This window comes from Hyaena hyaena, unplaced genomic scaffold, assembly GCF_003009895.1.
Source record: "Hyaena hyaena isolate Hyena2069 unplaced genomic scaffold, ASM300989v1 scaffold_315, whole genome shotgun sequence".
In the NCBI taxonomy this organism is placed as follows: domain Eukaryota; kingdom Metazoa; phylum Chordata; class Mammalia; order Carnivora; family Hyaenidae; genus Hyaena; species Hyaena hyaena.
The window spans coordinates 155351-225178 of NW_024080948.1; the positions used below are offsets into that span (position 1 = coordinate 155351).

At 48.5% G+C, this 69828-nt stretch overlaps 4 protein-coding genes across 5 annotated transcripts; 3 read left to right on the top strand and 1 right to left on the bottom strand.

Annotated features, from left to right (window-relative positions):
• Positions 1-2892: 2892 nt before the first annotated feature.
• On the top strand, positions 2893-9040 carry FAM83C (family with sequence similarity 83 member C). The gene is made up of 4 exons (XM_039248743.1): positions 2893-3492; positions 5707-5874; positions 6082-6206; positions 6703-9040. Exons 1-4 carry the CDS (start codon positions 2980-2982, stop codon positions 8135-8137), a joined length of 2241 nt encoding a protein of 746 aa, XP_039104674.1. The 5' UTR covers positions 2893-2979; the 3' UTR covers positions 8138-9040.
• A 1846-nt stretch (positions 9041-10886) lies between these two features.
• EIF6 (eukaryotic translation initiation factor 6) lies at positions 10887-18399 on the top strand. 2 transcript variants are annotated; one of them, XM_039248745.1, is made up of 7 exons: positions 10909-10950; positions 11184-11302; positions 11420-11505; positions 14494-14669; positions 15220-15396; positions 15595-15776; positions 18135-18399. In XM_039248745.1, exons 2-7 carry the CDS (start codon positions 11196-11198, stop codon positions 18142-18144), a joined length of 738 nt encoding a protein of 245 aa, XP_039104676.1. In that variant the 5' UTR covers positions 10909-10950; positions 11184-11195; the 3' UTR covers positions 18145-18399. The 2 variants fall into 2 exon arrangements, with proteins under 2 accessions (XP_039104675.1, XP_039104676.1); XM_039248744.1 differs by having other exon boundaries at positions 10887-11302.
• Positions 18400-19055: 656 nt separating this feature from the next.
• Positions 19056-19790, top strand: MMP24OS (MMP24 opposite strand). Its single transcript, XM_039248726.1, has 2 exons — positions 19056-19182; positions 19257-19790. The coding sequence occupies exon 2, from the start codon at positions 19260-19262 to the stop codon at positions 19431-19433; it is 174 nt and encodes a 57-aa protein (XP_039104657.1). The 5' UTR covers positions 19056-19182; positions 19257-19259; the 3' UTR covers positions 19434-19790.
• A 1004-nt stretch (positions 19791-20794) lies between these two features.
• MMP24 (matrix metallopeptidase 24) lies at positions 20795-46412 on the bottom strand. The gene is made up of 8 exons (XM_039248727.1): positions 46191-46412; positions 42012-42128; positions 40182-40486; positions 31300-31461; positions 29321-29535; positions 26690-26828; positions 24971-25237; positions 20795-22848 (listed from the first exon to the last, which is right to left on the bottom strand). The coding sequence occupies exons 1-8, from the start codon at positions 46367-46369 to the stop codon at positions 22511-22513; spliced, it is 1722 nt and encodes a 573-aa protein (XP_039104658.1). The 5' UTR covers positions 46370-46412; the 3' UTR covers positions 20795-22510.
• Positions 46413-69828: the final 23416 nt, after the last annotated feature.

Sequence of the window (69828 nt, forward strand, 5' to 3'; positions counted from 1 at the left end):
CGTGCAGACACAGGTAAATACACAAGGACATACGGCTAGATGTTTAAAGACAGCCACGCAGACACACAATCATCACAGATAGCATGTACATGTACATTACATGCACAGGTACAGTTATGTATGGGCATATGTATATATATGAGTTGAACCATATGAAATTACTGATATTCAGTGTTGTTTTTTTTCTTACAAAAATAGAATCTAGGGGTGTCTGGCTGGCTCAGTCTGTAGAGCATGTTACTCCTGATCTCAGGATCGTGAGTTCAAGCCCCACAATGGGCATAGAGCTTACTTTAAAAAAAAAAAATCTAATACAAAAATCTAGAGCTAAATTTGTACACCTGTGTTTAAGCAGCATTATTCACAATAACCAAAAGGTGGAAACAACCCAAGTGTCCATCAGTTGTTGAATAGATAAACAATGTGGTATATACACACAATGAATATTATTCAGCCTTAAAAAAGAAGGAAATTCTGACACAACATGGATGAACCTTAAGGACCTTATGCTAAGTGAAATATGCCAGTCATGAAAGGACAAATACTGTTTGATTTTGCTGAGATGAGATGCTTAGAGTAGTCATATTCATAGAGTCAGAAAGTAGGGTGGTGGTGGGGCACCTGGGTGGCTCAGTCGGTTAAGTGTCTGACTTCGGCTCAGGTCATGATCTCACAGTTCATGGGTTTGAGTCCCACATTGGAGCCCGCTTGGGATCCTCTAGTCCCCTCTCTCTGCTCCTCCCCTGCTCACTCGCTCTCTTTCTCTCTCTCAAAAATAAGTACACATTAAAAAAAAAAAAAGAAAGAGTGGTGGTTACCAGAGACTGGAGGAAAGGAGGGAATGGGGAGTTGGTGTTTAATTAAGGGTACAGAGTTTCAACTGGGGAAGATGAAAAAGTCCTGGTGGGTGATGATTGCACAACAATGAATGCATTTAATTCCATTGAACTGTATATTTAAAAATGGTTAAGATGGTAAACTTTATATGTCTTTTCCCACAATTAAAAACCTTTTTATAAAGATAGCCAGCAATACATATCATCAGATAGATGTGTAAACATTGAGGGATAAACACAGGAACTCAGCAACACAGAAACACGCAGCCTCCCTTCCCAGGAACACTTCTCCAACCCAGATAAGGGCCCGGTTCTCCCCCTAAACAAATCTGGAGATAAGACCCTAATGAGGGCCCTGCCTCCTTGGCTACCCCTACAGCTCATTACCCTCCCATGGTCTGGCTCTGTTCACCTAACTTCCTACCTTTCATGCACCACCACCACAGAAGGACTTCCTTAGAGCACCTGGTGTTCCAGTGTCTGCCCCTGCCTCTGGAATGGGATGGAATGGCCCAGCATCTCACCTCTTGGCCTTACCCTGACTCCTGGGGGCCTCACTCCTAGACTCCTCAAAGACAAAGCCCCAGCCCCATTCATCTTCAGTCCCAGGGCCCAGCTCAACATGGGAACCCCTAAATCCCTCTGCACCCTGCCATGAATGTGTCAGGCCCTGTGTGAAACTCTGGACATAGAAGGACCTGTGTCTGGTCTGATCATGATCACAGACCAGATAAAGCAAGTGTAATCAGTATTATACAGGGTTGTGAGACACAGTGTTAAGTCTCCGTTCTCCAGGCCATCCTCATTGGACCTTGTCCCTCCTTAGAAGGGTGGTAACTTGAGCTGGCATTGTGCACTGTTGTGACCACTTCTGCCTGGGCTGCCTCCCTAACTAACTGCCATCTACTGACCCCTCTTCTCCAGAGAAAAGCTTCTCACTCATGCTACTGAGGACTCTGGTACCGTGGCCCTTGTTAGGGGCAGAGAACAGAAACGTGTCTGCTCTGTTTGCCTCCTGACCTTGCAGTGGGCCCCCATCCTCTAAAACAAGCTTTCATACTAATCATTTAATACCCAGCTCCTGAGGTGGGGAGGAAGAATGTGGTGTGGCCCACACCAAGCCAAGCCGTGTGGAACAGCATTTCTCAGGGATGGGCCTGGGTCCACTGTCCCAAGTACACTGGGGTACTTGTAAAACAGCAGGCTTCAGAAGGTTACTTAGACTTTCTGGATTTGAATCTCAGATGGGTGGATCCTGGGGATCAGTATTTTAACCCTCACCAGCTGTTCCTGGGGACTAAGGTAAAAGCCACTGCTCGAGATCCTTGGAGGATGGGCTCAGAGCCAGGGTAGGGGCTGGGCAGGGGACTGTGAGTGTTACACTTACAGAGGTAGAGAGTGGCAAAGCCATCATGGGAGCAGAGGGGCCTGGATGGCGGACACCTGGATAGGTGTTGGTGTCCTTGACAGTTCTGTGTGATGCCCTGTTCAGTTCTTATTTAGGGTCTGTATGCAGGTGTGCCAAGGCTTGTGTTATCCACCATAGTATGGTTAGGCTTATGGCTCGTCTCTGAATTAGCACTTGGGTCAGTCCACACGGGTTTGATTGAAACATATGGTCTGCGTATGACATGTCAGCCTGTCTACTTGTGTGTTCATATCTTTATCTCGGTGTCTTGAGTCATTTATCCACCTGGTGTGTATGCGTGTGTGTGTGTGCATGTGTGTGTCTGTGCAGGCCCAGGCCTCTCTGGACCATAGTCTGATTTCTATGGGGGCTCTGGAAGGTCAGGGTTTGGAAAAACTTGCTGGGAGCCTGGTGGGCCTGGGGCGGGTGATGCTGGGGTGGGGCCAGGGTTGGGGTGGGCAGGAGTGTGTGCTAAGGGCCTGGCACTGCCATTTCCCTGAGCGGGCGAGTCTCAACAGCAGGCAGACAGGTGAGGCTGACCCAACAGGTTCCAGAGGCCAGGGGCAATGGGGCGGAGCATGGCTCTGACTTAGGGTGGCAACGTGTTGGAGGCCCTGGCACATACAGGGCAGGCAGGCAGGAGGTGCTTCTATCGGTATCTTCTTCCTGCTGCAGCCAGCCCAGGGTGCAGGCCATGGAGCCTACTGGAGGGTGAGGGCTGCCGGGTGGGCAGGAATGTTTGGAGGCCTGGGGCCTGGAGACACGGGGGCCCAGGGCATGGCAGGACCCCTGCGGGGCCGGGTGGAGGAACTGAAGCGGCCATGGTGGCGGGAGGCCTCACCACTGGTGCTGCAGCACAGTGAGGCTGCCCGGCTGGCGGCCGACGCCCTCCTGGAGCGGGGCGAGGCTGCCTACCTGCGGGTCATCTCTGAGGAGCGAGAGCTGCCCTTCCTGAGTGCTCTGGACGTGGACTACATGACCAGCCATGTGCATGGGGGCCCTGAGCTCAGTGAGGCGCAAGGACTGGAGGCCTCAGGGCCTGACCGCCTCAGCCTGCTCTCTGAAATCACCTCAGGCACTTACTTCCCAATGGCCTCCGATGTAGACCCCCCAGACCTGGACTTGGGCTGGCCTGAGGTTCCACAGGCCACAGGCTTCAGCCCCACCCAGGCAGTGGTCCACTTCCAGCGGGACAAGGCCAAGAACATCAAGGACCTTCTGCGTTTTCTCTTCAGCCAGGCCCGCACGGTAAGGGCCTTATATCTTCAGACTTTCATTCCACAGATGTGTAAACTGAGGCCTGGGGAGGGAAAGAGACCAACCCAATGCCATATGAAGCAGCTTGGGGCAGCACTGGAACTAGACTCTCTGGCCTCTATCAGATCACAAGCTCCTAGAGGGTGGGCATCTGTTTTACTTACTTTGGTAATCCCTTGGCACTCAAGAACATTACTCACCAAACACCCTAAAAATACATGCAGAATTGGGGAAATTTCTGGGAGGGGTCCTCTCTGAATCTTTCTGGGGAGAGGGTCCATGCCTCCATTAGATTCTTGAAGAGTTTATGATCCCAAACTAAGAAGTCCTATCTTGATGAACATTTGAGTCACCCCCTTGACTTACTGAGGAGGAAACTGAGGCCAGAGAGAGGCTGGAACTTGTTCAGGAAGGTAAAGTTAGCTGGCGAAATAGAGCTCAGGGAGAAAGAAAGGGGCCCTGACTCAGGCCTTGGACCCTGGCTCGGCCCTGCCTCTTGGTGCATATCCCCAGCTGCACCTCCCCCCTCCTATACTGCATCTCCAGCTGGGCCTGAGACAGGCAAAGAGGGCACTGGTGCCAGGGTCTCAGCATGGCATTTGAGGGCTGGACTGTTAGTTCTGCACCAAAAGGGAAGAGGGGCGGAGGCTTCTGGGCTCAGGAATAGGAAACTGAGGCTCAGGAGAAAGAGAAACAGGGGAGGAGAGCAGGTCCGGTGATTGGTACCTGTGAAGGCTTCAGCCACAGACTAACAAAGCTTCATTCCTGAGCCCTGGCCTCCGACTCAGGAGGCAGGGGAATGGATCAGATAACCCCAGGAAGGATTTGATGTGGGTTAGACTCAGTGTCTTTTTCTGGGGGAGTAGCCTGCTACAGAGATCAGAAGCCAGCATGCTGGGATCTCCCAGGTACCTCCAGAACCTCCTTGGCAAACCTGCCTGTGCCCCAGGCAGGGGAGGGCCAGGCCTGATTAGCACTGGGAATGGGGTTATTAGTAAGGTGGCTGCTGTTGTCACCCCTGCCCCTTTGATCTTTCTTACCTGACCTTGTTCCCCTCCACCCTCAGCCAGGCCTGTGCCATGGCAGCACCTTGCCTCCTCCATGGCACCCTCTAGCACCTTGCCTCCTCATCTAGACCCTCCACCTCTGGGCCAGGAGCCAGACTTCCACTCTGGGCTGTCACTGACTCTCAGAATAACCTTGGGAAGGGCTTCCTTTTCCTGTGGGCCAACGTCCTTGTTTGTTAAGCAGGCAGCAGGACAGGAACATTTATTGAGCTTCTGTTGTGTGTTGAGTATTTTCACACTGAATTCCCCATAACTATGAGCTGTAGTTATCATTATCTCCATTTAACAGATGAGGAAATTGGGGTTCACAGAGGTGAAGAAACTCACCCAAGGTCCTGTCACTAGGAAGTAGCAGAGTGCAGATTTGAACCCAGTTCTGTCTGGCTCCAGAGCTGGAGTGCTTTGCACCTCTTGCCTCAGTCTGGATGAGGAGAGGCAGTTCTCACAGCAGATAGATGCAAAAGGAAGAAGGGGCAGTTGGGGGCTTGATGGTGGGGTGGGGGGGAGGTTTCAGGGCTGCTCTGAGGCAGTCCATTATATGAGGAGACCACAAGCCCCAGTCCCTCAACTGAGCAGAAAACTTGGTCCCACTTGGTGTGGGTAGATGTGAGGGAGTCTGTGGGTATAAGATACCACACTAGACCTCTGTAGCTTTGCAGGGAAACTGAGGTAGGTCTGGAAAATGGCTTGAAGTCCCCAGTAACTGGCTTGCAGCTCTAATTCTTGAGGAGGGAGCCTTCAACAGCGCTAGGGCTGGAGCTAGTGGGAGAGTATGAGGGCCTATGCTGGGAGTCGAGGTCTGGGCTCTGCTCCTGACTCCTTCCCTACTCTGGGCCTAGGTCTCCCCACAGATATCTTTGAGGAGCTTATGACAGATAAACCCTCTGTCCCCAGAAATATGCACACAGAAGCTTTCAAACATATTTTGGGCATTCAACACAGTGGAACCCCCTCTCCCCCAAGTCTAAGTGAAGAACCTCTGAGCTAGGTTGTTGCTAAAAGTCCTTCCAGTCCAGATGTTCTTACAGGTTCTGGCCTCCTGATCTTAAGCCTAGTTCTCTTTTCCTGGGACCTCAGTCCCCACTCCTGGGCTGGGCAATATCCTGGGCAGGGCTGAACTTGTTCCTACATCCTCCAGGTGGTAGCTGTCGTGATGGATGTATTCACTGACATGGAGCTTCTATGTGACCTCATGGAGGCCTCGAGCCGGCGTGGTGTCCCCGTTTACCTGCTTTTGGCTCAGGAGCACCTAAGGCACTTCCTGGAGATGTGCTACAAGATGGACCTCAATGGGGGGCACCTGCCGGTCAGTGAGGGACAGGGGCAGTAACCGGGGTGGGGGTGGGGGCGTCAAGGAGGGCAGAAGGGTCAGTAAGCACTGGGGGGGGGTCAATGGGAGCGGGCGACTGAGTTTCCTTAGCTGTTTAAGGTTAGAGACAGCATGGGATTTAGATGTGGCTTGAGCCCCATTCTCTCAAGGTTACTACCCAACCTACCTACCTCCTTGGCCCAGAACATGCGTGTACGGAGCACATATGGGGACACGTACTGCAGCAAGGCTGGCCGCCGCTTCACGGGCCAGGCCCTGGAGAAGTTTGTGATCATCGACTGTGAGCAGGTGGTGGCAGGCAGCTACAGGTGAGCACCTGGAACAGGGAGAGAGGGGCCGGGGCTGTACTACTGGCTGGTGAGGGCACCTGGGATCTGGCAGCTTGAATTTACCTTCATCCACCCAACCCTTGCAACATGGACTAGGCAGCTACCAAGTGCCAGGCATTGTGCGGGTCTTAGGGCATGTGTGGGGGGAAAGACAGCCCTCCACTGCGCCCTGGAGGACCTCACTCTGTGGAAATATTACTTTAGTGTCTTTGGCATATATGCATCTCAGAACTAGAGGGACTCCAAGAACTCTTGCCCCCAGTCCATTTTACAGATGGGGAAGTTGAGGCCCCGAGATGGGAAACCATGTGTCCAAGTCCTCTGAGTTAGGACTAGCACAGACTCTGAAGTCAGAGCTCTGTCCCCTCACTTGGGTCTTAATGGTGGTGGAGTTGTCTTGGTATGTTCCCTGGGTTATGACCCCTGCACTTTGGGTCCTGCACTTTGCCTTCTGACCTTGACCTTCCGTCCTCAGCTTCACCTGGCTTTGCAGCCAGGCCCACACTAGCATGGTGCTGCAGCTGAGGGGCCGCATTGTGGAAGACTTTGACCGGGAGTTCCGCTGTCTGTATGCCGAGTCTCGGCCTGTGGAGGGCTTCTGCGGTGGTGAGGATCCCATACCTCCCAGGGCACTGTGTCCTCCCACGGTGGCCCTGGGCTTCCGGCCCGGTGTGTCGAGCCCAGCATCCTCCTCACCCTCCAGCACCAGCCTTAGCAGCATCAAACGCTCACCTCTAGTGGGCCACTCCTCTTACCTCAGTCCACCAGGAGGCGGTGGCTGCAGTGACATGGGCATAGGGTCCTCATCCTTGGGCCCTGCCCGCCGCGAGGCCAGTGGCCAGCCCTCTCTGCAACGCCAGCTGTCAGACCCTAACCATGGCTCCCTGACAGGGCCCTACAGGTCCAATCTAGGCAAGCTGGGGGTGTCCCCATGGTCCCAGTCCTCCCCTGCCCTCAACCACAATGGTGCCAGCCCCCTGACCCTGGCAGTGGGGTCACCTCTGCTTGTTCGCCAACGCCCCCTCCTCCCCTTCCCCCAGGGTGTTGCAGCCCTGTCCCGGCTCCCAGAGAATGGGCTCCTGGGAAGCCAGGAGTCTAGTCCCCAACGAAGTCGCTGGGTACCTAGCACAGCCCTGGAGACAGTGGAGGAGAAGAAGGTGTCTCTGAATCAGAGCCATGGCCAGTTGGATCTCCTTGTCCCCTTCCCCAGAGCCAGAGAAGCTGGAGGCCCTGATTCTGGGGTTAATCCCAACTCAGGCTCCCTCTGGCCTGGAGACCAGGCTTCAGAGGACAGGAGGTTGTCCCCAAATGAGAGATACAACCAGCTGGATCTCCTGCCCCAGACCCAGGGTGCTGGGGGTACCCCTGAGTCAGGCTCCCCCAGACATGGCAATCAAATCCCAGAGTACAAGAGGCTGTCCTCAAACCACAGCCAGTTGGACCTCTTGGTACAGTACACCAAGGCTAGGGGCTCCAGAGTGCTCCCTGAAGCCAACTCCTCAGCCAGGGCTGGCAAGCAGGGTCCTGATGAGCGACGACAGACCCTGGGCCACAGCCAGCTGGACCTCATCACAAAGTTTGGACCATTCCGGGGTGAGGGGCCTGGGCCCAATGGTCTCCCCAGACCAAGCTCTGCTCGAAAGGCTGGAGTGGGCTCTGGGGATGAGAAGAGGCTGACCCTGGGACACAGCAAGCTGGACCTCATTACCAAGTATCATCGATTGCAGGGTGCCAGGCAAGGACCTGAGCCTGGCCTCCCTGGGGTCCTGACAGGTGGTCATCACAATGGCAGTAGCAATGGTCTGTCAGGGGATGAGAAGCGGCTGACCTTGGGCCACAGCAAACTGGACCTCATCACTAAGTACAACAAGTCCAAGTTCAAACTGCTCCGAAGCCGCTTTGAGTCCTAGTCCTGATCCCAGCAAGGGCATGTCCCTCCTCCATCTACTTATATTCTACATTTACTCAGGTTGCAGACTCTATGGTTCTCCAGCAGGGGCTGCATGGGGAGCAGAGGGTGTCTAGAAGCTCAGGTTAGACACTCACTGAGTTCAGAATTCTTGTTTACACACACACACACATGAAAATAGAACCCACAGTACCTGACATTTGCCACTGTGCTGGGTGCCTTACACAGGTTAATTCTCATCCTTCATCCTTACAACATCCTACAAGATAGACCTCTAGTAGATATATATTTCTAGGGTCATGGGTACTATCTTTCCTGTTTTATAAATGTGGAAGCTGGGGTCCAGAGAGTTTGATAACTTGCTTGGAATCTGATACAAGTGGAATCAGTGGCAGAGCTGGGGCCCAAACCCGTGTCCCTAATGCTTAAGATTGTATTTTTGCACAGACATAACACACCATTGTCAACAGTTCACATGTCGCAATGCACACAAAATACACACATCACAGAGATGCCCCAAATGCCTGTACAACATACACAGCGCACTGACAGGGTTCATACCCACAAACTGCATACCCATAGACACACAGTAAGTAAAAACAAAGGTTTGTGATAAACCCAAACACTCAGAATTCTAGTTATAGGTACTCAATGAATATAATATGGCTAAATGAGTGGCTACACAAAATATATGCATTCAGTGCATACTATAGACCCCTCAGGATCCACAGAAATAAATACGCACATAACCACATACATACATCATACACACACACACATAGGTATGCACACACCAATCGGTATCTCCATTGGCCTAAGCTGAGTATCTACCACAGGGCTGACAAGTGAATCAGACTCAGTGCCTGGGAGATAAGGATTAAATACATAAACCAGGGGCGCCTGGGTGGCTTAGTTGGTTAAGTGTCCGACTTTCGCTTAGGTCATGATCTCACGGTTCGTGGGTTCAAGCCCCGTGTCGGGCTCTGTGCTGACTGCCAGCTCAGAGCCTGGAGCCTGTTTCAGAGTCTGTGACTCCCTCTCTCTCTGACCCTCCCCTGCTCNGTTTAATCATTGCTGCATCCCTTGGTGGAAACTTAAGATCCACTGAGGGAACTATATGGGCATAGATGCATTTAGGTGGGTAGATGATGTGTGTTGTGTGTCAGTGAATTGGGAAGCAGAGTACATCAGTTAAGAGTGAGAATGAGTTGGGGCGCCTGGGTGGCTTAGTCGGTTAAGTGTCCGACTTTTCGCCTAGGTCATGATCTCGCAGTTCGTGGGCTCGAGCCCCGCGTCGGGCCCTGTGCTGACTGCCAGCTCAGAGCCTGGAGCCTGTTTCAGAGTCTGTGACTCCCTCTCTCTCTGACCCTCCCCTGCTCATGCTGTCTCTCTCTCTCCTAGAAATAAATAAAAAACATTAAAAAAAATTTTAAATACATAAACCATTGGCAGGCAAGATAGAGCTGTATCTAACTCAAGGCAATCAGTGACGGGATGGTGACAGTGGAGTGGTGAGGAAAATTTCAAAGGAGGCAGACTTTGAGTCAGCCCTTGAAGGATGGGGAGGATTGGACAGATGAAGAAGAGGAATTCCTGGTAGAGGGTTGCAGGTGAAGAGACGGCAGGGACAGGACTGTATGAGTGGGTCTGAGATGAACTGGGGAGGATGTAGAACGTGTGGATACTCAGACAGACACACACACACACACACACACACACACACACACACAGAGGCTCTGACAGGTTGTGCATCTTTTCCTGGGCTCACCATCTTCCTGGGACCGTTTACACAATACAAATAAATAAAGGCAGACATGCTATGACCCAGCAGCAACCTGGTGTATCCTGAGAAAGGTGGAGTTATCGAAGTGCACGTTGAGGGCTGGGGAAGGGCACCATTCTGGCCAATTGTGGAGGGCTCCCTGAGGGAGAGTGGATGTTTGCAGAAGGGCTGAGAGAGGACAGGGGATCCAAGCCCCCTCTACCCTTATTGTGACATTCTGAGAGGCCTTGGGTCTTTTGTAGACTCTACAAAATGTAGATCACGTTCATCTCATCCATGAGAGCGGGTCCCTTGACTGCTACCATCTATCTCGGGGACAAAGAGTGGCTGCTGAGTGAGTGACCAAGCACATGCATGGTGGAAGCCAGTCAGCATCCAAACCATTGCCCATCTGGTCCCTCCCTAAGACCCAGTTTCATCCATCCTACCCTTTCTCCAATACCTTCTTCAGACTAGTTTCTTCTACTTCTCAGGCCACATCTCCTTCTCCAGCCTTTGTCCTGTCTTATTTCTCCCTACTGGACGCCTCCGTGGGTGACCTCACCCACCCCAGACTTCAGCCCCAAATCTCAGCCCCTCACTCTCCCCTGGGCTCCAGATCTGGCCTGGACGTCTGTCTCGAACCTCACACTCGGCGTGTCACTTTCCCCACACCTGCTCTTTCTCCTTAGGCTTTACTTCAGTAAATACTTCCATCATTAACTCATCTTCTGCGGAACATCCTTGGGGCTCCTCCTCTCTTATGCCTCGTATGCAGCCAGCCACAAGTCTTGGTCAATGGCACCTCCCAAAAGACGCTTGAATAAATGAGGTAGTGAATGCATGAGAGCATGCGTGGGGCGGGGCCAGGTAGGGTCCAGACCAGATCACTTGCAACCATAGAGTCCTCCCAGGGGGTGGAGCTACGGTGGCCGCCTGCGTGGGTGGGGGCTCCCAGCTCTCCCGGAAGTCTCCCTGGGCGGAGGCGGAAACGGAAACCTACTTCGGGCCGAATAGAAGCTGTTGAAGCGTGCGGAGGTTGCAGTCGTTTGGTGAGCTGGTGTGGAGGGACCCCGGAAGGGACAGTTCCGGGATCCCGGCATCGTGAGTGGTAGGGGCCGGAAGATTCCGGGCCAGAGAGTGTAGAGGGGTCCAGTGGGCGGGACCTGAGATTTGAGAGGCCGAAAGGGGCGCGGTTCACGGCGGGCCCTGAAAGGCTGAGGCCGGGAGACCCGGACCCAGGGCGGAGAGAGGATCCACTGGCCCTGAACCCCAGGTCCCGCAGCCCTTAGGCCTCATGGCGGTCCGAGCGTCTTTCGAGAATAACTGTGAGGTCGGGTGCTTTGCCAAACTCACCAACACCTACTGCCTGGTGGCCATCGGAGGGTCGGAGAACTTCTACAGGTGCGGCGGGAGCCCAGGTGTCTGCTGGCAGTGGGGTGGCTGGATGGCTGAGAGGGTGCTGGGAGTCGGGGGCTCAGACCCCTCAGCCCCTTAACCGCTGAATCCACGTCCCTACAGTGTGTTCGAGGGCGAGCTCGCTGATACCATCCCCGTGGTGCACGCGTCCATCGCTGGCTGCCGCATCATCGGGCGCATGTGTGTGGGTAAGCCAGACGCCTAGCGAGGAAGTGGATCCTCCCAGAGCCTTTAATTGTAGCCTTGGAGGGGACTCCTAGTGACCCTTGGATTTCCAGGCTTTTATCCATTATCTCCAGAGACTAGAGAATCTCTCTGGCCTATGCCGGACCCTGTGTTTAAGTGCCTTCAGATCAGGGACGATCACTGGCAAAGGCTTCTGGATCATAGGATAACAACATTAAGTGCTTTCACTCTTAAACTTGATTGCATTCTTTCACGAAAACCCTGGCAGGGAGGGAGGCAGGCAGGCATTATTGGCCTAATCTGACTAATGGTGAAGCCAAGATTCAAGGAATCTAAGTGACTCACGAAGTACCACACCTTCCCTCCACACCTGGGAGGGAAGACAGAAATGTCTCTCCCTTGCCACTGACTCTGGGCAAGTTGCTTCCTCTTTCTGATGATCCAGTTCTGCCTCTACAAAATGACAAGCTAAGATTCTGGGTATCTTATTCATTATCCCTTTAAATGTTAAAGTCCCTTTACCATGTCTCTGTCCCTATCCTACTCCCCTACTTCTAATCACTGTTGAGTCTGCCCATTGGTCCTTTGTTTGAGCTGGATCTGTCTCCCTTTACTGTCACCCTGTATTTCCAGTTCTATTCATTGGGGTCATATAGGAGTTTGTTCTTTTATTTTCTTTATCATAAAGCTGAATGACCTTGGCCTCTATTTTCTAATTCAGGCCAAACACTGTTGGACCTAACTATGACCTTTAAACTTGATGCTTGTGGGTTTTGTTTTTTTTTTTTTTTTTTATAATGGGTGTAACTTAGAGTTTAGAAGTTCAAGAATTGTGTTCTTGTGGAGGTAGGCAGAGGTTTAGTTGTTGTTGTCACGATATAATTGTAGTTTGTTCATTCTTACCGTGTTTTGTGTAAATATACCACAGTATATTCATGCATTGTATTGACAGTGGGCATTAGGGTAGCTTTCAGTTCTCACATGAACAGTTGTTGCTGTGTCTTTTAGTGAACACATGTACATGTTTCTATTGGCTGTATAAGGCGGCGAGGGCTCGTTGGGGACAGGGTATGTGGACATTCTGTATAGTAGGTGATGCCAGATACTAATCTGAAGTGGTTGACCAATTTGCACTCCTATTGATTGTTCCATATATCTTTGCCAACATTTGGTATTGGCATTCTTTTTTTTTTTTTTTTTGGTTGTTTGGTGTCCTTTTTATTTCTTTTCTTTTCTTTTCTTTTTTTTTTTTTTTACAAATAGTTTATTGTCAAATTAGTTTCTACATAACACTCAGTGCTCATCCCCAAAGTGCCCTCCTTCATGCCCATCCCCCCTCCCCCCCACATCCATCAGTCCTCAGTTTTTGTCAGCATTCAAGAGTCTCTCATGGTTTGCCTCTCTCCCTTTCCCCCACCATTTCCGCCCTTCTTCTCCCCCTTGGTCCTCCGTCAAGTTCCTCCTAATCCTCCTATACGTGCAAACATATGGTATTTGTCCTTCTCTGCCTGACTTATTTCGCTCAGCATAACACCCTCAAGGTCCATCCATGTTGCTACACATGGCCAGATTTCATTGTTTCTCATTGCCATGTAGTATTCCATGGTATAGATAAACCACATCTTCTTGATCCATTCGTCTGTTGATGGACACTTAGGCTCTTTCCATGTTTTAGCTATTGTGGAGAGTGCTGCTATGAACATTGGGGTACATGTGCTCCTATGCCTCAGCATTTCTGTATCCCTTGGGTAAATTCCTAGCAGTGCTATTGCTGGGTCATAAGGGAGTTCTATTGTTAGTTTCCTGAGGAACCTCCACACTGTTTTCCAGAGGGGCTGTACCAGTTTACATTCCCACCAACAGTGCAGGAGGGTGCCCGTTTCTCCACATCCTCGCCAGCATCTAGAGTTCTCTGATTTGCTCATTTTAGCCACTCTGACTGGCGTGAGGTGGTATCTCAGTGTGGTTTTGATTTGTATTTCCCTGATGAGGAGGGATGCTGAGCATCGTTTCATGTGTCTGTTGGCCATCTGGATGTCCTCTTTGGAGAAGTGTCTGTTCATGTCTTCTGCCCATTTCTTCACTGGGTTGTTTGTTTTTCGGGCGTGGAGTTTGGTGAGTTCCTTATAGATTCTGGATATTAACCCTTTATCTGATATGTCATTTGCAACTATCTTTTCCCATTCCGTTGGTTGCCTATTAATTTTCTGGGTTGTTTCCTTTGCTGTGCAGAAGCTTTTAATCTTGATGAGGTCCCAACAGTTTATTTTTGCTCTCGATTCCCTTGCTTTTGGGGATGTGTCAAGTAAGAAGTTGCTGCGGTGGAGGTCAAGGAGGTTGTTTCCTGCTTTCTCCTCTAGGGTGTTGATAGTTTCCTGTCTCACGTTCAGGTCCTTTATCCATTTTGAGTTGATTTTTGTGCATGGTGTGAGAAAATGATCTAGTTTCATTCTTCTGCATGTTGCTGTCCAATTCTCCCAACACCATCTGTTAAAAAGGCTGTCTTTTTTCCATTGGATATTCTTTCCTGCTTTGTCAAAGATCAGTTGGCTGTATACTTTTGGGTCCACTTCTGAGTTCCCAATTCTGTTCCATTGGTCTATGGGTCTGTTTTTGTGGGTATTGGCATTCTTTTTAAAATGTTAGCCCTTCTGGTAGGTGTGTAGGTGTTACCTCGGTTTTTAAGTCGCAAAATATATAGCTAAAGCCAAGAGCTCCTCCTGTTAGTCCTGGTCCCCCCTGGTTGATAATGGCAAAATGGGCAGTGTGTGTTGAAACAAATTCCTGGGCTATCTCTGGCGTGCCCAGTGGGACTCCTGGTCCCCAGGGGTGTTGTATGGATCAGTGGGTTAGCGGGCTGGGGTCTGGGTCTAAAGCTTTCCTGGGGAAACTGACTGGGCTGGGTTGTATCTGAAGCCCCTGGAGCTTAGCAGACATCCTGTGTATTTGTGGTCTATTCTTGCCCCACCCCCTAATTTGGATCTCTCTAGGGAACAGACATGGTCTCTTGGTGCCCAACAACACCACCGACCAGGAGCTGCAGCACATTCGCAACTGCCTCCCAGACTCAGTGCAGATCCGGCGGGTGGAGGAGCGGCTTTCAGCCCTAGGCAATGTCACCACGTGCAACGACTACGTGGCCTTGGTCCACCCAGACCTAGACAGGGTAAGGTAGCCCAATTTCGCCCAAGAGTCACAGGACCAGCCTAGTCAGTGGTTAGTCTAGTCACTGTTCTTGCCTGTCAGGAAGGACTTAGGGGTGTCTCTTGTTTCTCTTTATGCTTGGGCTCTCAGATTTCAGACACTTATTGGAATAGTTATAATAGTGATAATAGAGGTGTGATCAGTGCCAGAAAGAAACTGAGGAGGGTATTAATCCTTCAAAATCGGAGACTGGTCCATCCCAACCTGCAACCAGAGCCAGAAGAGACGATTTGACAATCAACTCTTGAGTGTGGGTTAGAGGGAAGAGGGTGATGTAGAGACCAGCCCGTATCTTCTTAGGGCACGTGCATCTATTAGGGACTCCATAGCTGGTCTAGACTATGCTTCAAGCTAGATTTTCTCCTTTTTCTGCATGAAGCTTCCACATGCAGCTATATTAGCAGAGCGATGGGGGGCTTAGGAGCCATGCCCTGTGTGGTTCTGGGTGTAGAGGGCCCCAGGTTCCTTGACCTGCAGGTTCTGGGCCCTGAGTACAGTGCCTTGGCTAATAGGAAACAGAAGAAATCCTGGCTGATGTGCTCAAGGTGGAAGTCTTCAGACAGACAGTGGCTGACCAGGTGCTAGTTGGAAGCTACTGTGTCTTCAGCAATCAGGGAGGACTGGTACATCCCAAGACTTCAATTGAAGACCAAGATGAGCTGTCTTCTCTTCTTCAGGTCCCTCTTGTGGTAAGCATTCCTTTGTCTGATCTCTGTCTCCTCCTGAGGCAGATCCTTCACCCAGTGTTAAGGGTCTGAGTTATTACCTGTCACGGTTTGCAACTGGAGATGCAGGTCAGGGAGCAGAGTTTGGGGAGCATCCTCGCCAGGGAGTGGCAGGACTGTGGCTTTTGGTGCCGTGATCCACACTGAGCTCTCCCTTGGCAGGCGGGCACTGTGAACCGAGGCAGCGAGGTGATTGCCGCTGGGATGGTGGTAAACGACTGGTGTGCCTTCTGTGGCCTGGACACAACCAGCACAGAGCTGTCAGTGGTGGAGAGTGTCTTCAAGCTGAATGAAGCCCAGCCTAGCACCATTGCAACCAGCATGCGGGATTCCCTCATTGACAGGTATCTGGGTCTCTCGTCTGCCTTTGGGGGGTAGAGGAGGGAGATGCCCCTAGCATGGGGCCACACTGCATTCATACTGGTAGGTCCTCACGTGTGAGAGCACACTGCACACCTCTGAGCAGTCACAAGGTACAGCCAGCGAGCATTGCCTGAATATCTGCTCATCCCTATCTTTGGAAGAGTCAGCTCAGTGTCCCCTCTCTGGGCAAAGCTCCCTTCTGGTCTGTCTTATTTTCTCACTGACCGCATTGTTTTGTAGTCTGTGTGTGCTTGTGTGTTTGTGTCCCCAGCCAGCAGCCCAGAGCTTGAGACCAAAAAGAATTATTTGCTGAGGGAAGGAGGGGAAGCTGCTCTTAGGAACTAAGGAGACCCTAAAGGACTTATTGGGGGTGGGGATTGCATCGAAATCACAATTGTCTGCATTTTTGTGGGTATAAGAAAAAAGTGGGATGTTGAGCCTAAGGCTCTGGAATCTCTTTTTATTTTGGAGGAGCAGTAGGTGCCAATATTCACCCTTTCCCATTGAGGATTCTTCTCAAGGCATGCCACACCCCAGTATCGCAGGAGTCTTTATGAGGATTGAAACCCCATATACCCATAGTAGAGCAAGTACCCAGTGACAGACCCCCTACTTAAAACAGCAAAACTTCGCTTCATTCTCCCTTCTTCATTCATTCGTTCATCTGATGTTCATTGAGCCCTGTCAATAGGGCTCCATGTGGGATAGTCAGGCAACTTAGTCCTGTGTGCCGCCTCTAGGAGCTCAGTGTAGCTGAGAAGTTGTAGAGGCTACACATAACTCTTCACTACCTCAAAGAAGAGATAAAAGGTGCCTTAGGTGGCTCAGGAAGCTCCAGTGAAACACTGGTGTCCCAGAATGTTTCGTGGAGGACAGATCATTTAGTCTGGCCCCTGGGGAATGAGTAGGTATTTGAATATGCAGAGATGGAGTAGGGAAGCACTTCAGACAGACCCAGAGGTGGGAAAGTATTGAGAGTGTGAAAAGGCAAGGTAGTATTGCCAGAGTGTTAAAGACCCTCAATGCCCACCTCAAGAAGTTTTTTGACTGTAAGCCTGTGATTTTGACCTTTAGTCTATGTTGGGATGCTTGTTACTGTAGATACCTGGCATCAACCCTCAGTTACCAATTCCCTAGATCTGGAGTGAGACCCAACCATGTGTGGTTTATTTTAATAAGTTTCTCTGGGTGATTGTGATGGGGAATCAGAATTGAGAGAGCGGTGAAAGGGTCTGAACAGGAAAGTGGTACCACTGGTTTTGTCATTTGTTCAATAGCTGTTTTTGAACATGCCAGACCGTTGTGATTTGGTGAATAAGATATACCTCTACTCCCTGTCCTTTATACGATCATAGAATCTTACAAAGAAGACAGCACATACACAATCATTTAATTAAAGGACCAAACAAAAAACCTCTTAGCAGCCTAAGAACAGAAAGAAATTTCTGCAGTCTGATCATTGGTACCTACTAAAAAAACTATAGCAAATGGTGTATTTAATGGTAAAATTTCAGAAATTGCTCTTAAAGTCAGGCAGAAATGCCCATAGTCACCAGCACTGGTCAGTATTCTGGTGGTTCTAACTTATGCTGTTAGATAAGGTACAGAAATGGATACTGGCAGCCAGGCCAGCAGCTCATTACCCTCCTTTGGTTTTGAACCTTTTGAGTTTGAGGTGACCATAAGAGCTGATAATGAAGGTGTCAGGTAGTTGATTAGAAATATGTACTTTAGTTTTAAAATTATACACGTATTTATTTCTCCTGTAATTTTTCTTTTTTTAAGTGTTAATTTTTGAGAGAGAGGCAGAACATGAGTGGGGGAGGGGCAGAAAGAAAGGGACACAGATTCCAAAGCAGGATCCAGGCTCTAGGCTCTGAGCTGTCAGCACAGAGCCTGATGCAGGGCTTGAACTCACAAACCATGAGATTATTATCCGAGCTGAGTCAGACACTTAACTCACTGAGCCACCCAGGTGCCCCTGTACACATCCTTATTACCTCCAGGAAGAATGTTCTGGCCCCATCCCTGCCACTGGGGGATTTGAGTCTGGGCATATCCCTTCTCTTCTTTTGAATCCCCTTACTCCCTTCTCTGATGTTTGCTGGATGTGACCTGAGGCTCTGGTTTGTGATTGATAACAGTTTGAATAAATTGAGTTGATTGGGGAAGGAGTTACTTGTAGTTTTTAAGCCTTGAGAGTTCTAGACTGGATTGTGACTCAAGGAAGCCGTGTAATCTGGAAGGGTCTCTGCGGGTGGCTCTTCAGCGCTGAGCTAGAACAAAGGGTGGAGTGTGCTCTGAGAAGCACCTGCTGACAGTGTTCCTTCTCTCTCTAGCCTCACCTGAGTCACCTTCCATGCTATTCTGCCGGTTCCTGCCTCTGGACTCTGGCTCCCTCTGCCCCACCCAGCTAGGCGGAGGAGTTGGCAGAGAGCTTACTGGGAGTGAGTGGCTGGATGCCCAGCTCTTCGCCTGTGCCCATCTCCTGGATCTACAGTTACTCCAAAAATCTGCCATGTTGTGCTGTCAGGCCTTACTGGCTCCTGACTGACCACTCTCTTTCCTGTACCACCCCCATTAAAGGGCAGGTGTCTCTGGTTATTCTTGAAAGTGTTGTTTGGGGGCCTCCACTTACAACCCTCCTTCCCTAGCATCATTCTGGGGGAAGGTGGGCAGCACACACACCCCCCACCCCCCTGGGGGCAAGTGGGTGAGAGAGAGAGAGAGAGAGAGAGAGAGACAGACAGACACACACACACACACACACACACACACCACCCCCCACCCCCCATATCACAATTTCCCACCCTCCTCCCCGGATCATCAGGATGGGTGCTGATGATTGTCCCAGGGCTAGAGGAAGAAGCACTCTACTGTAGTTCTCGCATTTTCTACAACTTCATCCTCCTACTTCTGGGGTTTAAGAAATGAGAATCTGTTCCAGCTCTCCTCTGGGCCACAATGAGGACCTGTAAGGGGTCTGGGGCACCTGGCTACCGGGCAGTCTTGTCTTCTTTGACCAAGGTGGATGGAGGTTGCTGGCCTGGCTGCCAGGTGCCATGGACATCCTCAGAAAACGCAGGCGCCTTCCCTTAGTAGATCCAGTGGGTGTGGAGCCAGGAAAGTTCCAGAGGAGCCCTTCGTGGCTAGGGCGGCTCCTTCAATCTCTAGCTGTGTGCGGGGCGGGGCCCCTGGACGTTGGAGCCGCATTGGCTGGTTACTGGTGGGTGGGGTCGGGTCCCAAGTCCCGCAGCAGCGTCAAGGGGGCGGGGCCTGTGCGCAGTGAGGTCACGACGCCGGCCCCTCCCAACGCCGCTACGCAGGCCTGCGGAGCGCAGACGCCGGCACTAGGATCCTGTAGACCTGCGGCGTGGGCAGCGAGAGGTGAGGGCCGGGCCGGGGGCGGGAAGACTGGGTTGCGTGCAGCCGGCCCTGCACCTAACGGCTTCTCTTTGCAGACCATGGGTGCTCGGCTGAGCGGCGGCCAGGGCGCTCCGGAGCCCGTGCAGCCCCAACCCCAACCCCAGCCCCAGCCAGGGGCGCCCGAAGCCCCTGAGCGACCCCAGCCTGAACCCGGGCCCTGGGGGCCACTGGACGATGTGCGCTTCCTCATCGCCTGCACCTCCTGGTACTGACTCGACACCCTCCGCAGTCACTGGCGGCTGCCAACATCGTTATGCTCTTCTGTTCCTCTCTTGTCGTCTGTTTAACCTCCCGGGAGCCCAGGACAGGCTCGGAGAGTCGAGGAGGTCACAGAGGACTAGAAGGAGGTTTGGGCATGGCGTCCTCCGCAGCGTCGCCATGGGGTACCGGCTCACCTCTAGCTCCCCCCGAATTTGTTCTCTTGCTAGACTGCACCCAAGTCAGCTTAAGCCTCCGTGCTCACCCCCACCCTACAGCCGTCTCGGTTGTGGGGCAGCCCTCCTTTTCACTGGCTTCCAGAACTAGGCCAGGACTCCTGGTAAGACCTCAAGATTGCTGACTTGATCTCCTTTCGTCTGTCCCTTACTGCTGAGAACCGGGCTTTTGCTTTCGTCCCTGGTTATGGCACCAGGTACCTTGGCTTCAGAGAAGACCTTGCCATAGTGACCCTCCCTGTACTTCTCGTAGGGGAGGCTTATCCTGCCACCCTGGATCCCAGTGAGGCATTATCAGGCTGTGTTCCAGGAACCCCAGTAACACTGGGCCTCTGGGGCCAGGCTTTTGGAGAGAGGGGACATCTGATTGTTGGGCTGGTAGATATGCGTGGGACAGTTCGCAGACACCCCCAAAGCACCCTGTTCTCCTCCCAGAAGCTTCTTAAGGCCACTCTCAGAACCTGATCCTTGTTTCCATATCCCAAGAAAACAACACATTCTGTATTTTTCGTTTATTTAGAAATGATTTAAAAAACATTATACAAAGGCTGATCAGTTTAAAATGTGACCGACACTGAAATGCTGTGATATTCCCCAGGCCGAGGGGAAGCTGAGCTCTGGGGTCCCCAGTGCTGTGCCCCTCTGTCTGTCTGCCTTGTCCTGGGGTGAGGGGCAAACAGATGACCACAAGACAGGAGAACTGGAGATTGGAAGCCTCCAGGCTGAGCCCTCTCTGGGCCTGGCCCTGCATCCCTCACATCTGCAGCCTGAGCTGCCTGCCTCCATCTCCTGCTCTTTCTCAGCTGGCCTCGGTAGTACCAGGAGCCAGTGGGGAGCCTGGGGAGCCTAGAGCTTTCAAAAAGTGAGAGCACCAACCTGAGGAGTGGAGAGGGACCGGGAAGGGGTGAAGGGAGGCCAGGAAATGATGGATAAAAGAGACCCTTCTGATCTCATCTTGGACCCTAGAGGGGTCCATAGGTGGGGACCCGAGGCCCAGCAACCCACCCGATGGCCTGGGCGAGAAACAACCTCTCTGTGCTTCCTTTGAGGGCACAGTGAGAGTTACCCTAGGCTTCCCAGGGCCTACACAAGTTTCATGTGAGTGGACAGGTATGAGCTAATAAAGTGCTTTGCAAAGTATAAAACACTGTACAAACCTATGAATCACTAATATCTCTGCAGTTGTTCCCCACCCGCCCCAGGGAGCCCGCCCTTGGCCAAAATGAGAAAAAACAGAAGGATGATGACAGGGAACACAGTGGACCCACATAGGTGCCTCTGGGACAAGAGAGATTTTGCTCAAGACAGCTCCCAGGGCAACAGTAGTCCCTGTCTGCTACAGGTTAAGCCAACCCAAAGCCCAGAGGCCACAGGGTAGGGGTGAGGCCCATGTAGGCTCAGAGGGCCTGAATGACATCTGAGACTCTGCCAGCACCCTGAAGACCTACCACCTTTTGGCTTTTGCAGAGAGCCAGTGGGCATCACTGAACCCATTAGTCTTGCCTAGGGCTCTTCAGTGATGAACAGGGCTGCCTCCACTAGGTTGGAGTGAGGCAAGCCCTAGGAATTTCTCCCAGAGACTGTGAAGGATGGCCCTTAGGATTGGGACTGCTGTCATTTGGGGGGGGGGGTGCCCTTTTCCAAAGAGCAATGCAGGCAGATGGGCCCAGTGAGCTGGGTTAGCAAGGGCCAAGTTTGTATAAACACTGCTTCCAAGCTGAGAGATTGAGTTGGCCTCAGGATAACCGGGGTGTTGGCTCTGAACCCTTCAGAAGGCTGTCCTGGGCCCATTACCCCCAAGGCCATGAGAAATGTTGGCCTGGAGCCATTTCTGCCTCACCTAGCTAGGCAGGCTGAACCCCAGGCCATAAGCAACAGGGTGGGGGATGGGGAGTGGAGAGAGGGACAGAGGAGTGGATAGTCATAACTCAGATCAGCTTCTAGAAATGGGGTCAGCTCCTGCTCCAGCCCTTTAGCCTCATGAGCAGGGTTCAAGCCCTGGGGTGTCTGGGTGCTAGAGTGGCCTTAGCAGCACCTTGGTCCTTGTCTCCTGGGGAAGGGCCGGCCGGCCACGCTGGCCTTATCACCAAGATAGTCACCTCTAATTCACCTAACCCCTCAAGCAGCCTTTGCAGAATGGGACTTTTAAAACAGTAGTGACAGGACATTTAAATATTCACGACATGACAGCTGGGTCCTTACAAGACCCAGCTGGGCCACAGCACTGCCTGCAACATGTGACCCTAAATCCTAGATCTCAGAGGAGACCCTGATGTGTGGAGCAGGTTTCCTGAGGATCTGCTGTATGCCAGCAACAGAAACCCAGGCTTGTTGCCCGCCATGTTGGCAGCAGGGGTCTCATATCCTTGGAGGACAGTGGGGTGGGGGTGGGGGAGACATCTGACCAGCAGGTGTTGGCAAAGGGGGACCAGGATTGGTGGCATCTCCCAGATGGGGCTGAGAGTGCTAGTGCTGGCTTCCACAGAAGATGCTTGGTCCAGCCAGGAACGGAGCTGTGGTGCCTCACCGATACTACAGGATGCAGTGACCACAGGGCCTCCTCCTGGCATGGTCCCTGCCTCCTGATGGGGCCTGGCCTATTCCCTTGGGTAGGGAGCAGTTCGCCCAGGACAGAAGGCTGGCAGCTGGCTGCCAGACACCCACCCTGGGGCACAGCCACCATCACTCCCTGCCTCATGCTCAGCCTAGGTCAGTGTACCTACCACTTCAGCTGCACGACCCCTGGCCTAGGGCCCTGCTGGCCCCGGTGGGCAGTAGCCAGAGCTGCCCCTGAGACCCTGATGAGGAAGGGCCTGGTTGGCCAGACCGAGTGGACAGAGAGGGCTCTGGGCTGCTCACACCCACTCCTGGACTGGCCGCTTATAGTAGGTGACAGGCTGAGGGCCTGCCTTGTTCTTGAACTGGAAGATGGTGTAGACCAGCACCAGGATGCAGAGGGACAAGATGCAGGGGATGACCACAGCCACGGCATTCACAGAGCCTGGTACGTCATTGATGGTCACCATGATGTCCACATCGTCCTGGGGCAGCCGCCGTTCCTTCCGCCGCTCCACTTCCTTCTGGTTGCAGCCCATCCAGTCACGTAGGATGTTGCGTGGATAACCTGGCTCCACACTCAGTTTCTGGTTGTCAAACTTCCAGTAGTCCCGGCCCTTGTAGAAGTAGGTGTAATCTGCAGAAACATGGTCCAACATCACTACTCCCAGATATGGTCCTGCACCTGCTCTGGGCCAGTGTGAGAGGACATGGGGTGCTGTGGCAGCGTGGAGAAAGGACATCTCTCCCACCCTGGAGTCCAGGAGGAGTCCCACCATATGAAGTGGTGGGAGCAGCGTCTTGGATCGCTTGCAGATGCCACACTCTGCAAACAGTGTGGCAGCACTGCAGAGTGTGACCTGCACAGTTGCAGAGAGGTGTGCCCAGAACCTGGAGCAGCCTGGCGAGGGGCTTTAAGTAGAATTGATAAGTTCAATTTGTGCCTCCCTTAGAACCCTCCCCTCCACCCTGCCCATGTGGGTGAGATCAAGTTCCTAACTATGGCTTGGACAGCACTGCGTTAATAGCTCTAGAGCCACAGTCCAGCTTCTGCTTGAGGCAAGGGAAGCAAGGAGCCAAATTTTTCCTTTTGTTGACAGCAGACACCACTTTATCATAGTCATGGCTTTTCTTTGGCTTGCATCACAACACAGATGCAGGGTCTCTGGGACTCTGCTGGGGAAGGGACTAGGAAGAAAGGAGGTGGAGGCTGGGGTGCCTGGGTGGCTACGTCAGTGAAGTGTCTGACTCTTGGTTTTGGCTCAGGTCATCATCTCACAATTCATGAGTTTGAGCCCTTCATCAGGCTCTGTGCTGATAGCCTGGAGCCTGGTTGGGATTCTCTCTCTCCCTCTCCTGCCCCTCCCCTACTTACGCTGTCTCTATCTCTCTCAAAATAAATAAATAAAAAGAAGAAGAAGAAAGGCGGAGAGGCTGGGCAGCCACACCAGGCTCCCAGCAACAGCCTTCATGTCCCAGATAGCGTACAGACAGCAAAGCAACTCATTCAGACTCTCCTATTGGCCAGTTCCTCACTCTAGGACTTTCATTGGCCAAATTCCTTGATGTCACTTGTCTCTGAGGCTCCCAGAAAGCAAGACCATGTGTGTAAAGCATCGAGTACACAGGAGAGCCATCAAGTAGCAGCTCTGCCCCTGAGGCTTTTGGCTTTCTTACCAGTGACATCTCCGTAGAGAGCCCTTCCTGACAAACCTCTCTAACGTGCCCTCGCCAGTGTCCCCTGCCCCCACCATAGCTCTTCGACTGCATTTCTTTCCCTTAGAGCATTTGCTGCCACTTTAGTTGTTTTCTGCTTCTAGAATGGGAGCCAGGGATGCAAACCAAGTTTTATTCTCTGCTCCTTCCCCAGCTTTCCCACACAACCTGGCTCTCAGTATTATTGTGGAGGGAATGAATGACTCCTGTCATTCTACATAAATTAAAACATATCAACAAGATGATGATGATGATGGCGATAGTAGCTGAGTCTCACATGGTATGGATCATGTGCTAGGCATTGGTCTAAGTACTCTACTTAATTTATCTTCTTATAAATCCCAATGAGGGTAGGTACCATTATTGTCCCTGTTTGATAGATGAAGACACAGAAAACTTAAATGGTTTGCCCAAACTCATAGTAAGCAGTGGAGGTGGGATGCGAAGCCAGCCAGCCTTCAGAGTCTGTGCTTTTGACCAGATCAGGGGAAATGTATTTAACAAACATTCATGGATTCCCTCCCACTCTCCACCTGACAACACCCAACCCCTCTTCTTGAGAAGCTTCTAATCTGCTGGGAAGCTCCCAGCCTGGCCTCCAGAAGGAGCTTTGGAAATGTCTCATAAATAAAAAGGGCTTCTTTTTCCATCTTCCTGCCCTCAAGCCTTATTAAAAAAAAAAAAAAAAAAAAAAGCACCTTTGAAAGCATCTGTATCCATCCTTGCTTTTCAGATATAACTCGAGGCAGTCAAGGCAGCCCTAGAGTACATCTGAAGACCACTATTTGAGAAATGCTACCTGAAGGAATGAAGTCAGTCTATGGAAACATCTCTCAAATGTGAGTCATCTCTGCAGATGAGAAACTGATTTGGTAGCTGGTAAGAGAATTAATTTACTGTGTGAACATAGGTAGATGTGAGGCAGTTGTCTTTACCATCAGACATCATTTCTCAAACTTGGATACCCTGAGAGTATGCCCATGGGCCCTGTTGGGACCTACATAAAATCAGACCACCCCACACCCAGCCAGGCCCTTACGTACATCCTTCCTTGCTGATGAAGGCCCCTTGGGGAGCCTGTGGGATGCCCTTCCACACAGTGATGGGCTTGGGGTAGCCAGGGTCCGTGGCCCGTCGCTCCTCGCTGTAGCGCCAGTACCGTTCACCTTTGAAAAAGTAGGTCTTGCCCACAGGTTCCCAGCGCAGGGCCGTGTCAATGCCTTCTCTGGGCAGACAGCTCCCCAGCTCCCCCAGGCTGTGGGGGTACCCAGGCTCCACCGTCACCTCCTTAAACACCCAGTACTTGTCACCTGTAGCCAAGAGAAGCCCAGGATCAGCCTTCCCCAGTCACTCAATGCTAGAGGTTGTGGCTAGTGCCACTTGTCCATCTTCTGCTGGGACTGAAGTCATTCATAGAGCCAGGGTGTCAGGGGAAACAGCACAAGGCCTCTCTGGAAGGCTGAGGCCCCTTGGCCCTGGCAGAGCATGGGGGAAAGAAGCCAGAAGTCAGTCACCACAGATCTTGGGTAACTGGCCCCATGCTGCCCAGCCTCCATGCCCCACCCGCTGTTTATTCACGTGACTTGCTCTTCTTCTCTCAGGTGTCCTCAGCCACTCCCATGGCTTGCACGCATTAGTATTCCCCACCTTTTACCAGTGACACCCAACTCTGAGAGCTCACAGCCACTCCCACCAGACCTGAGCTCCAGACCCAGGAACCCTGATTCAATGTACACCAGCATTGGGCATTTCCAGAGCTGCTTCCTGGAGTTCCTCACTACCTCCACAGGGCGCTCCCTCCCTCCTCACCTTTCTGCCTCTCAGTTCCCCAACAAGAAGCCTGGCATCACCTTTGGCCCTATCTTTCCTTCTCCTCTCCATGTTCAGCCTCTCACGAAGCCTTTTGCATCCTTCAGCTGTCCCCCTCTGGCCTCACTGGTCCTCCCTGGTGTGGGCCTTGTTGACTCACTCCCCTCCCCTCCAGCAACCGACTCAGAAATGGTCTCCTTTGCCCTGTTGGATTGCTGCCTGCCCTCTAGCTCTCCACTGCTTAGAAATACCCAGTGAATTCCAGTGTTTCTCTAATCAGTCAAGACCGCATTCTGGCCTGGCAACCAAGACTCCTTCGGATTCTCCCTCACTCTCTTTTCCAGGCCACTGCTCACTGCTCTCCAAGGGGGGCTCCCTGGCTGTCCAGTGGGTCTTCTAAGCTCTTCCAATGTACATGCATTTCCCCACACTACTCTATTACCATGCTGTCCCTTCCCCTTGGACTGCTTTCCTCACTTCTCACTAACTATCTGTATCTTACCCTTCTGAGGCTGGGCCCATACAAGATAATTGCAGTGAAGCAACCTAGCCCCAGGTGGGGATGAAATACATGCTAGCTCCCCCTGGCTCCTTCCCTGACCTCTCCAGCCTGTATGACCTCCTCCCAACCAACTCTTACAGAGCTGATGGGATGGCCTTCCATGGAGCACTATGCCTAGACCATCTTATACTTCACATGGGTAAGCCTAGTCGTCCCACCAGCCTGGGAACACACAGACCCTCAACAATCACTTCATGACTTGATTCCCCTGGACTGTGCTTTGCCTGCCTCCAGGGATTAGTCTTGTCAGAAGTCATGTCTCTGTTAGGGCTAGAGGGGTCCTTGGAGGCCATCTGCTTCTTACCCCGCCTCTTCCGGTATACAGATGGGGACAGGGGGTCCTAGGAAGGGCAGGAAACTGTCCCATGTCTCTTAGCACAGGCTATATTACCTTTGAAGAAGACAAATCTTCCATCAGCCCTTTCGTAAGCTGCATCTATGCGGGCAGGCAGGCCCTTCCAGAACTGCTCAATCTGCATGGGGTAGCCCTCTTGCACCCGGTTATTGCGCAGGCGCCAGAACCAGCGATCCTGGGGGTTAAGGGGAGGAGAAAGAAACACGGCAGGCCCTGCTTCAATTTAGGATTTCAGCCTTGGGGCTCAAGCCCCAGTAACCCAAAAGTTTTCTCTGGGCCCAGACTTGCAACCCTCTGTGGTGTCTATCTTTTGCGTCTAGCTTCCAGTGCCCTGTGAGGAAGACAGGATGCCCATTAACTCTTCATATAAGCCTCCTGATGATTCTTGCTGTCCAAGAGACCATGAGACAGACAACAGACAGGCCTGGTTCAGGGATTAGGTGCGGAGGAGCTGGAAGGGATGGTGCCAGGAGCCTGTAGTGGCCACATGAGGGCAGCAGAGAGTCACTGACATCAGTGGGCCACTCACCAGGCTGGCCACTGAGCCTGGGCCAAGTGCTCTCCTCACCCTTTGGCTCCATCCAGCAGGGCAAGGACCCTGGGAAGCAAACTACGGGAATCCCTCAAGACCTGGGTGTGAATTCAGGTTCCTTCACTTAAAGCTGCATGACCGTGGGCACAGTACTGCAAACGCCTTGCCTACAAATGGGGGTAATGTTGGGGATCAGAGGAGAGATAATAGGTAAGGTACCTAGAACAGCACAGGCACATGGTTGATGTTAAATAAATGGCAGCTCAATGGGCCAAGAATCTGATGAAAGCCCTCTTTTTCAAACTAAACTAGTGTCTTGTGCCAGTGTAGCCCTTGGCTGGTTGGCGATCTGCACAAGGCCTGTAACCTGCCAAGACATCAGTATAAATGGGGATGATGAAAGAGGTACCTGGATGGCTCAGTCATTTGAGCATCTGACTCTTGGTTTGACTTCAGTCATGATCCCAGGGTTGTGGAATCAAGTCCCACATGGGACTCCATGCTGAGCACAGAACCTGCTTGGGATTCTCACTCTCCCTCTGCTCCTTTCCCCTGCTCACATGCTCGATCTCTCTCTCTCTCTCTCTCTCAAATTAAAAAAAATTAATAAATGGGGATGATAAAACCCAGACTTGCCTAGGAACCATTCAATGGGGGGGATTACAGTGCAGCAGAAAGAATGTGATTTGTAAAAGATGGTACAAAACTAGAAAAGTTTTTTTAAAGGTGTTTTACAAAGCACTTTCATGTTGTTTTTAAAACTTTAGTTTGACTTTCATAAGTCTGTTAAGTAGATTTGAGATATACAGAATCTTTTTTTTGAGAGAGAGAGAGAGCATGAGTGGGGGAGGGACAGAGAGAGAGAGGGAGACACAATCTGAAGCAGGCTCCAGGCTCTGAGCTGTGGAGCCTGATGCAGGGCTTGAACCCATCAACCACAAGACCACAAAACTGAGCCGAAGTCGGATGCTTAACCAACTGAGCCACCCAGGCATCCCAAGATACACAGAATCTTAAGGAAGGCCAGTGGCTTTCCTAGAGACACTCTGTGAGAGGCAGGACTGGCACTGACCCATGTCGCCTGATTCTTGCTCAGTACTCAAAGCTTGCTGGGAGAGCTCCCTGAGGGGAGTGGGGCAGTGCCACACAACCACCCAGTGTGATGGAGACACGCTGGCCAGACCCCCTTCCGTGGAGGGCTTGTGGCCCTGGTGGCCCAGGGTGTGGTCAGAAGGCTGTTTTAAACTGCAGGCGTCTGTGGGGATGGCCTCGGCTTCAGCGAGCTCCCCCACGGTCATGCCCCTTCTCATCCAATGACTGAATGAAGCAGGAGGTACAAGGTCCCAGCTATTTGGGGCCAGTGTGGGATGGCTCCAATGGGCCATTCCAGCTCTGGAACTCCCTGTGGGGGTGGCCGACTCTGCAGTGATCCTAGTTGCTGCTTATATTCTCCTTCTGCCCAGTCTTCCTTCCTTCCTTCCTTCCTTCCCACAGATGTTGATCCCAAAGGTACTTTGTAATCAAAATCCTGTATTCCGAACACTGTCTCAGAGTCCACTTCCCTGGGAACCCAACCTGTAACACCCCAACCCGATGTGCTGCCACTCAGTGAGCCTGTGGCTAATGTGACAGGAATAGGACAGTGACGAGATGTAGCCTGGCCAGCTTTCTATCAGGCACCCCTCAGTACTGGCCTCTCAGCCCTGGCAGGATCTGGAGACAGGCTCTACCAGCGCTGTGTCAGCCCCTACTCCAAGCTGCTATCTTCATGGCCATACACTCATTTGGTCTTCATACACCTTCCTTAAGGGAATGACCCAGCTTTCAGATGGAGAAACTGAGGTCCAGGGAAGGGAGATGACTTGCCCGAAGTCACTGACCAGAAGCGGGTCTCCAGCACTTCCCCTCAGCATTAACCCCTGGGAAGGTATAAGATCACCAGTCTACTCACCTCCCTCTTAGAAACAAGTCAGTTCACCCAGCAGCACCAGAAAGGGACCCCGTGTCCTGGCCGCCGGGCCAACTCCTGTCCAGGCCCAAAGTGGGCCTAAATCCCAGAGCAGCAGGCTTCTGCTCTACAGAGGGGGAGCGAGTGGGAGAGAACCATCTGGGTGTTACCAGTTGACTGGCCCTACCTTAAACACAAACATCTCGCCTCGGAAGAGTGCCACTGTGTTGAAGTTGCCATCACAGATGTTGGGTTTGGCACCAGGTGTGGACGGTCGGTCCCCGAGGGGCGGCCGCGGTGGCCTGGGTTGGCGCTCATGCTTCCTCTCACTTGGTGAATGGATCCTGCGGACAGGGAGCGTGGGGAGGGGTCTGGTGGGCTCCAGGGGCTCGGCTGGGGGTCCTGCAGAGAGAGGCTGCATCTTAGACAGGGCCACCCATTCCCTGCCTCCCGCTGCCATTGCTTCATCATTACCCTGGCAGCTGAGGTCGGTTACCCTCCAGCCTCCTGTTCCCTCTCCCATTTGTTACTCCCCAATATTTGAGAAAACAGATGAAAATAGCCATTAAATGGGAACTCATATCTTTCCATCCCCGAATCTGAGATCTTCTCTTCTCTCCCATTATAAGAGACAACATGTCCTTTCTTAGGCTCAGTGTCCCACACCATTGTTCTCTGCTCCCTCTACACATGCCAGCCTCATTCTCTCCCCTTCATTCTGTATCCCACTCCAGGAGAGCCTCTGCCCTGTCACCTACTGAAGCCGCTCTGTCATGATCTCCAATAACCTTCATGTTGCCAAACCCCGGGGTTACCGACTCAAACTTTGATGTGCATACCAAGATCCAGGGACCCTGATAAAATGCAGATTATGACTCAGAGGGTCTGAGGTGGGGCTTGCAATTCTGCATTTCTTCAGGCTCTTAGGTGATGCCAGTGTTGCTGGTCTGAGGCCCACACTTTGAGTAGCAAGATCATAGGAGCACTTTTCCAGCGCCCTGTACTGTCTTGTTTTTCCTTCTACTTCATGGGCTGTTCTCCACTTCCTTTGCTGGCAGCCTTTCCTCACCCACCCTATCCTAAAGGTTGGAGTGCTCCTGGGTCTTCTCCCTATTTTTGTCCCTATGTCAGTTTTCTCCCTTGGGTTGCATATTAGGATCACTGGGAGAGCTTTTAAAACTCTTGATGTTCAGAAGACACCTCACACCAAAGAGAACCCAATCTCTGAGAATGAGGCCATTTTTTAAATGGAAATTCCAAGGTAATTCCAATGAGTCCCCTAGTTATGGGTCACTACCTTAAGTGATCTCTATTTCCTGTGGAGAAGGGAATGGGGAGGTGCCCATGTTCATGGCTTTAAAGACCCTCTATGTTGGAGCTGTCCAATAGGATGTTTTGTGATGACAGAAATATTCTATATCAGCACTGTCCAATACGGTAGCCTCCAGCCATTTGTGGCTATTGAGCACTTGAAATGAGTGACTAGTCATTAGTGTGACAGAGGAACTGAAATTTTAATTTTATTTAATTCTAATTAATATAAATTCAAATTTCAATAGTGACATGTAGCCAGTGGCTATAGATTGGACACCAAAGATTCCAAATCAATATCCCAGCCCATATCTCTGAGCAACAGACTGGTAAATCCTATTGCCTTACCACTAGAGAAGCCAGAAATCTTGGTGTTATCCTTGACCCTCACCCCCATGTTGGATCTGTCGGCAAATCCTGTCCATTCTACTTTCAATCACCTCCGGTCCCAACCTCCCCTGTCCAGTCCTCCACTGCTTCACTTATAGAGATCCTGCCCATCCTCCAGGGTTCTGGTTGGGGCCATCTGCTCTCTGAGGTCATCAGGGCCTCCAGAAGGAGCCCTCCTTCGGTGCTTCATAGCCTGGGGGCAGAGGCAGCCTGTGTTATGCTGACAGGCATTTGCTCAAGAAAACTGGTCTTCCCATCTCAACTGACTTGACCAAAACAAGACCTTTGCATTACCAGTGTGAATAGAAAACTGGGAGGGAGGCGTGGTAGCAGGCCTTTTATATCTTATCAAAATATCAGCATAGCCTCTTCTTTTTTCTTGCTTAAGAAAACAACCTGCTCAGGCAGGTAGTCACAGCCCAGCCCTTAAGAAGGAGCAGCAGCCCCCTCTCCCCTGCCACACACCGTAGATCTTCTGGATGCCCTGGAGATCATCCTGAGGCAGTTTGAAGTTGTGTGTCTCCATGTACTGGTAGAAGGGTGCCATGATGGCGCTGGGGTCGTTGGAGTGCTCCAGTCCTAGCGCATGGCCCAGCTCGTGCACAGCCACCAGGAAGAGGTCATTCCCTGTGGAGAGGGGAGTGGGGAGGTGCCCAGGGCACCCACTTAGGTATCAATCAACCCATTGCTTCACCTAACACTGAGCATAGGCTTTGTGCCAGGCCCTGTGCCGGAGAAATCATACACAGTCCTGCCTTTTGGAACTCTCAATATAGTGGGGGATTTGGAGAGAGAAACAAAATAAGCAAGATTAATGTTCCAGGTGCTTTAACAGAGGTCTGTAAGGGTGGAGTAAGGATTCTGAGAATGGAGGAGTGATTTAAACTTGAAAGGAGATGTGCAGGGAAAGTGTCATAAAGATTAAGTTTACCTGAGTCTTGAAAGATAAGAAGTTAGTCAGGAGAACGGATTCAGAGGGTAAGAGATGGAGGGGTGGGGGTGGCATTCCTGACAGAGGGAACGCTCTAAACAAGATCCAGGGACAAGCAGGCTCGTTCCACTTGGCTCTGGAACAAAGCAGGAGGGGAGGGCAGAGAGAGATGAGGTCAGCCAGGCTGGGAAGTGGGGCTCTGTGATGCCATGCAAAGGAATTTGGATTGGCTTCTTGGCCGGTGGGGGGTTTAGGGCAGGAGTGGGGGTGGCGACATGATGAAAATCTCTGGCTGCTCTGCACTGAGGAGGCCTGAGAGGGGAAGGAGACAAGAGGCAGGGCTTCCACGAGCTTTTGGGTAGAAGGATCCGGGTGAGAGATGAAAGGGCAACATCAGGGCAGGGAGTGGGACAAGCAGAGGGGAGGTCTGGGGGTGGCAGGCTCACATTCAGCATCAGGAGACCCAGGGGCAGGCAGGGCCGTGATCGTGAGGCAGCTCTCAGTCCGACAAGACCTTAGTTCTGAAAGAACTGAACCTCGGCCAAAATCAAGGCAGGGACTCAAATGTGAGTGAAAACAACAAAGTCCAGGAACCGAAAGTGGGACACGGGATCCTGAGCACGAAGCTGAGGCAGCAACAACATGGCACAATGGTTATGAGCGGGGGCCCCTGAGCCACATAGACCTCCTTTGTTTCCAGCTCTGCCCCCACCGGCTTTGTGAACTTGGTCAGAAGGTCTACCCTCTGGTCCTCAATATCTTCCCTTGTAAAATAGGGAGATCCTACCTACTTCATAGGGTTGTGTGAGGATTGGATGAGGTAATATGTGTGAGGGGCATGGCAATGCACAGTAGCTATTGTTACCAGACATCAGATGGAAGCTTAGTACCTGGAACATGCCCATTGACCAGAAAGGAAGCATAAGGCCAGTGGGGTTCCAGCTACCAGATTTTCTTAAGCCAACTCCTCTGAGCCCCTGGATCGGGCCTGGGACTTTGGAGTGATTAAGTAACCCCAGCTTTGGGAAAGAAACACAAGGGACAGGGAATTGGGCAGGCTGTCATACTGACAGTCCTGACCTCTGTCCAGTTGAAAACTCTTGCTTGCTTTGACCTTTGGCATTTGAGCTCTGCCTCTCGTTGCCCTGCCCTAAGGCATGTTACAGCTCATCCCTGTCACCTCCAAGTGAGGGGAGGTTGCCAGGGACCTGGGAGGTGGTCAGGAGTCCTAGTGTCTATTTTGGCTCCCGTGTCTCTGGCAAAGTTGCCCAGCTCAGCCAAGTTGAGTGACCTGTGAGGGTCAGATGGGACTGAGGATTGTCTCTGGCCCTTTTGGCTAAGGTTTTGGAAGAGAGAAGAGCCTTATGGGGCAGACCCCAACGCAAGCATGCCTGCCGCTCCGCTGACACCACCGGTGTCTTTGGCGAAGTGGAGATGGGCAAGATGAGTGCAAGGTTGGCCAAGAGCCTGGGGCTGGCCTTCTGCTGGGGAAGGGCAAGCTGGCAGGAGGAGGCCAGGCCGCCCCCAGTTCCTTCCTCGGGTCCTGGTTCCTCTGGCAGCGGGGAAGGGTGAGCTCATCTCTCAGCTCCATCCCAAACAAAGGCGGCTGCTACAGCCAGCGGAAGGCAGCTCCGCTTCCTGGGGGCTGGTCCTGCCTGGCTCTGCCTCCTGGCCTGGTTTTCCACCTGGGACAAGCTGTTCAGACCTCTTGTCTCCTGACCAGGCCCTCCCTCAGGGGGCATCCACAGGGATCTCCGTTGGGAACCGGGGAGCAGGGCTCTGAGCACTTGGCAAGACTCTAAACCTTTGTCCTCAGCCTGTGTCTGTTACTCTGTAGCCTCTGTGCCTGGGTCTCGGCACAGAATAGGAGGAAGGCCTTGAAGGAAAGGGGGCTGTGGGTTTATTCCAGGGACCAAAAAGCAGAAAAGAGCTGGGGAACTGCCATCCTATTGCACAGAAGCCCAAGAGACCTGCTAAGTGGGGGCTGCTCTGGGGAGATGGAAGGAGGGGAAAGGCAGAAGGATGGAGGAGATCCCAGTGCTTAATGGGCAGGAGGCTATTAGGGCCTTCAGTCTCCAAGAGGGTGAGAAACAAGGAAGCAGAGTAGTGAGAAGTGTGGTCTCAGGGAGCCAGACTGACATGAATCCCAGCTCTGCAATGCTGCAGCAGTGTGACATTTTAAATCTCTTCTATAAAATGCAGGAATAACAGTACCTGCATCCTAAGAACGGGGGTGAAGTTAATGAGGCAAGGTATGCGAAGCGCTCACACCACCTCCCGACACAGAACTACAGATCACTTTAATTAGCAGGGTCACATTGACCTATGTGTGAGGGCCAGCAGCCCCAAAAGGGAGTGTTCCCATGGGCTGGGAGCTCAAGTCCCAGGGCCTCCTAGCAAGGCCTCACTCAGCTCTCTCTGCTTCATTTCCTTCCCTTGGAACCTCCATTTTTGGTCAGTCCCATCTCATCAAGCCCTCCAGCCCCCCAAAAGGCTATACCATTTCCTTTGGCCTCTATTCTTTTGCCAGTGCTGTCCCCTCTACCTAGAATAGCTTTCCTCCTTCAAAGTTCAGCTCAATGCCACATTTTCCGGGAAGACTTCCTTGATTTCCCCCACTGGTAGTGAGTACTTACTCCTTTACTCTCCCAGCAGTTTATCTGACCCATTTTTTTATAATGTTTTATTTATTTCTGAGAGAGAGACAGCGTGAGCAGGGGAGGGTCAGAGAGAGAGGGAGATATAGAATCTGAAGCAGGCTCCAGATCTAAGCTAGCTGTCAGCACAGAGCCCAACGCGGGGCTCGAACCCACGAACCGTGAGATCATGACCTGAGCTGAAGTCAGACACTTAACCGACTGAGCCACCCAGGTGCCCCATATCTGACCCATCTTTATGGCACTGATCACTTTCCACCATGTTACAGCCACTAGCACACACTTGCTTCTGCTCCAGGAGTGTGAGCTCCTCAAGAGCAAGCTTTGTGCTTGGCAGGGCTAGCTGACAGCAGCCGGGATGGAGCAGTGCCAGACATTCCGTATTTTTCCTGGTGTGGTTCTTGGACCACCTGTAGCAGAACCACCTGGGGCGATTACTAAAAATTCAGAGTCCTGGGTGCAGACCTGGCTCTGCCACTTACTATGTGAGGTTTTTTTAAAATTTTAAATGTTTATTTATTTTTGAGAGAAGGAAGGGGAGAGGCAGGGAGCGAGGGAGACACAGAATCTGTAGCAGGCTCCAGTCTCCAAGATGTCAGCACAGAGCCCAATGCGGGGCTTGAACTCACAAACCATGATATCGTGACCTGAGCCGAAGTCAGATGCTCAACCGACTGAGCCACCCAGGTGCCCCCACTATGTGAGCTTTTATAACCACATGGAACTTTACTTTCCTTGTCCGTTAAAGGGATATTATGATCCCTGCCTGGTCTAGCTCCCAGGGTTGGGGGAGAGTCATGGAAGTGATTGCCGAAGGACTCTGTGAAGGGCTGGTCTCAATGACTCTTCTTGTCTTGTTACTTTTCCCAGGGCTGGCCTCCCTTCCAATCAGAGCTTAGTGAACTCAGACATCACTGTTGGACTCATTGAAAAGAGATGAGGACAAAAGGTGCCTGGAAGCAGCCCCTGAAACCTGCTGGAAGGTACGATGGGCCAGATTGCCCTTCACACAGACTCCAGTGATGTGGAGAATCAAGATCACCCTTACACCCTTATAATCCAGTGGTTCTCCAGGAGAGCCTTTTAACACACAGGTGAAGGAGCTTCTGATTCAGGAGTTTTGGGTTAGGACTTGGGCAACATTTTTTTTTTTAATTAAGTTCCCTCGAGCGAATTTTATAGTGATTGGCTCAGGCTGACACACCTGAACCAAGCGCTCACCCTTTGCACCACTGATGGTGGGACTGCCTGCATCATATGTGCTTTCTACTGTGATGCAGTACGAAGGACGCTACCACTTTGGAAGCTCTTACCAAAATGTGAATTTAGTCAGGTCTATGGGACTAGTTACCAACATTCAGGATATATGAGGAAGGGAGACATGTTAAATGTGAATCTGAATCTCATCGAGCCAAATGAGTGTACTCTGGACAAGTGATGGTTTTTTCAACAAATATTAGCAGGGTTGGGGGTGGGGAAGCACGTTGACTGTTGTAAGTGAAAACGGCTTAAGAAACATGTCAACCATGCATGATGTGTGGATATTGTCTGGATCCTGATGCAAGCAAACAGCTATAAAGGATATTTTTGAGGTAATTTTGGGAAATTAAATGGGAATTGGATTTTAAGAAATTATTGTTAATTTTGGGCTTGATAATGGTTTTGTGGTTGTGTTAAAAGTCATCCATTTGGGGTGCCTTGATGACTCAGTCAGTTGAGTGTCTAACTCTTGATTTTGGCTTAAGTCATGATCCCAGGTTGTGGGATCAAACCCTGTGTCAGGCTCCTCACTGAGCATGGAGCCTGCTTAAGATTCTCGATCTCTCTCTCTCTCTCTGCCCCTCTCCCCTGCTCATGCTCTCTGTCTCTCTAAAATATAAAAAAATAAAACAATTTTTAAAAGAAAATAATCTGTTAGAAGATTTGAAGGGGTACAGGCACCCCAATGTTTATAGCAGCACTATCAATAATATCAAACTATGGAAAGAGCCTAAGTGTCCATCCACTGAAGAATGGATAAAGATGTGGTCTATATACATAGTGGAATATTACTCAGCTATCAAAAAGAATGAAATCTTGCCATTTGCAACAATGGATGGAGCTAGAGTATATTATGCTAAGTGAAATAGTCAGAGAAAGACAAATACCATATGTTTTCACTCATAGGCGTAATTTAGGAAACAAAACAGATGAACATATGGGAAGGGAAAAAAGAGAGAAAGAGAAAAGCAAACCATAAGAGACTTTTAATGAGAGAGAACAAACTAAGAGTTGATGGAAGGAGGTGGTTGGGGGATGGGCTAGATAGATGATGGTATTAAGCAGGACACTTGTGATGAGCACTGGGTGTTGTATGTAAGTGATCAATCACTGAATTCTACTTCTGAAACCAATATTACACTGTATGTTAACTAACTAGAATTTAAATAAAAATTTGGAAGAAAAAAAATAATCTGTTAGGGCTATGTCCTAAACAGCTTACAGATGAAGTGATATTGTGCCAAGGATTTTCTTTAAAATACATCAAAAAATAGAAGTGGCAGGGGGAGAGTAGATGAAATAGCAATGACATCATTTTGGTAATTGCTGAAGCAAGGGGACAGTTGCCTGAGGGTTCATATTATCATTCTCTCTTCTTTTGTGAGTTTGAAGTTTTCCATAATGGAAATTTAGAAGAAAACCAATAAACACAAAGTTCCCAGGAGGCTCTATTTCACTCCCTTGTTGAATTTATGTGGAAATTAAACGAGATAATATACAGGTGCTCCATAAATCTTGGTTCCTTTCATCTCCTTCCAGAAACTGTCCTAGGGCAACCTGCTGCATCAGAGGTCTGTTGCCACAGTTAGGAATTTCATCCAAATGGTTCATGCTTGGCTTTCCAGAGCACAGAAAAATCCTGACTCTTGTCCAAAGAAGACATTGGCCATCTTGGACTCTCTATCAGAATTGGCAGGTGTTCATCAGGATAGGGTGGGACAGACAGGAGGATTGTGGGATTGTGCCCATCCACAGGTCCCAGCTCCTTCCCACACACACTCCCAGTTCTTGGGACTTTGAGACTGGGCCCCAGGTCTCCACGAGCAAGGAGCGCTTTTGGGCAGTACACACCTCAGAGCCGGGAAGGGGAGGGCAGTGTTGTTAAGAGTATCTTTCCAGTGCTTCCTCTGGCCAACAACCCTTTAAGAATTCATTTATCTCTATCAGGGCTATAACTAAAATCTTGTCAGCTAACAGTACCTGGCATGTAACAGGGCTCAAAAATGTTAGTTTCTTTTCCTTGCACTTTATCAGCACAGCCCGCCATTTGTTGACACCGATTCAAGAATAAGCATGGGAGAGAGAATAGGTGTTCAGAAAGCCAGGAAGCACATCCAGGACATAAGGAAAGGGATACCAGGGCAGAGGAAATGGAGATGGATAGGAAAGAGGACCAACATTTGAAGAGGGCAATGTGACCTCTTCAACCAACAAAGAGAAATGTGACAGTTTTGTATCTTTGCAGAGGCTGAGCCTTGACCAAACCATCCTTTCACAAATGAGCCAAGGGTTGCCGATCCCTGATTTGTTCATGCAATGATATGAAATGTTTTCAAGGAGGCTGTCCCCATCCAAAGACACCAGACTCAGCCTCTGAGTAGATGGGCCTGTAAGAGTCTGCTCTCAGCCTGGAGCATAGCCTAAGAAAAAGAATGCCCTATGTTTCCCAAACTTCCCTATGCTTAAGAATCAGAATGTCCAGGGTCAGGGCCTTGGAATCTGTTTATAACAAGAAACCCAGGTGATTCTTATGATCAGGCAAGTTAGGGAAACTCTGAGGATAAAGGCAGTATTTCTCAAGGGGAATGGAGCCTCTATATCAGAAGTGCCTGTAGAATGTATTACACCAAGCACAGATTCCCAGGCCTGACTCCAGAATCAGAGATTCAGAAAAGCAAGAGGTTAGGGGCCCTAACCTGGGATGTGCATTTTTAAAAAGATTTATTAAAAAAAATTTTTTTTTAATGTTTATTCATTTGAGAGAGAGAGAGAGAGAGAGAGGAGCTGGGGGGGGTGGGGGGCGGGCACAGAATCTGAAGCAGACTCTAGGCTCTGAGCTGTCAGCACAGAGCCCAATGTAGGGCTTGAATTCACAAATCGTGAGATCATGACCTGAGCCAAAGTCAGATGCTTAACTGACTGAGCCACCCAGGCACCCCTAAAAAGATTTCTGGGTGATTCTGGTATGCCCTGCAATTTGAGAACCATGAAAGTTTAGCTTGCTAGCTAAGAGTATGTGTGCTTCAGGGGCATCCGGCTGGCTCAGTCAGTAGAGCATGCAACTCTTGATCTTAGGATTGTGAGTTTGAGCCCCACATTGGATGTAAAAGTTACTTTAAAAAAAAAAAGAGTATGTGTTCCGGAGTCATAATGTCCAGGTTCAAAGTCTTCCTTCACCATTCACCAACTATGGGACTATAGGTAGACTAGTTAATGTTTCTACATGCCTCAGTTTACCTATCTGTAAAATGGAGATCATAATAATAAATACATACTACATAGTATGTGGAAAGCACTTGACATGGACCCTAGAATATCAACAAGCTAATCATTATCTGTTCTCATCTAAAAGCCAGAATCCTCTATCCTGTTCTCCTCCAGACTCATCTCTGCATTTTCTTAGTATTTCTGCTACAAGCTTCAGTATAGTCTGCTTTGTGACAGGGTTACTTATGTACGCACTGTCTCCCCCACTCAACTATGGACTACCACAGGGCAGAGATCGTGTCTTTTTTTTTTTTTTAATGTTTGGAGGTCCCCTCCCCGGTCCAGGCTGTGTAACATGTTACACTAGAGTTGGAAAGGAGCTTAGAGATCACCTAGTCCAGTCCCTCATTTTTTATATGAGGAGACTGAGGGTGAATCATTTGCCCCGAGTCACATAGCCAGGTTGTTGAGCAGTGGTTTGAGCCCTAGTGCTGCCCACTACCAGCTAGCTATGCCATTTGAGCCCCAAGCCCTTCATTTTAAAAATGGACATGATGAGGGGCACCTGGGTGGCTCAGTTGGTTGAGTGTCCGACTTTGGCTCATGTGGGTTCAAGCCATGGTTTGTGGGTTCAAGCTCCGCGTTGGGCTCTCTGCTGTCAGCACAGATCCTGCTTAAGATTCTCTGTTCACCCCCCACCCCCGCCCCTCCTAAAGCACAAAGCAAGTGCAAGTGCTTTAGGAGTAAATACTGCTAAGGCTTTTGCAACCTGAAAAGTATTGTTACTATTACTGTACAATATTGACTCTGGTTCTGTATAATATTCATTGAGTCACAGTGGTGAAGAGCAAGTTATCCAAGGATGATAGATAATTATGGGGCCTGTTATTCACATCTGAGGCTGATATAAGGGAGAGAGAGTAATATTATTTCTTAAGATGGCCTTTGAAGCCATTATCAGGCCAGAGCCTACCTCTTTCAGACCCCACTTTCAGCTTTAATGACTTTTTTACCTTTTTCTCTAGCCTCTGATCCATTACTTTGTCTTCCTGTTCATGGTCTAACCCCTCCCTCTTGACTCAGCCCCCTTAGACCATTTACTAAGTGATCTGACTCAACTCAGGGGCCCTGGCCCTGAGGGATCAGAGACCTCAGTTCCCACCCTCTTAGGTTCTTAGTCCTTGGACATGAAGCTACAGGGCAGGAAACTCATCTATCACATCCCAAGCTCTTCCTCAGGGCTTCTTTCCCTGACAATCCAGGACTGACCCACATTCCCCTCATGGTCTTACCATCATGGTTGGCATTTCCTAGTGTCCACGGCTCATCTGAGTCAAAGTGAGTGTCTCCTCCAATCCCTGGGCCAGGAAAGTAGGCATGGGCCAGGAATCCCCCTTCTCCATCAAATGGAGAGCTGTCACCATGGAAACCAGAAGCAAAGAAGATCATGATGTCTGCCTCCTTCCGGTCACTCTTGATCTCATGATATGGCACCTCTTCAAAGGTCAGTGGGGTCACCTTTTGCCACACATCGAAAGCCTGGCGAATCGCTTTCCGTGTGTCTAGCTCCCCCACCTTCGGGGTGTAGTTGTGAATGCTGGTAAGAGAAGAGAAGATCATTAGGGAGGAACAGTCAGAGTCAGAGGTTTGCAGAGCTAAAAGGGACACCAGAGACCACAGGGACCAGTAATCTTCAAATTCTGAACCCTAGAATTCTGCCGAGGCACCCCAGGAGTTGAAGAAAAGGCTAGGTAGGCAAGGCTCTGGGTCCCCACCCTTGGCCTCAGTCAGAGCAGCTTTGTTGTAATCAATGCTCCATATCTGAGCTCTCACGAAGTTTGTGTTGAAAACAGAACTCCACTCGAGTGTGCAGAAAAAAATTAAGTTGGTGGATAGCATTTTCTAAATTTTAAGTTTTTCTCCCAATACACAAAATGTGTTTATAAAATATTTATAAAAGTCATAGAAATCCTGAAGCAGTGGCAGGTTTAAATGAAACATCCCTTTTAAAAATATTTGGCACCAACTACTTGTCTTCTGCTTGTACAGGCTACTGCTTGTCTACCTAGGAAATTGGTACAGGGTGGTATCTGATTCCATTAGTTATAGATTTGGCTATTGAAGGTTAGTGAATGGTTCTCCATAGCAGAACATCACTACTCCTGGGTGCTCTGCCCCATGAGCACCTGGGCAAGGATTATTCACCCATTCTACAGGTTAAGGAAACAGGCCAGAGAGGTTGAGTGATAGAAGTTAAGGTTAGAAGCCTCTTCTTCTTTCTCTTGATTCATTCTACCACTTCAGGGGAGCTTAAGCTTTATCTAGTTTCTAACCCAGATTCTTCTTAACTTTTCCTTCTCTTGTCAGATTTCTGGCAAAAGCCTGTTCTGATCTCTATAGCTCATCAGCAGGGGAGCCCTTCATTCTTCATCTTTAAGGATTTCTGTCTTAGGTCCTACCTCTGAACCCAGGGTTCTATCCACCTGAGATAGAATCAGAGCCTTGAAAGGTGCCACCCAGAGCCCAGCTGAGCCTGCTCTATGCCTGGCTTTTGCCGCAGCCCCACTCTGAATTCTGCCATCTGAGTCTGCTGTGATGGGCTCCATCATCCCTGTCTTTGGTCACTGGTCTGACTTGGAGGCTGATCCTCCTCTGCCCTTTGTTTCCCCAGACAGTTCAGGAGTGGCACTGCTATGATTCCGTTCCCAGTTCTGTATAATCCTTAGGAAACAACTGGAACTCTGCTGGGAACTTTGGGCTGTCAGGCTAAGTGGAGAAGGGACCCAGATAAAAGGAAGTAGGGTTTGGCAAGCCACAGTTCTTTATCACAGCTGAGAGTTGTTGAACAATCCCTACCCTACTTTCTCAAAACTGTAGGAATCTAAACAGGACACGGCTAATGAGCCCCCAAAGGACCAAAAAACCTGAAGTTGGAGACACAGACTCCTTTGGAAGTCACAAGGAGGACAAAGTAATAGGCTTTTGTCACCTGGTCTTGATGCCCACATACCTGGCTCTCACCCTGATCACAGACCCACCTACAGTATGAGCCTCTGAAACTCAGGCCAAAACTGAGTGTGGGTGGAGCCAAAGCCACGGAAGAGGGGAAGGAGTCAAAGCACCTGTAGGTGATGTGTTTTTGTCTCCACTTCTGTCCAGTCAGGGCATAGCGCTTGTTCCTCCGCCTACGGCTTAAGTGGGGGTGATCAGGGACACCACAGCGGGGCTTCTTCATCCACCTGGGGCAGAGAGAGGATACACACATACACACACACACACACACACACACACACACACGCTGTGGTCACAATACTCTAGGAAGGCATTGCAGAGTCCCCAGTCCCAGTCTAAATGGCAGTGTGCATCCTGATGCTAGACCCTAGGGCCCTGGCTCTGAGGGGTTCCCCCACAGGAACATAACAGACTGATTACTTAATTCATTCACTCACAATTGATTATGTAGACATGGAGCTGCATTAGAGCCTGGGGTCAGAGACATAGGCTTGATGGCTCTAGCTCCACCACTAATCATAGGAACCCAAGCAAACGATCATTGTGAACCTCAGTTTCCTCATCTGCCACATGAGAATCACAGCTCTCACTATTCTTAGGTTTTAGAGAGCGTCAAAGGAGGGGTTATATGTGGAAATATTCTGTAAGTGGAATTATATCACATCACTCCCTGGTTTAAAACCCTCCAGTGATTTCCCCAAACATTTAGAATAAAATCCAAACTCCTCATGTTGGCCCACAAGGACCCACGTGATCAAGTCCCTGTCTACACATCGGATGACATGACATCTTCCCCTTCCTTCCCTCTCAGAATCTGCTCCAGCCACAGTGGCCTTTGTACTGTCTTGCTCATGCTAAGATTATTCCTACTTCAGGGCCTTTGTTCCCCCTGCTTTGCAATGCTCTTCTTCTACATGTGGTTTGCTCTTCATTAAGGTCTCTGCTCAAATGTTACCCCTTTCATGAGGACTTCCCTGCCCACCCTATCTGAAATAGCTTCCACCTCCCACCTGCCGCTATCATCTTATCCTGCTTCATTTTTCTTCATAGCATTAGTCTTGCCTGAAATTATATCATATATTAGCTTTTTTGTTTAGTCTTTGTCTCTCTTAGCAGATTCTAAATTCCATGACAGTGGCTAACACAGAAGATGTTCGATAATGATTTGTTGAATGAATGGATGGATGGATGGATGGATGAAGGGATGGATGAGTGAATGAATGAATCAGAACTACCCAGAAGTAGAATGGCATAGCTTGTAAAACAGCAAATTCCCTTTCGCTATAGATGTCCAAAAAGTGTAGAATCGTAGGACTGCAAGACTTAGAATTCTCTGCAGCATTTAGTATGCTGTATTGTGATTTTAAATCTATTAGTCCATTACCTCTAATAAATGGCAAATTCTCTGAGGACTGGAATGCTATCATATTCATCATTGTGTCCCCAGAAGCTGTCCAGTACCTGGAATGAAGTAAATCCTGATAACTGTTTGTTGTCAGGTTAAGTTACACTTAGGGAATAGTAAGCCTGGGACGTCATAAAAAAAAAAGAAAGAAAAAAAGGCCAGGGTAGGAGATTTTTAAAAGATCATGGCTTATTGGGGCCCAGGCCATCCTTGCATTTTATGTCCCTATACTGATCCAGTGACCAATTATAGCCTGAAATTGCTGGAAGGGAAAATAGTCTACCTCGTGTACGGTTGTCAAAAGTACTTGTTTGGCAGTATAGCAATAAGGAGCCACAGACTATTTTAACCAAATATTTTTAAAAAGTCCCCTGAGGCCTTAACCAGGTCTTACTCTTCTTTGCAGTGCTTCATATTGCCTCGAGTGTCTGTACTCAGAAATGAATAATGAAAGACATAATGTTATTTGTATGAACATTTCTAATTTTTATGGTGTCTGTGTTCTCTTAAAGAAATTTTTTGATTCTTGAAACAACTCTGTGAGGTAGCCAGAAACTGTTTATCTTCCTTTTTGCAGGTGAGGGAAAAGGCACACAGATAAATCAAGTAACTTGCAAAATATAGCTGTGAGGAAGGACTGGAACTTAGTTGAATGAATAAATGGACTAGTAATGAATGCAATTTAACAAACAAAAACAAACAAAAGCCGGGGCTTTTTTCTTCTTGTGCTGAGCACAAGTTTGGGTTAGAGGATTTGTTGAATGAAGGAATAAATGAGTAAGTGAACAATGTATGACATTTCCCAAGGTAGGCACTCAAAAATTTAAATCACTAATCTCACTTTCTTTCACTGACAGTCCTGGGGAATAACCAAGAGCCACCTCTGCTACAGCGAGGCTGAGCTAGACCTGGAAGGGCCTCCAGGGAGGAAAGAGGCCCAGAGAAAGGCAGTGACTGCCCAAGGTCACAGGGCTGGAAGGGAAACTAAGGTCTCTAAACTCTACCCCCAAACAGCCTCCCCACTCAGGTCTGGGACTAAGTGTGAGCGCCTTCTCCCCTCTCATGCCTCCCAAACAGCATTCCCACCGCACCCCCCACATTCCTACAAAAAAGTGGGGGCAGAACTGCAAGTGGGAAATGCCATCCTCCTCCCTCAGATCATTCTGTCCACCTGCCACTCTCTGAACCCTGTCCAACAGGCCTGGGGCTTTCTGGAACAGAGTAAAACCCAAGGCCAGGTGGTGCCTCAGCAGAGACACCAGTGCTCCTGCTCCAGGATGCACTGCCGTGAGGCCTGCACAAAACCCTCAAAATAACCTCCGCTTTGAAAGGCGGCTGGGCTCTCTTCAACCAGCTCACTCACGAGGCCACACGAGGCCTCAGGGCCAAGGCTTCCACTGTCCTCACGATACCATAGCAGCAGTCAAACATATTGTCTCAGAAGTTCATGATCTCACAGTCAGAGAACCCGAGGAATAGAAAATGTTCATACAGAATCACAGGATCGTAAAACCCTGGACTCACCAAATGTTAACAGCTTAGAATAATGGGATCTAGAATTTGAGAGTCATAATCTAACACTCCCCTCTGTAAGTGAACAAGCTGGGACCCAGAGAGATGAATCTGTCAAGGAGTGAGTGACTCACCCTCCGGGGGTGGGGGGAAGGATTGATCCTGGATCCACAATCAGCTGGATTCTCTGTTCCCCACCTGCACCCCCTCATGGGGCCCTGCTCCCTGCTTCCATCTCTGCTCAGGACCCCACCCCTTACCGCCTCCTTGGGAAGCTCCCCACTCACCCAATCCTCAGCCGCTCTGCCATGCCCTCAATGCGGCAGTGAGGGAATGGCTTTCCTTGCAGTGCTTTAATGACTTTTCTGGCTATTTCCTAAACAAATGTGAAGATGCTTAACTCTCTGATCTTCAGACAAACAAAAATTCATCCACCTCCAGCCACCCTCTATTCCTCCTTCACTGATAGGCTTCTTGCCTACAGTGATAGGCAAGAAAGTCTTGCCTACACTTGCTGTCTCTACTCGTCATCTCCCCTTCTGCCCACTGCAGTCTGACCCTGCAAGGCCTCCTGGCTGCTAAACTCAGCTGACACCTTTGGATCTCCTGAGTGACCACACTGCAGCAGCCGGCCCACTGACCATTCCCCCTTCTCTAGCATGACACATAGCCCCTGGCTTCCTCCACTGCTCTGGCCACTCCTCTTCAGCTTGCATCATGAGGATTACTTTCTCGGCACCCATCCCTTCCTCCTCTTGGTGCTCTCGACCTGAGTAAATGTGATCGTTCCCATGGTCTGGCTCATTTGTTAGTACTTCCTACGTATCTCCCTGAAAGCTAGTGTTTCCTCCTGAGTTATAGACTGGTGAAGCCAGATGATTGTACTTTTCACGATGTGGTGAGCCTCTGGAGGGCAGAGATTGTAGGATCCAGTCCAGTGCCTGGCACATGTAGGCATTTAGCAAATATTTAATAAATGGAAAAAGTGGAATGAGAGCTTCCAGCTCTTTGTATCAGGTGAGATGTGTACATCTCAGGGAATGCCAGTAGGGTGATTCATAGAGCCAAAAGTAATTAGAGTTAGAGGAGATTTAAGGTCACCTCCAACTAAACCTCTTATTATGCTGAAAAGGAAACTGAGGTCCAGCAGGGTTACAACACTTGTTCAAGATCACATAGCAAATTTAGGGCAGAGCACCTCCCCAGCTCACATAGGAAGGGGCACCGTGGAGTATTCCCTCCCCGGATGATACTACAGGAGTGAAAGATAGGAAGACAGGATGGGCATGGTTTATACATGGGGCCATGACAAATGTGAACTCAAATTTATGTCTGGAAAGTTCAAAGGCCCAGTGCCCTACACGAATCTTACTCGATTGTTGTCTGATCCAACACACCGGTGACTGGGATCCCATAAAACTGCTGCATAGTGGAGACTGCTGACTGTAAGACCTTCCCTGAGTGCAGCGCGGGTGCCCGTGAGTCATAGGGAAGCAGATAGCCATATGACTTTAACCAGTTCTGAAAGACACATGAAAGAGAAGGATGCATTATGCTGGAGAAGGCTCTGTTCTACCTGGGTGGAGATTTGCCTTTGAAACTAGGGATCATTTTACGAAAGGGACCTATGGACTCATGCTCCGGTTGCTTTCCCCTTCATTCCCTCCTGCACACACTGGCAAATAACCTGCAGAAAACCCAGCTCTGTTGCCTTTCTCCCTTGCTATAAAGCTTTCATTGGATCTCTACTGGCTGCAGAATAAAGATTAAATTTTAATTCAAGGCTTTCAGGACCCTGCGTCTTTACTCATTTATGCAGTGGCTTCCACTGATATGTGACTAGACATGGAAGAACACAAGAATGGTCCCTTCTCTGAAGCAGAGTGGCCTGGTAAAATGGGCCATCCAGAAACCGTCGTGTCTAAAGTCAGAGTCTGCTGAGGAATCACGCTGTAGAATTTTTACTGGCTTGAGATTGTATACAATCTTTATTGCTAACCCCTCCAAAAGAGCAAGCCATTATAAGTATTTATAAACAATGCATTACTTAATTTATATATAAGTACATAAATGTGTTCATAGAAAAAAGCAATAGAAGGGCACCCATAAAAAATAAAAAGTAATAGTATGGGTATATATAAGAATTTCTTGTTTTTAAAAAATATACACTGAGGTATTTTGGCTTATATAATGGTGCACAATGCCTGCAACTTTTTCTTAAACAGATTTAGAAAAGAGAGAGAGCAGGAGAGAGAGAGGGAAAGGAGAGAGAGGGGAAACAAATGTAGTAAAATGTTAAGAACTGGGAATACAGGTGAAGAGTATTCAGGAATTCTTTGTCTCATTCTTGAAAACTTTTCTGAAAGTCTGAAGTGATGTCAAAATATTTTTTTTAGGGGCACCTGGTGGCTCAGTCAGTTAAGCAGCCAACTTCGGCTTAGGTCATGATCTCCCGGTTCCCTGGGTTTCAACCCCACGTCAGGCCCTGTGCTGACAGATAAGAACTTAGAGCCTGCTTCAGATTCTGTGTCTCCCCACCTCTCTGCCCCTCCCCCGCTCACATTTGGTCTTTCTCAAAAATAAATAAACATTAACAAATTTTAAAAAATTATTTTAATAAAAAAAGAATTAACCACGAACATCCTTTGTTATAGTATTATGGAGGAGAATTTCTGTTTTCTAAGTTTTACCCATGGAGTCACTTAAAAAAGGGAGGAAAACTTCCAAAGGGCAAGAGCATCTGGAAGTAGCTTAGATGAAAATGCTCACACACACTGGCACACTGGGTGTTATATGGAAACCAACTTGACAATAAACTATTTGTAAAAAAAAAAAAAAAAAAAGAAAAGAAAAGAAAGAAAATGCTCACACAGACAATGACTCTGAAGGACAGCAAAGTAGAGATGATTATTCCCACTGACAAGCGTGAGGGAAGCCTGAAGAAACCAGAGCACCAGGAAATATCTGTGGCATCACTTGGAAAATGAAGAAAACATCCATGGATCTCCTGAACCCACAAGCATTTATTGGAGCACTCCTACATGCTGGTCTTTGAGCCAGAGAGAAGCTGTGGCCCAGCCTCAGAGGGTTTTCCTGAACCCCAAGTGACTTATAGAAGGAGAAAGATCTTAGGAAGTGATATTATTCCCTTTGTAATTTTTGCTTCTTGTTTCTATATGAACAAGTCTTATTGTGAATGTGTCTGTTATTACAAGTCAAAGCAAACCACTTTGGTTTCTGGAAGTAGACCAGAAACTATAAATAAGTTATTATTTATTTCATCTAAGGTGACGATAACATCTTTACTCCCTTGTGATAAAATGCATTTGACTGATTAAAAACAAAACAGAACATTAAAGCCTTAACATCTACAACAGTGCAACAACCTTACGTCTTTCATATTGAAATCTAGAACGTGTTTGTTGCTCCAAATTATGGCAAAGGATATCAGTACCTCTTGCACTTTTCCAAGCATTGAACTTCTTTCATGCCTTTGTACGTTTCCCCCTTATCCCTGGGATAACTCCTTAGGTGAAAATCTTTCATTATTTTAAGGTTCAGCTTATAAGTGATCACTTGTGGAAGACTTCCCTCACTCCCCAAACTAAGCTATTTTCTTCCTCTTTTGTGCTCCCTAAGTCTCCTTTTATCTTACAGTGTTGGGCTCTAATCATGACTTGATGTTTCAGATTCTGAGCGCCTCAAGGGAAGGGTCTTTGTTCTACTCATTCCTCTATATCTAGTGCCCACAAGTGCCTGACACACAGTAGCTGCTCATCACGTCTGTTCAACAAACACTATTGGGCACTTCCTACACCCTAGGCACTGTGCAAGGCTCTGGGGATACAAAGATGCATAAAGAGATCACAGACCAGCAAGTAAACCCACCATGAAAACATAGCTCTAAAAGGTATATACAGGGCTCTTTGGGAGAACAAAGGGGAGGTGCCTTCTTCACATGGGGTTGAGGACAGAGAGAGGGGAACTCGGGGGAGGCTTCTAGGTAGAGAGAGATCTGAGAAGTGTTGAGGGATACAGCATGTGCAATCCTGGGAGGTGTTGGGAGCACAGCATATCCTGATTCGTGTTTCAAACAATGAGAATTGGGGGAGGGGAGCATGGTGATGAGAGGGCTGGGAAGTAGAGACATGGAGGGAGATGGTATGTAATTATCTGTTCACATAGTGGGCAAATCACAGAGAATCACTTGTGACTTGGCTGTGGCCTGGGATCAGTCAAAAATCTCAAATAAATCACCTAGAAATGGACATGATGGGGCAGCTAAGTTACCCATTGTTCATCTAGGTCTCCAGCTTCTACTCCCAGGTTAAGTTATGTCATTAAAGCATTACATCCCTGCACTGCATCCTCCTGGCCAGAATGTCATGTAATGTTCCCTTTCTTCAAGGAAACCTCAATTAAGTATTATTGGGCTAAGCCTCCAACTCTTTTGGCTCAGGTCATGATCTAGTGGTTGGCTCCTGAGATCAAGCCCAAGTTAGGCTCTGCTCTGACTGCACAAATCCTGCTTGGGATTTTCTCTCTCTCTCTCTCAAAATAAATAAACTTTAAAAAACATGAATTATTGGATTGAATAAAAAGGGCATATAGTGGGAAAGAGGCATCTAGTTCTGAGATCAAATGGGTAAATTAGACATCAATTTCCTTGTTTGTAAAATGTAAATAATAATTCCTCTTCCACAGAATTGTTGTTAAGGTAAAATGAACAAATGTGCCTGACACATAATCACACAAAGGTATTTGCTATTGCTTGGGATGGTGTCTTTTTTATCTTTGGTAAAATCGAGGTGGAAAACTTAGTCTTTGAGTCCTTTGCCTTTTGAAATCTAGTCACTACACCCTGCTACATTCTCCCTGGACCAAGAGCCAGTCCTGATAGGTCCTGCGGAGGGCAGTGTATCTGTCACGGTCCAGTCTGCTTGCCATTAGGAGGCCTGTGGACATGAACATCTCTCACACAGCACTGGGGCACTGCAGGCGGAGAACTGACAGCTGACCTGAATTGGGTACTCTTCACCCTCACTGAGCTTTCTTAGGCCCAAACACATCTCTTCCTGTCAAGCTTTAGCTTGAGGAAAATGTTTTCCCTACAGAGATTCTGTATGCTTTCTGGTTTCAGAAAGTGGACACTGGGTGACCGAGTGTTTTTCCCTCTTGGCCTTTTCCCTGAAGAATCTTTCAATCAAAAGTATGGCTTAAATATGGAACATGGCAATGCTTGGAAGTAACTTACTTTTTTCATCTTTTTCACCAGCAAATTGTGTTTCGTCCTTAAAAGTCTTGCTTAAAAACCTTGTTTCAACCCATACGTTGTCTCAAACTCTTTCAGAAAAAGGTGTGGTACAAATCTAAAATAAATCAAATTCCTTCTTATCTCTGGAGTCTATTCTCTAGAAATCCAATTAAAATGAATTATGGCATTTGGGAAATGTGTGGGAATTTTTGGACAGATACTGCTGACAAACCAGGCAGCCAACTGAGGATTTTTTTTTGAGCACCCACCTCTGAACTAGCCCAGAAATTAAGAATCTTTTCCTCTCCTGCCCTCATTACTGTTTATGGCTGGAGATAAAGAACAGGGAACTCTTGGCATAATAAACCTACTCTTACGCCTTTGAACACTTTGGGGACTTGAAAGTAGCCTCTCTTCGGTAAAGGGCAACCTGGTTTACCCAGCTCCTTTTCTGGGATACATGAGCAAGGAGAGGCTCAGAGCCAAACAGGATGCACTATGAAGGTCACAGAGTTTAGCTCTGCAGCATCAGGAGCTGGGATCTAAGGACTCTGGTCCTAGGCAAATGTCTGGGTCAGGACCAAACATTACAATGGATCAGCCTTCTTTAAGTTCTGCTTCCTTCCCAGGTTTACTGGGAACAATCCTCAGAGCTCAGGGGCAGACCCTTAAGAAGGAAAAAGGGAGATGGAAGGGCTGTCATTGACAGCTCTAAGCCAGGCAGCAGGGCATTGAAACTGGACCTGCCTGTGCATGTGAGAGAGGCTAAGAGGCCAGGGACCAGACATTCCAAACTTCTGCCACTGAACCCAGTTTCTGCAACGAACTCACTTGCTCAGTGACCCAGGCCTCTCCGGAAAGAGGCCCCTGATGTTGGTGCAAGTCTTCTATACTCCAGTCATACCAATTCCAGTTCATTCCCTGTCCTTGCATACTCGCAGGCTGTTCTGCTGCCTACAAAGCCCCTTCTCTTTATGCGTGTTAGCAAACCCATCCTTCAAAGTCTAGCTGAAATGTTACTCCCATTGGTAAACCTTCCTTATCTCTCTGCAGAACTAGTGGGTACCCTCCTTTCTCCTGCAGTGTTTTGCTTCTCTGCCACTCTAAATGCAGCTACCACAGTGCACCCCACCTTTTGGTTGATACATTTTCCCCACTAGATTGAGCTCCTGAGGAGCAGAGACTGTCATGTTTATTCCTGTATCTGCCACAGTACTTACAAAGTGCCTGGCACAACAGATCATCACTGGATGGTTGAATGAACCAACCAACCAACCAACCAACCAATAGTGGGTTCAGGAGGCGTTGCCTGGGTACCAAGGAAGGGATTTCATTTGGGGAAGGCTTAATGAGTAATGCACATGAAAACACCAAGCACAATTCTTGGTATCTGTTAGAGGCTGAGAAAAACATTTGCTGAAATTCAGTCTATTGTGGTTTGACTCCTTTGCTTGATGAGGCAATAGGGCTCCATTGTCCCATCTGGGGGGGGAGATAAAATCCACAAAAGGAAAAAAGCCCCATTCAGTTTTACACAATGACCTGCCTTCCATCTTTTGACACCTAGATCCATTAGCCAATCACCAGCCATGTCAGAGGCCTGACCTTTATAGCTCAGTTAACCAACTTGAAGATGTCTATCACCCTTTAAGTGCTGAAAGAGGTGTAAACTCGGAGGAAAGTGAGAAAAATCTCAGAGTGCGAGCAGGGACCAAAATAGCTGGGCTGAACCAAAAATGTAGCGATGGCAGACAATACATGTGATTGGTTTGCTGGCCAGAAGGCGGGATTTCAGTTCCTGAGAAGCCAAAGTTGAGATATTCAGTAGTGGCAGGCAAAGGAGAGAGCGGAAAATAACAAGAAGAAAAAATGTGGCCCAAAGAGGGAAGAGAGTGGCAGACAGCAGAGGCGGTGGTGACATTAGAAGAGGCATTGGAGGCAGCAAGCAGCAGATCAGCTGGCAGTGCCGCTGTTCACGCTTGGAAAACAGAGATAGTGGGGGAGGAGAGAAAGATGGATCTGTTAAACAGCATGGCCTTCGGAGTGTATTCAGGAGCATCACACCTGTTCCGGTGGGAGGCCAACCCAGATCAGTCTCCAGGTCTGTAGAAGGAACAGAATGATTAGGATCAAATGTTGGATCAGGACTACAGTGGGCTAGAAGGTATTATCAGAAAGGTCAGAGGGGAAGTCCACAAAGAAGCACCAGGCAAGAGGTGTCAAATTTGGAAGCATGGGCCAGAATGAGGAAAAAAGAATAAAAGACTCTGATCAAAGAGTTTGGGCAGCTGAGGTCATAATCTAGGGTGATGATGTAACAGGAACAAGGCATGACCTTCACACTCATAGAAGGTCCAAGTCCAGTTCTGGATGTTGTATACGCAGAGAGAGCATGACTAAGGGAGAATGAAGGAACCACTCATATGAACAAGTTTGGGAAGATGAGGATGCTTAAGTAGGAGAAGGGGGAGCTGCAGAGGACATGCCAGTCTTCCTAAAGCCAACGGCTATGGATGAAGGAGATGCATTCTGGTTGACACAGAGGGCAAAACTAAGACCAGCACGGGAGATTATAGGAATAGAACTTGACGCATTATAGGAAAGAACTTTTAAACAGAGATGTTCTAATTATAGCAACAACAATAATAGCTACTGTTATAAGAACACCAACTATATACCTGGCATTGCGCCAGGCTTTCTAGAATGCAGGGACCCCACGAGAGAGGAATCCCCCACTCCTTGATTTGCAGAGGAGAAAACAGGTTCAGCAAAGTTAAGCAATCATTCAGAATCACAAAGCTAATAAGTGGCAGGATTCAAACTCAGATATGTTTTAAACCAGGCATTCCATATTGTCAGACAACTGGAGAGGCATCCCTTTCCCCTCCCAGGATGGCCTACACCACACTCCTAAAAAGTGATGTCATATCTCACATACCACTCACATGAACTCCATACCAGTCTGCTGTGACCCCTATGCTGTGGGGTACACCACCGTGTACCCAGTTATCCAGCCAGAAGCCTCTCCTTCACAGCCCCCATCCATCTTCTACCAAAGAACTATTGGTTCTACTTCGTAAGCATCAGATGTATTTCTATTTGTTTGCTCATTCATTCATTCATTCATTATTTGAGGACCTATTTTACTATGTACCAGGCACTGTGTACTAGGCTCTGGGATATGACAGCAAACAAAAACATTCTTGTTCCTTTCTAGTTACAGTCTAGTGGAAAAACCATCTGGCAATAAGTGCTATGAAAAATAAAGCAGGTTGAGGAGCTAAGAGGGATGGGACAACTGTTTTATAAAGGATGAAGAGAAGGTGGCCCTGTAGAAGTGACATTTGAACGAGAGACCTGAAGGAGGTGAGGGAGTTGCAGGAAGAGGGAATGGAAAGTGCCACCCTCCTACCCCCCCAGGGTTCAAGAACTTTCCATCAAGAGCTTTCAAGGACAGGGGAGCCAGAGATCTTCGTCAAAGAGGACAAAGTTTCAGGTACGCAAGATTAATAAATCCTAGAGATCTACTATACAGCATAGTGCCTATAGTTAACAATACTGTACTGTATAAACATTTGCTAAGAGGGCAGATCTTAAGTGTTCTTAGCACAAAATAATAATAATAAGTAATGAGGGCAGGAGGAAATCTCTGGAGGGGACAGATTTGTTTATGGCATAGATTGTGGTGATGGTTTCACAGATATGTATTTATTTAAAACTCATTAAACTTCATATATTAAATGTGTACAGCTTTGGGGTGTCAATTATACCTCAGTAACGCAGTTTTGAAAAACAAAGCGCTTTCATGATGTGGCCCCTGACTACCTCTGCAACCTCTTTTACCACCCCTTTCCTAGCACTAAGTGTTCCAGTGTGTTCTGGACCTTCCAGACCCTTCCATACATTGTTCCTTCTATCTGGATTATGCTCCTCTCTCTGGGGAGGCCTTCCATGACCCCTGAACTTATCACAATTCTTATCACACAGTGTTGTAATCACATGTTGTGACTTGTATCCTTTTCTTGATTATGCAGTGCTTGAGGGCAGGGCCCATGGTCTGTCTTCTCCACCACTGTTCTCTGACACCTAGCACAGGGCCTGGTTTGGAGACATATTTATTGAATGAGAATGAGTAGAAGTGTTCAGAGAGAGAGAGAGTCATCTGGTCAGAGCTTGCTGTAGAACAGAGGTCTCAGACTCAGCACTATTGATAATTTGGGCCAGATAACTCTTTATTGTCAGGCTGGGGACAGCCTGTGCTCTGTAGAATGATTAGCAGAATCCTCAATTCCTTCCACTAGAATACTAGTAGCACCACCTCCTCAACTGTGACAAACAAACAAAAGACATCTCCAGACATTGCTGAAAGTCCCCATGAGGGGGGGCCAAAATTGCCCCGGATTGAGAACCATTATTATAGTGATTCCCATAAGGGCACCTAGGGGCTCAGTCGGTTAAATGGCCAACTCCAACTCAGGTTGTGATCTCACCAGTTTGTGAGTTCAAGCCCCACGTCAAGCCCTGTGCTGATAGCTTGGAGCCTGGAGCCTGCTTCAGATTCTGTGTCTCCCCTCTCTCTCTGCCCTTCCCCCACTCACACTCTGTCTCTCTCAAAAATAAACATTAAAAATTTTAAAAATAAATAAATAAAAAAGATTCCCATATAGAGCTGCCTTGAATATCCTCCAAGGGTCCTTTCAAACCTGTATTTTGTTTTAGGGAAAGCACAAGGCATAAGTCAGTAGACTCTCAGGTCAAGGCTTAGGGTGAGAGATGGTTTCCTCATCTGGGCAGGTGGCTGGAGTGGCCTTGACATGGGGTCTGGTGAGAGTGGTGAGGAGTAAGACAGCTAGAAAGGATATTTAGGGTTATGGTTAAGAATGTATACTTGCAGGGGCACCTGGGTGGCTCAGTTGGTTAAGTGTTGGACTCCTGATCTCAGTTCAGGTCTTGATCCCAGGGTCGTAGGATCAAGCCCCACATCATGCTCAGTGCTGAGTGTGGAGTCTGCTTGGGATTCTCTTTCTCTCCCCTCCCCTCCCTCTGACCTTCTCTTCTGCACTTTCTTTCTCTCTCTTTAAAATAATAAGAAGAAAATGTATGTTCTGGAAACAAACCATGCTTGCCTCAAATCTTAATTCTTCCGTTTCCTCATTACATGACCTTAGGCAAATTATTCAACCTCCCCATGCTCACTTCCCTCCTCTGCATTGTGTCTTTAGCATGTGTTTCATGGGGTGGTTGTGAAGATGAAATACTACAGTATGTGGCAGTAAGTAAAATATAGCAATAATAATTACTATTATTTTCCTGATAGGTGACAGGCCACTCTAAACACCTCGTGTATGGTAGCCCCAGCCTCTGAGGCTGTGTTCTCCTGTGTACAGCACTTTTTGCACATCATGGGCCATCAGCATCACAGGATTCAGGACTTGTTAAAAGTGCATATTCCTCTGGTGCCTGGGTGGTTCAATCAGTTAAGCCATCTGACTTCGTCTCAGGTCATGATCTCATGGTTCATGAATTTGAGCCCCACATGGGTCTCTGTGCTGACACCTCAGAGCCTGGACCCTGCTTCGGATTCTGCATCTCCCTCTCTCTCTATGCCCCTCACCCACTTGTGTGCTCACTCAAGCACTGTCTCTCTCTCTCTCACAAATAAATAAGAACATTTTTAAAAAGTGCATATTCCCAAACCTGAACCTAGACCCTACTAACTCAGACTGTGTGTGGCTGGAAACTGGACATCTGAATTTTTGAAAAATGAGCACCTAAGGTGGTTCACTTGCCTGCTAAAGTTTAGAACCACTGCAGTAAGGACCCATCACTGTCAGGAGTGATGACCTTGTACCATGAAAGAATGGGTATGCTGTGTGCACTATCACCTCTAGTGTACTACGGCAGGAAGTATGTCACCCATTTGGAAAAACCTTCTATTAAAATCAGCTCAAAACCAGCCGCTGCTCTCTGTGCCTCAGCTCTGCCATCATTTCTGGGTCCTTCACCTGCCCATCTCCTTGGCTAACCTTAACTTCAGGGTTCACCAGCACCTCAGCATTGAGATTCCATTGTATTCTTGTAGATTGGCCTCAAGAGTGGTCTAAGATCGGAGTGCCTGGGTGGCTAAGTCAGTTAAGCATCTGACTTCGGCTCATGTCATGATCTCATGGTTAATGGGCTCAGGCCCTGCATCAGGCTCTCTTCTCTCAGCGCAGAACCTACTTAGGATCCTCTGTCTCCCTCTCTCTCTTCCCTTCCCGCATATATTCTCTCTCTCAAAAAATAAACATTAAAAATTGAAAAAAAAAAAAAAAAACAAAGAGTGGTCTAAGATCATCCTTTCCCATCCATTGCTACGATAGCTCAGTCCTCATATCTGAGCTTTTGCCTTGGTTTCCCTGTCTGGCACTTGGGTCCCAAACTGAGATTGTTGTGACCCTAATCTGTTTCTCAAGGTCTCACATTCCCTGACTTGTTCTTGTTCTTCTACAGAGAGGGAGACTCTATCTCTCTACACCTGGGAGCTGGGTAGGGTCCTATTTGAAAACACAGGTCACTTGGGACCAAGATATCACTACCTGCCAAATACTGCCTAACTTTGCGCTTTCTAGCTGAGCGTCCTTGGGCAAATGACCTAACTTCTTTAAGGTTGATTTTCTTCATTTGTTAAACAGAGGATGATAAAAAGAAAGGTTGTGAGGATTCAGTGAGATAATACACTGTGGTAGGTAAAATAATGACCCTCCAAAGATGGCTACATCCTAATCCCTGGACCTCATGACTGTGTGACCTCACATGGCATGGCAAAGAAGTCTTTACAGATGTGATGAAGTTAAGGATCTTCAGGTGGGGAGATTATCTCAGATTATTTAAGTGGGCTCAGTGTAATCACAAGGTTCCTCATAAGAGAGAGGCAGGAGGGTCAGAGTCAGAGAAGGAGAGGTGACAATAGAAGCAGGTGTCAGAGTGGAGCCATGCTGGAAGCGGCCGCAAGCCAAGGAATGTGAATGGCCTCTAGAGGCTGGAAAAGACCAGGTCCGAATTCTCCCTAGAGCCCCCAGAAGGAAGCCAGCCCTACAGAGACCTTGCGTTTAGTCCTGGTAAATCCTGTTTCAGACTTTTGACCTCCAGAACTCTAAGATGAGAAATCTGTGTTGTCAACCACTAAGTTTGGTGGTAATTTGTTCCCGCAGCAATAGGAAACTAATACATGCATGCGAAGCATTTAGCAGATTTTGGCACATAGTAAGCATTCTCACAATGTCGTAAGCATTCTCACAGTGTTGTTGTCTGTGTTCTTGCTCCCACACTCTTCTTGCAAGAGATTGGCCACCATCTTTGGTCACTGCCACCGGCCCAAATCATGGGGTGGTGACACCTCGGAGATGAGCACTGCCATCGCATCAGTCCCCCCAGCTCCTGTCTCACCAAAGCCCTGCTTCCTCCTTCACCCACACCGCTGAGCTCCCAGCCTTGCTGCAGAGCCCACCTCAGTTGTAACTAATTTTTAAAAATTTCAAACTTGAAGGTTTAACCATTCAGGTATCTAGAAAATGCACTGGTCAACATACTCTGAAACCATCTGATTTAATACACTTGTTTTTCAGAAGACAAAAATAAAACACGAGAAATGACTTCAGAAATCACAGAGCAAGTTGATAGAGGAAATGGAGCCTAGTGTCCCTGCCTCCTAGGGAGCGTTCTCTCTGTCATGCTACACCCTCCATGCTAGCTTTGGTTTGCCTCCAAGCACTGTCTTTTTTTTTTTTTTTCCACTTACAGCCAGTCTAAAAAGGGCCATCAGGATCGCCCACAATGCCCAGCTTAGCTTCTTGACAAACACCTTAATGGCGCGCATTGCCTCTTGGCTGCCACCAGCTCTTGAGTGGGTGGTAAGTGCACTAGCGGGAACTCCCTGGTGCTCCACTCCGTGTCCTTGGCCCATTCCCAGGAGGCCACCACAAGCCAGACACTCACCATACCCACGGAGATGACACATTTGGGGTTTTGGGTCAGCCCTGGAATATCCAAGTTTTCCAATTCCGGGGAGGCCAGGACAGGGGCCATGCTCTCGTTCACTCTCTGAGAAGGGAGGAGGCTTCATCTTTCTCACCCTTTCCAGGGCCTTCCTGTCACCCTGCCACAGTTTTCTGTCCCCTGGGGTTTGACATACTGATGAGTTAAGAAAATGGAAGAGGGATGATAAAGAGCATGGTCAGGCCTCAGTTTTTCAGCGTAACAGGTAGATGGCTGAAGTGGATAACTGCTAAGTCATTATATAAAGTATGAAATACATAATAATTTTAGCTTGACTGGATTGAGTTCGGAGCCTGTCTTCTGGCTCCTTGCTGCCAGTTTTAAATCCAAGCTCCTTAGCATGGCACTCAACATGCTTCACAATCTAACCCAATGCACCTTTCTACCCTTATCTTCTGTCACACATGTCCTACTCTTTTATTGCTCACCCCAAGGATACCTACTGTAGCTACTGACCTGCTTGTGCTGAGCGCATACATCCTGCAGTTTCCTCCCTCTGTGCCTCCCAGCCCCCCATAGAATGCCTTTCCTATGTGGCCTCTCCATGTTGAGCTATTAAATATCCGCCAAAATGCAACTTGAATGCCACTTCATCTGGGAGGGCTATCGAGGGGTGAGTGCACTTCCTCTGGGCTCTCCCAGTGGCATTCTATGCACCCTCACTCACAGCATCTTTCACATCCCATTATAAATAGTGTTTTACGTGACTGTCACCTCCCGTCCCCCCAACCGCCCCAGAACTCTGCAGCTTACACCCTGGTGGAGGAGTCAGACAAGAAAAGACTAGATGTTTCACTGACTGGAATGAAGGAAAGGAGAAGGCGTTGTGAATGTGTTTGACAGGAGATAGAGGCTGTGATGTCAGGGATGGCCCTTTCTCGAGGATCTGGCATCTCAGTGGAGATCCGTGTTTGGGTAGGGGACTGGATGAAAGTGGAAGAATGAGTATCCCCAGAGAAAGAATATCTTATTGAATTCCTGAGGTGGGAAGGGGCTTGCACATTAGAGAGAGAGAAAGAAGGCTAGGGAGGCTAGACTTTAGTGAGAAGGTGGTCTAGACAGAAGGGAGCTAGAGAGGTGGGAAGGACTCAGTCACACAGATCCCCAGAGGCCTTATTAAGCAGCCTGGTGGGTGCTGGATACAAGGGGGTTCATAATATTGTTCGTTCTACTTTCATGTATATTTGAGATTTCCTATAATAAGAATCAAAAGGAAAAAGGGATAGTAGAGTAGTAATAGTACTTTACCCTTCACCCTAAAAGCCATTTGAAGGAAGGTGAGTGTGTGAGGAACATGATCACATTTTTTGTTTAAAATTTTTTATTATTAAATATTTCCAGCACTCAGAGAGGCATAAAAATAATAAAAACAAACCTTGGATAATCGCCAACCAGCTTTGTTAAATCTTAGCTTTGGCCATATTTGCTTCAGATAGAACTGACCCCTGTGTAGATTTATTTTTAAAAGGGCATTCTGGCTGCCATTTGAAGAAGGATTAGAGGCAGGCAAGAGAGGCTGAGCAGGTGGGAAATTTCTGAAGTCCAGATGAGGTATAACAGAAGTTCAGACAATGAAGGAGGCAGTGGAGGTAGAGAGCAGTGGACACACAGAGGATCTACTCAGGAGGAAGAATCACTGGGGCTTAGAGATTGATTCTGTTGAGGCAGGTGAGGTGAGAAAGAGGTGACAGATGACCCCCATCTTTGTGGCCCAGTGCTTTTGGGGCACAGAGAACAGTGTGCCCATGAGTGTATGTGGTATAGAATTGAGCTTTAAAATTATTATGGCTAACAAAAGTTGTTAATTGACCTTGTTTTTCTCTACCTACTTGGTTATAATAACATATACGATCTTTGAGAGAAGATGTTGCCTTTTATATATATGGCTTTGACCTTCTCCTATATGTCATTAACACCTAGTTCAAAGTTGCCTTTCAAAACAAATGCATGGGATAATGATGAAGGAAAACTAGAAAAGGATGTGAATGGAATCAATCCCAAGGTCCAGAGAAACCAAAAGCCTTTGTTCCAAAATATGGGGAGGGCTGGAGCTGGGATTCACAACTTTTATCCACACACTATTCCCTAAAACAGGTACACAGATCTGAATTATGCTAGGAAAAAGCTAAAGGCATCTGGGCAGGAGCCAGCTCCCAGCTGGCTCAGGAACAGTCCCCAGTCCCTCCACTTCTCAACCCAGCTCCGAGCAGGTCACTTCTCTGCTCACAGTCCTTTAATGACTCCCCTCAGCCTTTGGACAAAAGCCAGTTTCACAATCTGCTCTCAGCCTCCCTCTGTCCAGCTTCTTCTCATACACTCTTACTGGAAATAGTGTGTAACGTGATGCCTCAGGCACATCTAGTTATCTGCTGTTTCCCAAACATAAAATGTGCTTTTGTGGAGCCTTGGTTCCCGGTTTTCCTTCTGTCTGGACCTCCCCCTCACAGTTGTCGGTCCTTCTCCTCCCTCAAAGGTTCATCTTCAATACCAACCTCTTCCTAAAACATTCTCTCTGCAAGCCTCACCTCCTTCCCATTTTGTGCTCCCCAGCCCTTATTTATACCTCTGACATGTATTCATTTATTCTTCAAAAAAAAGTACTGACTCTTGTGTATTAACATTATTGAGAGAAGCTGGTGGTGGGCACAGACAATAAAATCAATTAAAAAATACTTAGAATGTGCCAAGCATGACTCTAGATACTGAGATATATAGATACTCGCTGTAGTCTATTAAGGACTGGTTCCTCTCATTTTGAGTTCAAACTATACTATATTATAAGGCTAGGTATGTCCTAAGATCAATCAGTTTACTTTCCTTTGCTCTAAAACCTCTTTCAAGGATTGGAGTGGGCCAAGCCTCAAAGTGGAAAAGATTGGCTAAAAGGCTATTGCAGTAATCTAGAACAAGAACTCAGACCAAAGACTAGAAAATCAGGCTTCTAATCCTAGTCTTACTGTTTATTAGCTACATGTAGGTCCCTGGACAAGATGTGGACAGTTCACACCATTTCTCCGAGTCTCCATTTGCTGCTTGTCTATAAAATGAAGTCAATATTCTCCCTAAATCACCCATGGTGTTGTTGCCAGGATCAAGTGGGACCACATATATGACAGCATCTGGAAAGTGCAAAGCACTTTTCAGATAAGAGACTGTTAAATAGGACTAGGAAAAGGCCACTGTAATAATAGGAGAAAATGAATAAAAAAATGCAGCAGACTGGATTCAGTTTAGGTAAAAGGAAGAACTTTCTACCAGTGAGACTTTTTTTCTACAGACAAGAATGAAGATAAACTGGGAGGCTGTGATCATACTGGAAGAAATTTTTGGTTTGGGAATCTGTTAGTGCTTCTTAATAGGCCTGCCCCACCATTAGACTCATTCAGGGCTCTGACATTCCTTGACTATAGGTGTAAACCGAAGAATGCTCTCCATCCACCCAGAGTGGATCCTTCAAAACTGGTCTAGAGGGCAGAAGTCCATTATGCCTTAGATCTGGGCATCACACTCTGTTACTTGTGTGGCTCATGCTGATCAGTCTGTCTTTTTGTCTGCACTGATCTTCCTCAGAATCAAACTGGAAAGTAGGAGGGCCAAAACACTGTAGAATATTCTACTCAGCTAATAATAAGAGAAAGAGATGCTTTATATAAGCCAAACACCGGAAGGCCATTAGAGAATCAGAGGGACCCCCTGATGTGCAAAATACAAAAGAGAAACTCAAGAATGCAAAGGAGGTAACAGACTGAATGAGGTTTTTTTTTTTTCATTTTGTCTTTGGTAATGATAGATTAGAGATATAAAATCAAAAGCCAAATGTAGTGAAAATGCTTTCAACTAAGAAGTCAGGAGACCAGGTCAAGTTCTGAGTTCTGAATCACCTACTATCAGAGTGTGTGTCCTTGTGCAACTCAGAGCAATTTAAGAAGTGTCCATTAAGTACTAGTATGTGCTTATTTGGTGATGTCTAAGGTCACAGCCACCTATTGCCTCTCTATTGTATGTCACTACCATTAGATGATAGCCTAGTGAGCAAGTTATGAAAGAACCCAACGGTGAAATTGTGGGACCACCTGCCAAAAGGAATAGCCTCTATTTCCAATGAAGAAAAGACAGGTGGGCAATGAGTCCCATCTCTCAGAAGCATTTTAGAAGGGACCTTGAGACCTACCTGTCCATAAACATCTATTTCACATCCATGTAACTCTTTTGGCACAAGGGATGGAGTAGAATCACTGAATGCCTATGAGTAATTAATGATCAGCATTGGGCAGTGTGTTAAATCTAAAAACATAAAAGTGTTTTCAGGCCCTGCCTAAGAACTGCAACTTTTCCCCCCAAGTAACGTTTAAGTATTTAAAAAAAATTAAATGGCAAACTGGTTAGGGCTACCTCAAAGTGTTGCCCTGAAAAGAGAGAAATAAATAACTAGAGAAGTGAGAGAGTTTCCTGAAGAAGAAGGGCTTGGGCTGAAACTTTATTTTTTATTTTTATTTATTTATTTTGTAAATGTTTATTTATTTTTGAGAGAGAGAGAGGGACCAAGTGGGGGAGGGGCAGAGAGACAGAGACACGGAATCTGAAGGCTCATAGCTGTCAGCACTGAGCCTGACATGAGGCTCGAACTCATGAACTGCGAGATCATGACCTGAGCTGAAGTTGTATACTTAATCAACTGAGCCACTCAGGTGTGTTTTTTCTTTTGGGGGTAAGGGGGCTGAAATTTTAAGGAGAGGTCACAGATGGATGAGTGGACATACAGATGCAAACAGCATGTGCAGATGTGCAGAGAAACACAGGTAGTTTGTCTTAGGATAAAAGAGAGACAAGTTTGTCTGGAGTAAGAATGTATACCGATGAGCAGTGGGAAAGGCAGCCTTCTAGTGAAGAGGTAGTGTGGGGTCAGACTCCAGAGGCTTTAAAAAGCAGAAAGAGGCACGACAGGGATGTCCACTCTCACCACTGTTGTTTAACATAGTGCTGGAAGTCCTAGCATCAGCCATCAGACAACAAAAGGAAATCAAAGGCATCAGAATTGGCAAAAAAGAAGTCAAACTTTCACTCTTAGCAGATGACATGATACTCTACATCGAAAACCCGACAGACTCCACCAGAAGCCTACTAGAACTGATACAAGAATTCAGCCAAGTTGCAGGGTACAAAATCAACGTACAGAAATCAGTTGCATTTTTATACACCAACAATGAAGCAACAGAAAGAGAAATCAAGAAACTGATCCCATTCACAATTGCACAAAAAACCATAAAATACCTCGGAATAAACCTAACCAAGGATACAAGAGATCTGTATGATGAAAACTATAGAAAACTTATGAAGGAAATTGAAGAAGACACAAAGAAATGGAAAAACATTCCATGCTCATGGATAGGAAGAATAAATATAGTTAAGATGTCATTACTACCCAAAGTACTCTACACATTCAATGCAATTCCAATCAAAATTGCACCAGCATACTTCTCAAAACTAGAACAAACTATCCAAAAATTTGTATGGAACCACAAAAGACCCCGAATAGCCAAAGTAATACTGAAAAATAAAACCAAAACGGGAGGTATCACCATCCCAGACTTTAGCCTCTACTACAAAGCTGTCATCATCAAGACAGTATGGTATTGGCACAAAAACAGACACGTAGACCAATGGAACAGAATTGAGAACTCAGAAGTGGACCCAAAAGTATACAGCCAACTGATCTTTGACAAAGCAGGAAAGAATATCCAATGGAAAAAAGACAACTTTTTTAACAGATGGTGTTGGGAGAACTGGACAGCAACATGCAGAAGAATGAAACTAGATCATTTTCTCACACCATGCACAAAAATAAACTCAAAATGGATAAAGGACCTGAACGTGAGACAGGAAACTATCAACACCCTAGAGGAGAAAGCAGGAAACAACCTCCTTGACCTCCACCGCAGCAACTTCTTACTTGACACATCCCCAAAAGCAAGGGAATCAAGAGCAAAAATAAATGATTGGGACCTCATCAAGATTAAAAGCTTCTGCACAGCCAAGGAAACAACCCAGAAAATTAATAGGCAACCAACGGAATGGGAAAAGATAGTTGCAAATGACATATCAGATAAAGGGTTAATATCCAGAATCTATAAGGAACTCACCAAACTCCACGCCCGAAAAACAAACAACCCAGTGAAGAAATGGGCAGAAGATATGAACAGACACTTCTCCAAAGAGGAGATCCAGATGGCCAACAGACACATGAAACGATGCTCAGCATCCCTCCTCATCAGGGAAATACAAATCAAAACCACACTGAGATACCACCTCACGCCAGTCAGAGTGGCTAAAATGAGCAAATCAGAGAACTCTAGATGCTGGCGAGGATGTGGAGAAACGGGCACCCTCCTACACTGTTGGTGGGAATGTAAACTGCTGCAGCCCCTCTGGAAAACAGTGTGGAGGTTCCTCAGGAAACTAACAATAGAACTCCCCTATGACCCAGCAATAGCACTGCTAGGAATTTACCCAAGGGATACAGAAATGCTGAGGCATAGGAGCACATGTACCCCAATGTTCATAGCAGCACTCTCCACAATAGCTAAAACATGGAAAGAGCCTAAGTGTCCATCAACAGATGAATGGATCAAGAAGATGTGGTTTATCTATACCATGGAATACTACATGGCAATGAGAAACAACGAAATCTGGCCATGTGTAGCAACATGGATGGACCTTGAGGGTGTTATGCTGAGCGAAATAAGTCAGGCAGAGAAGGACAAATATCATATGTTTGCACGTATAGGAGGATTAGGAGGAACTTGACGGAGGACCAAGGGGGAGAAGAAGGGGGGAAATGGTGGGGGAAAGGGAGAGAGGCAAACCATGAGAGACTCTTGAATGCTGACAAAAACTGAGGACTGATGGATGTGGGGGGGAGGGGGGATGGGCATAGAGGAGGACACTTATGGGGATGAGCACTGAGTGTTATGTGGAAACTAATTTGACAATAAACTATTTGAAAAAAAAAAGCAGAAAGAGGAGTTAAACAATACCTGCTGGCTGAAAAGCAACTATATTTCTGTAAAGCTTCAATCATGTGATCTGCTTGTGTTCAACGAAGGAATAATTAGGTGCAAATTCTTGAGAGAAGCAGTGGATATAATTCCTCTATCTTTTAGAAACTTTTGGACAATATATTAGACATTGAAAATGGAGTCATCATGGAATTAAGGGTAGTGGGGTTTTTTGTTTGTTTGTTTTTTTAACCAGGGCCCGAAAAGTCACTTAGAGATAGGAAACAATAGATAGAAATAAAGGGTCACTTCTTGGAATAAAAGGAAATTAAGAGTTCAGGGGCCCCCAGGAGACCATGCTGGGACTTGTCTGTTTTAAATTTTTTATAAGTGATCCAGAAGTAGAGCAAAGTGAAAATTTCAACACTGCAGATATCTTAAACCCTTTCAGTCAGGGAAATGCTCTGCCAAAGGCGAGAGAACTGAAGGAAGGTACTGAGTGGGATGCAAAATGGCAGATAAACGTCAATGTAAGGAAATGTAAGGTAATGCACTCTGATAAAAATAATCCACGAACAGGGTGTTGGGTTCCAGGCTATCAGTTCTGACCCAGGGAAGGGATCGGGGAACTACTGCAGATTGTTTCCTAAAGGCAGTGTCCTAACATGTCTGGGTCAGGAAGGCTGACGAATAGGCAGAAGCAGGAATGGACCTGAAAACCAAAGAAGAAATCATCCTTCCTTTGTGCAAGATTACAGAGTCCCACATTTGGGACAGTGGTCAGGTCTATTGAAAACTAGGGCCCAAGGATATCTAAAAAAAGGCAACTACAATGACCCAGGGGATGAATGTGACTGTTCTACGGGTGGCTGGTCATAAGGGGGAAGCTTAAACATGAAAAGACAAAGGCTAAGAGAGTGGAATAATCAAAGCCTATAAAGCTGATAAGGATAAGGTGTGAGAACACATAACCTTTCCTCCAAATCCTGACATATTTAAGCAATAGCCTCCTCTTAATGCTTGAAATATCATAGGAATAAAAGGGTTTCAGAGTTGAGATCATCTAGCCTTATCTCTTTATATTAGAGATGGTAGAATTCAAGCCTAGAGAGGAAATGGCCCAAGGTAAGAAGCCACCAGGAGCCAAGGTCAGATTAAAGCCCAGGCCTCCTAAATCCCAGGCCAGGGTCTTCCCACCTCATCCTTTGCACTCAGGAAGACTGAGGGAATCCTACTTTCTTATAGGTATAAACTTATGAAATGCATTACTTTGAGATGTAATAAAGCTAAAAACACAGTCTAGGGAAACTTTCCACTAAAAGTCAACCAGCAATGACAAGATCTTTGAAAGACAACTACCAACTGTGGCAAAATAGACTTTTTACACACCCTAATTTTGGGGGATCATGTACCCCTTTGACAGTATGAAGAAATCTAGGGATTCTCTCCTAGAACAATACATTTGCATGCACAAACACAATATTGCACAAAATTTCAGGCCCCCTGAGTCCTATGCCCAATTAAGAATCCCTGTTCCGGCACATTCTTCTGAACAAACTGCCTGCTTCAACAAACACTCTCCATATCTCAGGCTGAGGCAATCACTCTAATTTTCCTCAGCAAAGAACTACTGTCCTAACTTATTACTTATCACTTCTTAGAATTGCAGACCTCCAGGTTTGAAGACACCAGAGAAATTACGTAGTCCAACTGCTCTCTACCTCCTCTGTGATATAGAATAGTGTCATGGTTAAATATGTAGGGACTAGAGTCAGCCTGCCTAGGTTAGAATTCCAACACCATCACTAGATAGCTGTGTGACCTTGGGCAAGTTACTGAAGCTCCCTGAGTTAATACCCTCATCTGTAAACGGGGTGGAGGTGGGGGGTAAAAACTATCTCATCGGGTACTTATGAGGATATAAATCATAGCCCCAGTCCTGGCCCGTAGTGAGTGCTCAGCTCAGCAAATGCTAGTTGGCATTATTATTATTATGCATGTATCCATCCAATCCTCTCCTGGAGCTTTTGCTTGCACATGTCAGTGATGAGCAGCTCACAGCCTCCTAAGCTGGTTGAGCAGCTCTGATTGTTAGAAACTTCTTCTAATATTGAGCTGAAATTTGTCTTCTTGCAGCCCCTACCCCCACCCCTGTTGACCCTAATTCTGCCCTGTGGGGCCACGCAGAGCAAGTCTAGCCTTCCTCCACGTGACAGCCCTTCAGATACGAAGACAGTGATCGAGTCTTTCCCCCGCCCTCCCTCCCCCCACCCCCATCCTGTCTTCTCCAGCTTGAACATCCTTGGTTTCTTCTCCCAGCCCACAACATACTGGCTGCGCTTACTATTTACTCCGAGGCGTTGTACGGTTTCCCTCACACATAGTCATGCAGGCCACACACCCCACCGCCACCACAACAATCCCGACCCTCCCGCTCCGCCCCCGCCCGCTGTCCCTGTCCGCGGTGCTGAAGAACCTCCCGGCCTCGCGGCCCTTCCCGGCCCCTGCCCTGGGTCCCCCACCCCCACGCCACCCCCGGCCGAGCCCCGGGAGCCGACCCCCGCGCGCCACCTCCGCGCCCCCAGCAGCAAGAGCTGCCCGACCCAGGCTCGGCCCCGGCGCCGCCCCCCGCCCTGCCTGGAGGCCCCGAGCCCTCGTCCCGGCCCGGCGCGCCAGCCCCACCTGCCCGGCGAAGGGCGCCTCCGCCTCGGCCGCCCGCGCCGCCGCCGCCGCCGCCGCCGCCGCCCGCGCGGCGCCCGGGAGGCAGCAGAGCGCGGGCAGCAGCAGCAGCAGCCGCCCAGGGACCCGCCAGCGGCTCCAGCGCGGGGCCCGGCCCGGCGACGGCGGCCCCGGCACGGCGCGGCCGCCCTGGCTCCTCGGCATCCCCGCGGCGGGGCCCGGCCGCCCGGCTGCGATGGCGGCGGCGGCGGCGGCGGCGGCTCCGGCCGGGTCCTCCCGCTGCAGCCGCTGCGGAGCCGCCGAGTCACGGCGCCGCGGACACGCGCCCGGCCCGCCTGTCTTCGCCGCCGCCGCCGCCGCCTCGGCCGCCAGCGCGCCCCCGCCTCCGCGCGCCCCGCCCCGGCGGGGGGCGGCCAGGGGCACCAGGGCAGCACCCGGGCTGGACCACGGGGAGGGCGGCTCCGGGCCAGCCCTGGGGCACTGGCCGGGGCGCGGCGCTGGGGAGGGTTCTCAGCGGCCAGAACAGCAGCTCTGGAGGGAGGGTCCAAAGGGGTGGAACTGGAGGCGGGGGTCTGGGGGCAGCTCTAAGGGAGGGAGGAGAGGCTGAATAAATCGTCCCAGAGACAGAACCACGCTGTGGCGATGGCTCTGTGGAAGATATACTGGGTTGGGGGTCCGAAGCCAAAAGACTAACCCTGAGGGACAGAGTCTGAGGGGGTGGCCCTGGAGGAGGGGAGTCTGGAAGACTGTCATGGGGGAGGGGACTGAAGAGACTCCCTGGGGTGACGGCGGCGGGGGGGGGGGGCGGGAGGAGGGTGGTGGATTCTGGAGGAGAGGTCTGAGAGGGTGGCCCGGGAGAAGGGAGGGGTGGGAGGGTAAGAAACTGAGGAATAGATTTGAGAAGTGTTTCGGGAAGCAGCCCCAGGAGACATAAGATGAAACTGAGGTGAAGTTCATTCCCTCACTGCCAACGTTCCTCCCCCACCCCCCGCCCCAAGTTGGAGAGAGATCAACCAGTTGGGAAGATCATCTTTCATCCAAAACAACCTATATGAATTGAACACGTGTGTGTGTGTGTGTGTGTGTGTGTGTGTGTATGTGTGTGTGTGTTAGGGCTCTGGGTTACTTGGGACTTAGAGAGAGGAAGAGAGAAAGAGAGAGAAAGAGAGAGAGAGAGGCTGATTCCCTGAAGTGTAGAGGTTTACAGTTTGGTGAGAAAACCTAAGTGCAAAGAAAAGGCAGCAAACACCAAGTGTTAAAAAGGATACAGGCAGGTGCTCCTAGGGTTAGGAGAGACTCGATGGGGGACAGGAGAAGTCAGGACAGTTGTTATGGAAGGGGTGGGACTCTAGGCCTTGAAGGAAAGGCTAGATTTAAATAAGGGAAGGGGAATGGAGAGGAGGGCATGTCAGGTAGGAAGATCAAAGTGTACAGGATGTGGTTGGGGCGGTAGAGGTAGATCACTTCTCTGGAGCACAGGGTTCCTACAGTAGACCGAATCCCAGGATAATGAATTTGGGAAGTGAAATGGGGGTGGTGGTGATTGAAGGCTTTTTTAAACAGGATGGTGTGTGGGAAATGGTGGTTTATGGTTACCTGGTAATTTGGAGGTGTGGAAAGGGAACAAACTTTAGAATCAGACCTATGTTCAAATGTCAGCCCTTCCATTTTTATAAAATAATGTTGATATTACTGCACAGAGTTGCTCTAAAGATGATGTGCTCATTACTTAATAAATGTTCCATATTAGTTCCCCTTCCAGCATACAGAATAATGACCAGAGGAAGCATAGAAATTAGTTGGGGATGGCTACACTAGTCTAGGTATAAAGAAATAATGACAATAATAATTTACATTTATTAGATGCCTAGTATGTATCAAACGTTGGGCTAAGCCCTATACTATATTTCATTTAATCCTCATAAAGTCTATGAAACACACACTATTATTACCCCCAGTTTAGAATAAGTGGAGGCTCTGAATAAGTTTGCCAATTCTGTACGATTGTAAGTGGCAGAGGGGAACACTTTTTTTTTTTCTAGGAT

Bases quoted from the DNA above. Each gene is read 5' to 3' on its own strand.
- MMP24OS (XM_039248726.1), top strand. From the start codon at position 19,260: ATGGGTGCTCGGCTGAGCGGCGGCCAGGGCGCTCCGGAGCCCGTGCAG.
- FAM83C (XM_039248743.1), top strand. From the start codon at position 2,980: ATGTTTGGAGGCCTGGGGCCTGGAGACACGGGGGCCCAGGGCATGGCA. The intron at 5,875-6,081 runs GTCAGTGAGGGA...TCCTTGGCCCAG, and splicing joins TCAATGGGGGGCACCTGCCG to AACATGCGTGTACGGAGCAC. The intron at 6,207-6,702 runs GTGAGCACCTGG...TTCCGTCCTCAG, and splicing joins GTGGTGGCAGGCAGCTACAG to CTTCACCTGGCTTTGCAGCC.
- MMP24 (XM_039248727.1), bottom strand. From the start codon at position 46,369: ATGCATCCTTCTCTTTCATGTGTCTTTCAGAACTGGTTAAAGTCATAT. The intron at 42,129-46,190 runs GTAAGATTCGTG...TCTCTGCCCCAG, and splicing joins TTGGATCAGACAACAATCGA to GTGGATGAAGAAGCCCCGCT. The intron at 29,536-31,299 runs GTGTGTGGCAGG...CTCTCTCTGCAG, and splicing joins GGGCATCCAGAAGATCTACG to GACCCCCAGCCGAGCCCCTG.
- EIF6 (XM_039248744.1), top strand. From the start codon at position 11,196: ATGGCGGTCCGAGCGTCTTTCGAGAATAACTGTGAGGTCGGGTGCTTT. The intron at 11,506-14,493 runs GTAAGCCAGACG...GGATCTCTCTAG, and splicing joins CATCGGGCGCATGTGTGTGG to GGAACAGACATGGTCTCTTG. The intron at 15,397-15,594 runs GTAAGCATTCCT...CTCCCTTGGCAG, and splicing joins TTCTTCAGGTCCCTCTTGTG to GCGGGCACTGTGAACCGAGG.